This window comes from Artibeus jamaicensis, unplaced genomic scaffold (genome assembly GCF_021234435.1).
Source record: "Artibeus jamaicensis isolate MK-2021 breed Jamaican fruit bat unplaced genomic scaffold, CSHL_Jam_final contig_240, whole genome shotgun sequence".
NCBI classification, from domain to species: Eukaryota; Metazoa; Chordata; class Mammalia; order Chiroptera; family Phyllostomidae; genus Artibeus; species Artibeus jamaicensis.
In genome coordinates, this window is record NW_026521506.1 from 1507589 (window position 1) to 1579677 (window position 72089).

General features: G+C 36.5%; 1 pseudogene; it reads left to right on the top strand.

Moving 5' to 3' along the window:
- Nucleotides 1–33175: 33175 nt before the first annotated feature.
- On the top strand, nucleotides 33176–33295 carry LOC119052693 (uncharacterized; annotated as a pseudogene).
- Nucleotides 33296–72089: the final 38794 nt, after the last annotated feature.

Here is a 72089-nt window from a genome sequence, read left to right on the forward strand (position 1 = left end):
AAGGACTAAGACAGAAAAAAAAGAAAGGAGAGGAACAAAGTATTGAAAGATGAAGCAATAATAAAATCAAAAATATATAACATTACTAAAAAAACAAAAACAAATAAACAAACACAAAACAAAATAAAAAAAACTTTTCTTGTTGCTTTTAAACTATCCAAATCGGTTTTTCTGGTTGCAGCAGGACCTCTTTGTGGCCTGGGATACAGGCACACACCAGCCAGTCTACCAGATTGGGGTGCAGGAACCTACACAACCTCCAAGCTGCCTGGGTCCCTTGGTCTCTGGCAGGGTGCTTCCCAGATCTGTGGCAGGACTCAAATCCCTCTGCCCCTTCTCTGGGTCACTGACAGGCTGCTTGGGAAGCAAGCCAAGCCGTCTCAGGAGAGCACCTCAGTCCACTTTCCAAAAAAAAAAAAAAAAACCTCTCCAGGCAGCCTGCCTCTCAGCCCAGCCCAATTTCCAGCCAGACCAGTGAGGACAGTGTGCCTCTCAATTCTCCAATGCTGGCCAGCACAGAGTCTGCAGTTGAACAAGGCCCTTTGTCCTTGTTACCCTTTGTGTAAACTCAAGTAGACAGGCCTCTGCCTGGCGTTGCTTAGAAGGGGAGGGAGGGAGATGATGACTGGCACTGGTCGTCTACCAAGTCCACTGGGGGTGCCCGGGCTCCCATTGATGATGCCTCTGGCGCTGGTCCCAGACTGATGCCTCTGAACTCCGACTGGCCACGGCAGTGGCAGCACCAGGGCCACTCCTGTCTCCACTCAACTCCCCAAGACCCAACTGACCTGCCGCTGACTGGTCCCTCAGAGTCCGTCACAATCACTGCTCTCCCAATTTTGTAAATGCTGTGGGTCTGTTAGTTGATTGTGCTGTTCCTCAGTAGATCTGCCAGGATTTTCACCCACATGTATGGGAGCTGGAATCCGCTCCATCCTACTCCGTCACCATCTTCCTTCCCTCCTTAATATCTCTTTCATTTACATTGATAGCCATTTATCCTGAAAGACTTCCTGGTGCATATGTATATTTATTCAATACTAATATATTAGGAGTGTTCTTTGTGTCAGGTCCTGTACTAGGTATTAGGGATGTTATGAGTAACACATGGCACCTGCCCCGGAGAATGTCATACTATAGTGAACATATGTGGTGTTGTATAATCCCAGAATATCAGACATGGGCATTTTTTCTTGTTTCCAAAAGAAAAATAGTAAACTAACACAGAAAAGTCTTTTTGGAGGTGGGTGAGGAAAAATTTCTTCTGTTAATATGCAATTCTAGCTAAATAATTTTTTAAGTTTCATGTCCTTAGAGGAAAAAATGTTTTTTTTTTTAGCAGTAATGATTATAATTTTTTTCACGTCTCCATGGCAGGGAAAACCTCAAGAAAAAAGAATGCATAATTTGTTGATAGTGCAATTTTTTTGCATTTCCATGGGCTTGTAATGCAGTGGAATATAGGACTTGGATAGTAGTCAGGAAAACTAGTTCTCTCCGTATCTCCGTTGTATCAGTTTTATAAAGTGTAAAATGGGAATAATGAAACTTGTTCCACTTATTTCATATATTGTGAGGTTCAAATAAGTTAATATATGTGAAAATACCCCTAATATTCATTTATTAGGTATTAGGTTTGTACCAAATCTTTGTGCCTGATACCAGGACATTTGGTATTCTTATCACAGAAAACACTTTGGTTATAATTCCTAAATATATTGCAACTCCCTTCAAAGATTATATGCAGGAGATGTAGAGAAGTGACAAAAGATAAAGTAGAAAGATAGGCAGATTATGTAGGTCATGGGAAAGAGTTTGAATATTTTACCAAGGGCAATGATAAGCTGTTGGAAAACTTTAAAGGGAGTAAACTTTAGGTGAGAAGGGTAGCAGGGTAACCAATGGAAAGGAATATTTTTAGGAACAAAGGTTTTTCAATAATATTAAATAATGTTGATGGGCCAAGTATGTAAATGATTAAGAAATATTCATTAGATTTAATAAAAGTAGCCATATTCTTGATGAGAAGTAACTCTTCTCACCAAGTAACTCTTAGTGAGTTACTAGAGGTAGAAACTAAATTATATTGAGATAGGTACTGAATATAAGTTGAAAATGGAGATGGAAATTGTACATAGTTCTTACAAGAAGTTTGGTTGTAAACTGAAGAGAAATATGAAAGCAGATGGAAAAGTTTAAGGACTTACATTTTTAAGATAGAAGAAATTAAGCTTTTTTCCCAATTGTTCTTTTATTTTTTGTAGTGGAATATTTTATTATGTTTTCATTACCATTTATCTGCTTTATACCCTCTTCCAACTGCATCCACCCCACCCCCACAATCACCACACTGTTGTCTGCATCCATGAATCCTTTTTTTTTTTTTGAAATTGAGCTTACTTTTAAATGCTTATGGAAAGGATCTAGTTGGTAGAGGTTGAAGATAAAAGAGAGAAAGGGGACAATCAATTTAATGTATTTTCTGAAAGAAGATGGAATATAAAGAGTAAATAAAGACATTTGCCTTTGGCAGAAGAAGGATAAATCTTTTTTTTTATTTATCTTTAGAAGGGAAGGGAAGGAGAGAAACATCAATGTATGGTTGCTTCTTGTGTGTCCCCTGCTGGGAACTGGCCCCTGCTAGGAACTCGATTCCCCTGATGGGGAATTGAACCACACTCTTTTGGTTCTCAGGCCCGTGATCAATCTACTGAGCTACACCAGCCAGGGCAAGAATAAATATTTTGTTGTTATAAGCAGGCAGAAGATAAGAATGGCTGTGAATACAAGAAAAACCAGTGATTGCAAAATAGCACAGTTTCCATTCAATCCTTATGGCTTCTATTTTCTGTGAAATGAGAGGCAAGTTAACCTACTGAGAGTGAATGGTGGTATAGCAGAGTCAGTAATGAGTCATAGAGAGAGAAAGTGAGAGAGTAAAAGACAAAGTGCAAGCAAGAACTTAAGACAATCCTGTGTTTGGCCCTACTATCTCTATTTGATTACCTCCTGAATTGTCTTTTTTTTTAAATTGTATTTATTTGTTGTTCAAGTACAGTGTTCTGTCTTTTACTCCCATCCCAAGCCCCCCATGCTCCCCACCTTCCTTCCATCCCCCCCCACCTTAGTTTTTGTCCATGTGTCCTTTATACTTGTTCCTGTGAATCCTTTCCCTTTTCCCCCGAAATTCCCTCCCCTCTCCCCTCTGGTCCCTGTCAGCCTGTTCTGTATTTCAGTGTCTTTGGTTATATTTTGCTTGCTTGTTTGTTTTGTTCTTTAGGTTCCTGTTAAAGGTGAGATCATATGGTATTTGTCTTTCACAGCCTGGCTTATTTCACTCAGCATAATGCTTTCCAGTTCCATCCATGCTGTTGCAAAGCATAGTAGCTCCTTTGCAATTATCTTTTTTTTAATTTAAAATATATCTGACAGATAATTGTGGAAATTTAAGATGTACAAAATATTTGGTATATTTATATATTGCAATATGATTTCAATTATCACAATAGTTAGCATAACTATCATGCCATGCAATTATCATTTCTATCTTGTGGTGGAAATAATTAAGATCTGTTTTTTTTTTTTTTTAGCGAGTTTGATGTCTACAATACAACATTATTGTGTATATACACTATATGGTGTATTAAATTTCCCGGACTGATTTGTATACTAGTTGCACATTTGTACCCTTAAATATTTTTTCAATTATCCTTCTCCTCAAACCCTAGTAAACACTATTTTACTGTTTTTATGAGTTTGGCTTTTTTAGAATGTGTGTGTAAATGGTATCATACAGTATAAGTCTTTTTCTATGTGAGATATCTCAATTAGCAAAATATCCTCACAGTCTACCTATGTCTTAAATCTATGGTTAAAGAGCAACACCTCTCCAAATCCAGTAATAATTTTAGTTTAGTCTTGATGTTACACGGCATTGGCAGTTTTTTCTCCTTTTTTCTAACCTGTGACACATTGCATCAGGAGCTAATAGCCAGATGATGTTGAAAACATGAAGATTTTCTCCCCTCAAGTGAACAGATTCTTTTTGTTACGTTTTTCTTATTGTTGTTCATGTACAGTTTTCTGACATTTTTCCCTACCCTTCCCCACCACCCAACCCTCCCCACCTCCCTCCCTGTTTCTACCTCCCCTTGTTATTATCCATGTGTCCTTTATAATCATTTTTTTCAAACCCTTTACCCTTTTCTGCTATAATCCTCTCCTCTCTCCCCTCTGGTCACTGTCAGGCTGTTCTCTCTTTTTTTTATTTAATTATTTTTCAAGTAAAGTTTTCTGTCTATTTCTCCCATCCCACCCCACCCCACCCTATGCTCCCCACCTTCCTCCCATTTCCATCCCCCTTAGTTATTGTCCCTGTGTCCTTTATACTTATTCCTCTAAATCCCTCCTGTTTCTCCCCTTACATTCCCTCCCCTCTCCCCTCTGGTCACTGTCCCCCTGTTTTCTATTTCAGGGTCTTTGTTTTTATTTTGCTTGCTTGTTTGTTTTGTTGTTTAGCTTCCTGTTAAAGGTGAGATCATATGGTATTTGTCTTTCAGCACCTGGCTTATTTCACTCAGCATAATGCTTTCCAGTTCCGTCCATGCTGTTGCAAAGGGTAAGAGCTCCTTCTTTCTTTCTGCTGCATAGAATTCCATTGTGTATATGTGCCACAATTTTTGGATCCATTCATTTAGTGATGGGCACCTAGGTTGCTCCAACTCTTAGCTATTGTAAATTGTGCTGCTATGAACATTGGGGTACATAGGTTTTTTGATATTTGTGTTTCAGGGTTCTTCGGATATAATCTTAGCAGTGGAATTGCTGGGTCAAAAGGCAGGCCGATTTTTATTTTTCTGAGAAAATTTCATACTGTTTTCCATAATGGTTGTACCAGTCTGCAATCCCACCAACAGTGAACTAAGGACCCCTTTTCCCCACAACCTCTCCAATATTTGTTTTTTGTTGCTTTGTTTATGATAGCCATCCTGACTGGTGTCAAGTGATATCTCATTGTGGTTTTAATTTGCATCTCTCTGATGGCTAGCGATATTGAGCATCTCTTCATGTGTCTTTGGATCCTCTGTATGTCCTCCTTGGAGAAGTGTCTGTTCAAGTCCTTTGCCCATTTTTTAATTGGGTTAGATGTCTTAGAGTGGAGTCGTGTAAGTTCTTTGTATATTTTGGAGATTAAACCTTTGTCTGTGGTATCTCTGGCAAATATGTTTTCCCATACAGTTGGTTGTCTTGCTAATTTAATACTGTTTTGTTTAGCCATGCAGAAGCTTTTTATTTTGATGAGATCCCATTTGTTTATTCTTTCCTTTATATTCATTGCTCTAGGGGACATATCAGTAAATATGTTGCTGCATGAAATATCTGAGATTTTCTTGCCAATGCTCTCCTCTAGGACGTTAATGGTGTCATGGCTTACATTTAAGTCTTTTATCCACCTTGAATTTATTTTGGTGTATGGTGTAAGTCTTTGCTCAAGTTTCATTTTTTTCCACATAGCTGTCCAGTTCTCCCAACACCATTTGTTGAAGAGGCTATCTTTACTCCATTTTATGTTACTGCCCCCTTTGTCGGATATTAATTGACTGTAGAGAGTTGGGTTGATTTCTGGGCTCTCTCTTCTGTTCCATTTGTCTATGTGCCTGTTTTTATGCCAGTACCAGGCTGTTTTGATTACAGTGGCCTTGTAATACAGTTTGATATCAGGTATTGTAATCCCTCCTACTTTGTTCTTGTTTGTCAAAGCTGCTGCAGCTATTTGGGGTCGTTTATGGTTCCATATAAATTTTTGAAGTGTTTGTTCTATGTCTGTGAAATATGCCATTGGTACTTTAATAGGGATTGCATTGAATCTGTAAATTGCTTTGGGTAGTACAGAAATTTTGATGTTAATTTTTTTGATCCATGCACACAGTGTATGTTTCCATTTGTTTGTGTTTCCTTCATTTCTTTCTTCAGTCTTGCATAGTTTTCTGAGTACAGATCTTTTAATTCCTTAGTTAGGTTTATTACTAGGTATTTTATTTTTGTTTTTGCTATATCAAATGGGATTTGTTTCTGATATTTCATTGTTGGTATACATAAATGCCTTTGATTTCTGAATATTGACTTTTTATCCCATTGTTTTGCCAATTTCATTTATTAGGTTGAGCAGTTTTTTAGTGAAGTCTATAGGGTTTTCTATGTACATTATCACATCATCTGCAAAAAAAATTGATATTTTCTTTCCACTTTTCCAATTTGGATGCCTTTTATTTCCTTTTCTTCTCTGATTACTATTGCTAGGACTTCTAGTTCTACATTGAATAGAAATGGTGAAAGTGGTCAACCTTGTATTGTTCCTGATCTTTGTCGGAAAGCTTTTAGTTTTTGCCTATTGAGTATGATGTCAGCTGTAGATATATGGCCTTTATTATATTGAGGAATGCTCCCTGTATCCCCACTTTGCTGAGTGTTTTTTTTTATCATAAATGGATGGCGTACCTTATCAAATGCTTTTTCCTCATCTATTGATATGATCATGTGATTTTTGTTATAACTTTTGCCTATGTAATGTATCTATTGATTTGTGAGTATTGTACAATGCTTGCCTCCCTGGGATGAACCCCACTTGATCATAATGTATGATTATTTTAATGTATTTCTGGATGCAAGTTACAAAAATTTTGCTAGCGATTTTAGCATCTATGTCCATGAGCAATATTGGCCTGAAGTTTTTTTGTTTTGTCTTTATCTGGTTTTGTGATTAGGGTTATACTGTCCTCATAAAAAGAGTTTGGGAGTGTTCCATCTTCTTGGATTTTTTTAGAATAATCTGTGAAGAATAGGGGTTAGCTCTTCCTAAATTGCTTTGTAGAATTCTCCTATGAAACTGTCTGGTCCAGGGCTTTTGTGTATAGGGAGTTTTTTTTAAAATTATTATTTCTGCTTCAGTTTTGTCTGTTGTTATTCATCTGTTCAGGCTTTCTGCTTCCCTGTCATTCAGTTTTGAAAGATTATATTTTTCTAGAAATTTGTCCATTTCACCTAGGTTTTCAAACTTCTTGTCATATAGTTCTTTGTAGTAATTTCATACAATCCTTTGTGTTTCTGTTTTGTCAGTTGTAATGTCTCCTCTTTAATTTATGATTGTGTTTATTTTGGTCCTCTCTCTTGTTTTCTTGATGAGTCTGTTTAAAAGCTTGTTGATTTTGTTTCTTTTCAAAAAACCAGCTCCTGGATTCATTGATCCTTAGAATTTTGCTTTTAGTCTCCATGTCATTTAATTCTGCTCTGATCTTGGTTATTTCCTTCCTTCTACTTGCTCTGGGCAGTCTTTGTTGTTGTTCTTCAAGCTCTTGTAAGTGTAGGGTTAAATTGTTTATTCAAAATGTTTCTATTTTTTAAGTAAGCCTGTATTGCTATGAACTTCCCTCTCAGGACTGCCTTTGTTGTGTTCCATAAGTTTTGGGTTGTTCATTTTCATTTATTTCCAGAAACTTTTTGATTTCTTCCTTGATCTCATTCTTGATCCATTTATTGTTTAATAGCATGCTATTTAATGTTCATGAGTTTGAGTGTTTTTGAGTTTTTCCCTTGAGGTTGGATTCTAGTTTCAGTCCCTTGTGGTCAGAGAAAATGCTTGATATGATTTCATTTTCTTGAATTAGCTGAGGCTTGTTTTATGTCCTATCATGTGATCTATCTTTCAAAATATTACATGTGCATTTGAAAATAATGTATATATTGCTTCTTCAGGATAAAAGGCTCTCTATAAATAACAGTTAAGTCCATTTCATCTAGGGTATTGTTCAATTCCACAATATTTTTGTTGATATTTTGTTTGGAAGATCTGTCCATTTTTGACAGTGGGGTGTTCAAATCCCCTACTATAATTGTGTTGCTGTCAATATCTTTCTCGAAGTCCTCTAAGATTTTCTTTATATATTTGGGTGCTCCTATGTAGACTGCATATATATTTATCATGTTTATGTCTTCTTGAGGGATTCTTCCCTTGAGTATTATGAAATGTCCTTCTGAGTCTCTTTTTATGGCCCTTTTTTTGAAGTCTATTTTGTCCAACATGAGTATTGCTTCCACGGCCTTTTTTCCTGTGCATTTGCTTGGAGTATTTGTTTCCAGCCTTTCATTTTAAGTCTGTGAAGGTCTATTGTTTTGAAGTGAGTCTCCTGTAGGCAGCATATGTGTGGGTCATGCTTTCTTGTCCATTCAGCTATTCTGTGTCTTTTAATTAGAACATTGAATCCATTTATGTTTAAGGTTATTATTAATAGGTACTTGTTCATTGCCGTATGTTTCATACCTGTGTTCCACTCTCTCTCTCACTCTTTTCCTTCTTTTTCTTAAAGCAGTGTCTTTAGCATATCTTGCAGATCTGATATGGTGGAGGTATATTCTTTTAGACTTCTTTTGTCTGTGAAACTCCCTATTTGGCCTTCCATCTTAATTGAGAACCATGTTGGCTAAAGGAGCCTTGGTTGCAGGCCTCTGGTTTTCATTAATTGGAGTATTTCTTGCCATTCTCTTCTAGCTTGGACTGGTTCCATTGAGCAGTCAGCTGCTAACCTTATTGGGGTTCCCTTGTATATTACTTCCGAATTCTCCCTTGTCGCCTTTAAGATTCTCTCTTCATTTTGGAATTTTGCCATTTTAATTATGATATGTCTTGAAGTGGGCCTCTTTGGGTTGCTCTTTGTTGGGACTTTCTGTGTTTTCTGAATTTGTGTGACTTTTTTTCTCATCAAATTAGGGAAGTTTTCTACCATTACTTTTTCAAACAAGTTTTCTATCACTTGTTCTTCTGCTATCCCTATTTTATGGATATTATTATGTTTCATGTTTCTTGCATTTCCCTTAACACCTCCTCATTTTTTTCTGAGCCTCTTTTTCTTTTCTTGCTATTTCTGGGTGTTTTTTTCTACTTTGTCCTTCAGCTCACTGATCTAACCCTCTGCTTCATATAGCCTGCTTTTGATTCCTTCTATTGTGTTCTTTAGTTCAGAAATTGTAGTCTTCATTTCTTCTTGGCCCTTTTTCATAGTTTCTTTTTCATTTTTTATAATGATATAGTCTGCAGTGAGTTCATTGTAGTTTTATTGTAGTTTTTGGTAATTCTCAATGAGCTCATTGAGCTTCTTTATATCCATTGCTTTGGACTCAATATCTGATAGTTGAGTTGCCTCTATTTTATTTGCCATTATTTCTGAGATTTTCTCCTTTCCTTTCATTTGGGGATTGTTTCTTTGTCTTCGCATTGTTTGTGCATCTCTTCTTAGCCTCTGCTTTTTGAACTGATCTGTTCTGACTCCCTGAGTTTGTGGTGTGAACTTCTATGGCAAGAGACTTTTGAGATTCAGAAGTGCAGTGTCCTTTATCTCCTGATATTGCTGCTCATGGGATGTCATTTATGTTGGCTCTATGGGTGTATTCGGGTTTTTATTGTTTTGAGGTTTTTTTTTTTTGTTTTTTGTTTTTTTTTTTTTTGGTGAGTTCTTTCCTCCAGCTGGTTGACTGAAAGTCACTCTGTCCACCATGTCTTATGTTCTGTTGTGCAGGTGTGGACAGGTTGTGTTAAAGCTTATTCTTCTATGTGTAAGAGGTTTTATGGTTTCTCTCTTGCTCTTGTTCAGTGGTTTGTTCTCAGTAATTTCTCCACCATTTAGTAGTATTTCGAGATCAGTCCTCAGTGGAGGTTAATGTGGCTTCCACTTCCTCCTTCACCTTCTTCCATTGTTATCTGTTGGTGGTTCCATTGTTGGTGGGTTTCCCCTTTCAGCAGGTATACTGGTGTTCACAGCTCCCACCTACTCTTTTTTGATCAGTTGAAGTGGAAAAGCAAAATGGTTTAAGACAGCGGGTGTGTATTCTCTGGTATTTAAAGTACCAACCTGTAGAGAATAGATAGGAAATCCTTTTGATATGTATAGGGTTAAACATGGTATTTCACCCAACTAGCCACTTTTTAGAAAGGGTGAGAAAAAGATAAGACTCTTCTTGTTAGGGGTGGGGAAGGATTGTGAGTTGGATCTAGAAAGCAGTGAGCAGTGAGCAGTCAGATTATGAGGTAATGTGACAGTAAAGGATAGAAAACAGATGTAGTGTGCAAGAGAATAGAATTAACCAACACAGTAATAAAGTTCAGTAAACAGTGAATTGAGGTAAGATTCGGGAGGGGTGCTGTGTAGTATTTACAATTGTATGGGACAGCAATTATTTACAGTAGTAATGAAGCAACAATCATATGACAGAATCTGTGTGATCTGGATAACAAGAATAGGTAGTATAGGACCTTGAGTAGTGTGCTATTGGAACACAAGTGAAGGACAGAAAATTAAAAATACATTATGTAAGAGGGAACAAGAGAAACCAGTCAAACAATGAGATTTAACAAACCAACTGAAGAAAACTAAACAGAAAGAAGAGAAATACAAATATACTAGTAAAATAAAAGATGTAAGAATAATGAAAAATAATAATACAAATATACAATAACTTGCAAGTTCTCTCAAGTAGCAGAGTGAAATTTGTCTCACTGTGTCAGTTGTTGGGATGACCCCTCTTTGGGTCTAACTCTGGTCTTTTCATAGCTCCAAGTTTTGTCTCACTTGTGGGAATAAAAACAAGGAAGGAAGAAGAAATAAAACAGGAAAGGAAGGAAGGAAGGAAGGAAGGAAGGAAGGAAGGAAGGAAGGAAGAAAGGAAGGAAGGATAAAAAAGAAAGAAGGAAAGGAAGAAAGAAGGAATTAAACAAAAAAGCCTTCTCTTGGCTTTAAACCAGCCAAGCCAGTTCTGCTGGTTTTCCTGGCTGTAGCAGGTTGAGGAGGGATTCATTTAACTTTTCTACTTTCCTGAGCCACACTCTTCCCAGTTTCCCAGCTTCTATCCCGGTTCCTTGGTTCTCTGCTGGGCCTCCAGTGCCCTTTTGTGCCAGGCCTATGCCTTCAGTCCACCAGTTGGGCTGTCCTTGAGGTGTATCAATTAGGGGCAACTCACACACCACCTTCTCACTCTTTGCTGTTCTAGATGCTAGGGGTTCTCAGAGTCTATTCAGGGTAGTTTGGCACCCCCCCCCATTTAAGTCCTTCTGGGGATTGCTGACTCCCTGTGCCCTGCAGCTCTTCTCTGTGGGGGCGTCTCTGCCTTCCTCTGAGAGAGCCAGTTGGCCCTGAAGGGCCCTGGTCAAAGGAGCCTGGTGGCAGGGTGAGGTGCACTCCATCCTGGGGCTGTGCACCTGAGCACTCAGCCTCATAGCTGGGGAGAGATGGGTAGCCACTGGGCTGTGGGATAGAGAAGGCACCATCTCCGGGGCTTTGGGTGTGAGCACGCAGCCTTGTGGAGGATAAGGGTGCAAAAGGCAGGGATGGCTGCTGCAGAGAATTCCTCAAACAGCTGCTGAGTTCCTCTTTTTTTCTCTTTTTCTTTTTGAAAAATTCCTCCTATTCAAGCCTGTTGCTCCAAACAATTGCCTGGCCTCTTACTCAACCCAACTCTCTAAGCAGCCTGAGGACTGAGTGGGTCAGGGTCCATCACTGCCCACCTCTTCCCAGCTGGCGTCCATAGTTTTAGTGGGTGTATACCGTCCCAGTGTGTTTGCTACTTTGTCCTTATCCCTCCACCCTGTGACTTCAAGCATCCAGGTCCCCCCTGGGGCTGCTCAAACCTTGCTTGGCAGGGGAGGGAACCCTTGATCTGGCTCTCTCCCAAAAATCCTGTGGCAGACCTGGCGGGCGCTGAGCCTGGGACTGCAGCCACCCTGGTCCCTATGCTGGTCCCAGGGACTTTATTGTTCTGAATCATTCTCTTTACTGTCTGATTTTTCAATGCCCTCTACAATTTTTAGTCTCCAATCTTCATATATGCTGGGATACCACTGGCTGTTCACTCTGTTCCTCAGAAGATCAGCTAGCTGTTTCACCCATGCACAGGGTGAAGTAGACTCTACTCCCCCCTATCTCGCCATCATCCAGGTTCTTAGTAGGCCATTTTCAAGTACTTTAGATCCAAAGAAGAAACAATAACTCAATTCAAGCTAGTATAAGGGAAAAAAGGAATTAATTGGGTCATATAAAGGGGAAGCCTAAAGGTAGATATCAGTTACTACTGTATCTGAGCTCTATTTCTTTCTGTTTGTTAATATCATTTTTAGAGCAGCTTTTTCATGTAGCAAGAAAGATGGCTATAGTCAACCCAAGTCTACTCCTTTATAGCTTGTAATTCATAAAGAGTTTCTCTCACTCATAGTGTGCATATAGCAAAATTTATGTAAGGACTGTGATTACTCATGTTTGAGTCATGAGCCTATCTTTTGAATAAGAAAGTATAATGTCATAATTTGTAGGGTCTAGGTCACATGTGTGTTAATATGTTTAAGAAGGGGTTGGTATGATTAACAGTTATACTTGAACCATTTATAGTGTGGATGAAATAGCTGCTCCAAAGAAAGAATGCTGGCAGACAAAAATTAACATATTACTATATATAACATATTATACTTTACATACTATTTTTCATATTCCTGCCTTTAAGAAGACATTTTTTAAAAAACTCAGTGGATGGCAGTACTCACAAAATCAGTCTTTTCAAAATTTGATTGAACACTTATGTAGTGCTTATTATGTACCAGATGATGTTTTTAGTATTTCAATCCATTAATCCTTATACAACCTGTGTGGTAGGTATTATTTATAATTTAGATGAGGAAACTGAAGCAGGTTGACTAACTTGCCCATGGCCAGAGTGTTAGGGAGTAGAATACACTGAGATTTGAATTCAGGCCCTTTGGATCCAGTACCAAGTGCTTAACCATTTTGTGGCCTATACTATGCTCAGTTTTTGACTCCTTCTCCTGGCTTCATCTAATTTAGTCACAAACTGTGTGCAGTGTGACTTCTACCTGATTGATAAATTGAAAATATCTTCCTTCTTCTTCATCTCTCCACACACTACTGTCATTCCACTCTTCTATTCCTGGTTTCCTTTCTTTTTTTTTTTTTCCTCACATGACAAATGGTTATAATATTGGGTTGGCCCAAAAGTCTGTATTTTTTTCCTAAAATAAAACACATTTTTCATTTTCACAAATAACTTTATTGATTTGGATATTTCGAATATGTTGGCTATCTCCCATGTGGTATTACATTGATTGTTTTCAATTAATGTCTCTATTTGATTGCTATCAACTTCAGCTGGTCTACCTGACCATGGACCATGGTCCAGTGAGAAATCTCCAGCATGAAACTTTGCAAATCACTTTAGACATGTTCATTTAGTCACAGCAACTTCCCCATACACAGCACAAATATATATTTTTTTACATTTCATTTGTATTTTTACCTTTCTGGAAACAATAAAGCATAATATAACAAAATGTTGCATATTACTTCCATCTTAAATATTAAAATGGCTACACAAAAATTCACCATTTTAAATTATTTTTATTTTATTTTATTTTATTTTTAATTGTTGTTCAGTAACAGTTGTCCTGCCTTTTCCCCCAATTGCTCTCCCCTGCTCCCCATCCCACAGTCAATTGCATCCTGATGTTTGTGCCCATGAGTCCTCTATTGATGTTCCTTAACTTGTTCCCATTCCCCTACTATACTCCCCCCTACAGCTTCTGGACACTGTCGGTGTGTTGTTTATTTCCATGTCTCTGGTTCCATCTTGCTTGTCTGTTTTTTTATTAGGTTCCACTTATAGGTGAGATCGTATAGTATTTGTCTTGAACCACCTGGATTATTTCACTCAGCATAATGCTTTCCAGTTCTATCCATGCTATTGTGAAGGGTAGGAGCTCCTTCCTTCTTTCTGCTGCATAGCATTCCATTGTGTAAATGTACCATAGTTTTTTGATCCACTAATTTACTGATGGGTACTTAGGATGTTTCCAGCACTTCGATATAATAGATAACGCTGCTGTTAATATAGGGGTGCATAGGATCTTTTGAATTGGTATTTCAGGATTATTAGGGTATAATCCCAGCAGTGGGATCACTGGATTGAAAGGTAGTTCTATCTTTACTTTTCTGAGGAAATTGGATACTGTTTTTGATGATGGCTGTACCAGTCTGCATTTCCAACAACAGTGCACTAGGATTCCGTTTTCTCCACAACCTTGCTAGTACTTGTTTGTTGATTTCATCAGGATAATGATTCAGACTGGTGCGAAGGGGTTTTAATTTGCATCTCTCTGATGGCTAGCGATGTTGGCCATCCTTTTATATGTCTATGGCCCCTCTGTATGTCTTCCTTGGAGAAGTGTCTGTTCAGGTCCTTTGCCCATTTTTAAATTGGGTTGTTTGTCTTCCTGGAGTGGAGTCATGTGAATTCTTTATAGACTTTGGAGATCAATCCTTTGTCTGATGTATCATTAGCAAATATGTTTTCCCATATCGTTGTTTCCCTTTTCATTTCGTTGACATTTCTTTTGCTGTGTAGAGGCTCTTTATTTTTATGAAGTCCCCCCAGTGCTCCCCACCTCCCTCCCATTTCCACCCCCTTAGTTGTTGTCCATGTGTCCTTTATACTAGCTCCTGTAAATTCTTCCCTTTTTCCCCCTGAAATTCCCTCCCTTCTCCCCTATGGTCACTGTCAACCTGTTCTCTATTTCAGTGTCTTTGGTTATATTTTGCTTCCTTGTTTGTTTTGTTGTTTAGGTTCCTGTTAAAAGTGAGATCATATGGTATTTGTCTTTCACCACCTGGCTTATTTCACTCAGCATAATTCTTTCCAGTTCCATCCATGCTGTTGCAAAAGGTAGTAGCTCCTTCTTTCTTTCTGCTGCATAGAATTCCATTGTGTAAATGTACCATAGTTTTTGGATCTATTCATTTACTGATGGGCACCTAGGTTGCCTCCAGCTCTTGGCTATTGTAAATTGTGCTGTTATGAACATTAGGGTGCATAGGTTCTTTTGGGTTGGTGTTTCAGGGTTCTTAGGATATAATCCTAGCAGTGGAATGGCTGGGTCAAAAGGCATGTTCATTTCTAGTTTTCCGAGAACATTCCATACTCTTTTCCATAGTGGTTGTACCAGTCTGCAATCCCACCAACAGTGAACTAGGGTCCCCTTTTCCTCACAACCTCTCCAACATTTGTTGTTTGTTGCTTTGTTTATGATAGCCATTCTGACCAGTGAAAGTGGTATCTCATTGTGGTTTTAATTTGCATCTCTCTGATAGCTAGCGATATTGAGCATCTTTTCATGTGTCTCTGGATCTGTTCAGGAAGTGTCTGTTCAAGTCCTTTTCCCATTTTTTAATTGGGTTAGTTGTCTTCTTAGAGTGGAGTCATGTAAGTTCTTTGTATATTTTGGAGAGTAAACCCTTGTCTGAGGTATCATTGGCAATTATGTTTTCCCATATAGTTGGTTGTCTTTTTATTTTAATACTGTTTTCTTTAGCCATGCAGAAGCTTTTTATTTTGATGAGATCCCATTTGTTTATTCTTTCCTTTATGTCCCTTGTTCTAGCGGACATATCAGTGAAAATATTGCTGTATGGAATATCTGAGATTTTCCTGCCTATGTTTTCCTCTAGGACTTTCATGGTGTCATAACTTATATTTAAGTCATTTATCCACCATGAATTTATTTTTGTGTATGCTATAAGTTTGTGGTCAAGTTTCTTTTTTTTTCTTTTGCATGTAGCTGTCCAGATCTCCCAACACATTTTTTTGAAGAGGCTATTTTTACTTCATTTTATGCCTCTGTCCCCTTTGTTTTATATTAATTGACCATAGACACTAGAGTGTATTTCTAGGCTCTCTTTTCTGTTCCATTGATCTATTTGTCTGTTCTTATCCCAGTACCAAACTGTTTTGATTACAGTGGCTTAGTTATATAGTTTGATGTCAGGTATGGTGATCCCTCCTACTTTGTTATTCTTTTTTGTTTCATTCAACCAATCAAGTGTCATTTATCTACTGTGCACTGTTCTAAGTGCTGAGAATACAGCAGTGAATGAACAAAACTGAAAAATGATCTTCCCATGAGAGAGTGCATATAGTGGAGATAGTAAAATATATACTTATTAATTACTATCAGGAAGTGATCAATGTTATAAATAAAAAGTAAAACACATTAAGAGATGGGAGGGCAATAGGGAGGGTTATTTTTTCCATGTGTCCTTTATACATGTTCCTGACAACCCTTCCCCATTTTTCCTCTATTATCCCCTCTGACCTCCCCTCTGGTTATTGTCAGTATGTTTTTTTTAAGATTTTATTTATTTAGTTTTAGAGAGCAGGGAAACAAAGGTGAAAGAGAGGGAGAGAAACATCAATGTGTGGTTGTGATTCATGTACCCCCTATTAGATACCTGGTCCACAACCCAGGCATGTGTCCTGACTGGGAATTGAAGCTTCGACCCCATTGTTCACAGGTTGGCACTTAGTTCACTGAGCCACAGTAGCCAAGGCTGTCCATTTGTTCTTAATTTCAATGTCTCTGGTTATATTTTGCTTGCTTGCTTGTTTTCTTGATTAGATTCCACTTACATGTGAGATCATATGGTATTTGTCTTTTACCACCTGGCTTATTTCACTCAGCATAATTCTGTCCAGATCTATCCATGCCATGGCAAAAGACAGGAATGCATTCTTTCTTTCTGCTGCATAGTATTTTGTTGTGTAAATGTTTCTTGATCCATTCATTTACTGATGGGAACATAAGTTGCTTCCAGCACTTGTCTATTGTAAGTTGTGTTGCTATGAACATTGGGGTGCATAGGTTCTTTGAATTGGTGTTTCAGGATTCTTACAGTGTGATCTCAGCAGTGGAATTGCTGGGTCAACAGGCAGTTCCATTTTTAGTTTTCTGAAGAAATTCTATACTGTATTCCACAGTGGCTGCACCAGTATGCATTCCGTACAACAGTGTATTAGGGTTCCCTTTTCTCCACATCCTTTCAAGTGCTTATTTTTTGATGATTTGTTTATGATGGCAATTATGACTGGTGTGAAGTGGCATCACATTGTGGTTTTAATTTGCATCTCTCTGCTGGCTAGTGATGATGAACATCTTTTCATATGTCTCTGGGCCCTCTGTATGTCCTTGGAGAGTATCTGTTCAGGTCCTCTGCCCATTTTTTAATTGGGTTGTTTGTCTTCCTAGAGTCGAGTCATGTGAGTTCTTTATACACTATGGAGATAAAACCATTGTCCAACTTATCATTCACAAGTATGTTTTCCCATATTTTTGTTCTCTTTTCTTTTTAATGCTGTTTTCTTTATCCATGGAGAGGCTTTTTATTTTCACAAGACCTCATTTGTTCGTTCTTTCCTTTATGCCCCTTGCTCTAGGGGACATATTGGTGATAATATTGCTGCATGAAATATCTGGGATTTTCCTGCCTATGTTCTCTTCTGGGACTTTCATGGTGTAATGACTTATATTTGTCTTTTATGTACCTTGCATTTATTTTTGTGTATGGTGTAATTTGGTAATTGAGTTTCATTTTTTTGCATGTAGCTATGCAGATGTCACAACACCATTTGTTGAAGAGACTATTTTTACTTCATTTTGTGTTTCTGCTCACTTCATTTAATATTAATTGACCACAGAGAGTTGTGTTTATTTCTGGGCTCTTTATTCTGTTCCATTGTTCTATGAGTCTGTTCTTATGCCAGTACTAGGGTGTTTTGGTTACAGTGGTTTCATAATACAGTTTGAGGCAGAGGTGTGGCCTGTGGCTGGCAGGCTCCACACACAGGCTCCACACACAGGCTCCAGGAGGGAGCCTGAAATAAACAGCAGCCAGGAACAAAAATTTTTTAAAGACAAGAACCAGATTGGGAAGGTGGCAACGGAGCAGGACAGAGCAGATTCCACTTCCCCCTACACATGGGAGAAAAACCTGGCTGATCTATGAAGGAACAGAGCAAAGAGCCAACAGTACCCCCAGCAAATATGAAAATAAGAGACCAGAAAGTGTAGTGGACATGGAGAAGCCAGATGGCAAGGAGACGGCTGCAGGACAATAAAGTCCCAGGGACCAGCACAGAGACAGGGATGGTGGCAGCCTGGGCCCTGTGCCTGGCCCCCAGTGTTGGGTCTACCACAGACTCCTTGGGAAGAGTGGGCCTGCCACAGAGTCCTTGGGAGGTAGCTGGGTCTACTGCTCCCTTCCTTCCTGGCCAAGCAAGGTTTGAGCAGCACCAGGAGAGACCTGGTTGCTTGAAGTTGCAGAGAGAGGAATAAGGACAAAGAGGAAAACACACAAGGGCTGTGATCACCTGTGCAGTCTGTGGTTGCTGGCTTAGGAGAGTTGAGAGTTGCATTGTCATGCTCTGACCCTGATAGTCACCAGTCTGGCTGGAGAATTGGGCTGTACTGAATGGCAGGCTTGAGTAGGAGGAATTTCTCAAAAACTAAAATTGTTTGGGGTACTCTCCTGGGAAAGCTGCTGGGCCTACTCCTCACCCAGCAAGACAAAAGGACCTGAGTTCTCCCATAGCACTAGGAAGGGTCCCCGCCCAAACCTGCGGGACCCAGGCAGCCTGGCCAGGCATGCCCTCACACCCCAGCCCACAGTGATTACCCCAGGGGAAAGAGTGTTCTGAAGAAGACCTGGACCCCCTGCATGGGGCTCTGGGGAGAGGCAACAGACAAGCTGTTGGAAAAGAGCTCACAAGACAGGCTGAGTAGGCATTGGGAAGGGAGAAAGGCCACACCAGTCACCTCTCAGACTGCTGCAGCCAGTGAGACCAGAAATACAGGTTTGGCTAGTTTGAAAACAACAAGAGGGTTTTTTAAAGTAATAATTTATTTTTTAACTTTATTATTGTTTTATCTTTCACTACATTTCCCTCTCTTTCCTTCTTTCCTGTTTTATTTCTTCTTCCTTTCTTTCCAAACTTACCTTTTCTTCCTCCCTTCTCCTGTATTTTTTTTAATACCCACAAGTGAGACAAAAAACTTGGAACTGTGAAAGGACCCAAACAGAGGGCATCCCAACAGGAGAGACATAGAGACAAATCTCACTTTGCTTTTGCAGACAAACTACAAGTTACTGCATATTTGTATTATTATTTTTCATTATTCTTATGTATTTTATTTTAATAGTATCTTTGTGTTCCTCCTCTTTCTGTATAGTCTCCTTTACTTGGCTGGTTATATTGTATCCTTGGACAGGTTTCCCTTGTTCTCTCTTCCACAGTGTATTGCTAATTTACTATCCTTCACGCCACTTATGTTCCTTTAACATACTACTCATAAGTTCTATACCCCCTATTCATGTTATCCAGATCACATAGATTCTGTCATATGATTGATGCTCTAATATTACTGTAAATAATAGCTATTCCATACAGTTGTAAATACTTCACAACACCCCTTCCAGATCTTAGCCCACTTCACAGTTTCCAGACTCTATTACTGTAGGGGTTAACTCTATTCTCTCACACACTACACCTATTTATTATCCTTTACTCTTACCTTACCTCAGAATCTGACTTACCACAACCTCACTGCTTTCTAAATCCAACTCACAATCCTTCCCTCTCCAACAAGAGTCTTATCTTCTTTCCATCCTTTCTTAAAAGTGGCCAGTTGGGTTGAAGATCACAGTTAATACTATACATAGCCAAAGGATCTCTTATCTCTTCTTTGCTGGCTGCTACTATAAATGTCACAGAATACTCTCCTGCTCTCATAAACCGTTTTGCCTTCCTCTCCAACTGATCACAAAAAAAGAGTAGGTGGAAGCGGTGAACACCAGGATACCCACTGGAAGAGGAAACCCAACAACAAAGGAACCACCAACAGATAACAACAGAAGAATGTGAAGGAGGGAGTGGAAACCCCAATAACCTCAATTCAAGACCTATCTGTAAATACAACTAAATAGTTGAGACACTACCCAGTACAGACAACTGAACAAGAGCAAAAGAGAATCCTCAAAACTTTGTACACATGGAAGAACTAGCTTCAACACATCTTGTACTCACGAGTACAACAAATTACAACTGTTGGTGCACAGAGTGACCATCAGTTAATTAGCTGGTGGGATGGAGCCAGAAAAGATAGACCCAAATAACAATCAAACCCCAAAGACAAACACAGAGCCAACTTAAAGGTCAGTCCAAGATCAGTGAGCTTGAGAGATCAAGGAGACCCTACCACTAAATGTCGTAGGTATTATACCACAGAAGTTCACACCATAAACCCAAGAAGACAGAACAGATCAATTTAAGAAGCAGAAAGTAACAAGAAGAATCTAACAAACAAGGGGAAAACAAAGAAACAATCCCCAAATGAAAGAAAAGCAGGAAGCCTCAGAAAAAATGCCAGATGAAATAGAGGAAAGTCAGCTATCAGATATTGAATTCAAAGCATCAGTTATCAGGAAGTTTAATGAGCTCACAATGAGGTACCAGAAACTACAGGGAAACTGCAATGAACTCATGGCAATCTGTAGCAACATGAAAAAGGAAATAGAAACTATCAGCAAGGGCCAAGAAGAAATGAAGAATACAATTTCTGAACTTAAGAACACAGTGGAAGGAATCAAAAGCAGGATGGATGAAGCAGAAGACTGGATTAGTGAGTTGGAGGACAAAGTAGAAAAAAACACCCAGAAAGAGCAGGAAAATAAAAAGAGGGTCAGGAAGAATGAAGACCGATTAAGAGAAATGCAAGAAAATATGAAATGTAATAATGTTCGAATAATAGGGATACCAGAAGGAGAAGAGAGCAACTGCTAGAAAATGTATTTGAAAAAGTAATGATGGAAAACTTCCCTAATTTGATGAGAGGAAAAGTCACACAAATCCAGGAAACACCGAGACTCCAAATCAAGAGAAACCCAAAGAAGCCTACTTCAAGACACATCATCATTAAAATGGCAAAATTCAAAGACAAAGAGGGAATCTTAAAGGCAGCAAGGTAGAAAAAGAAACTAACATACAAGGGAGCCCCAATAAGGTTAGCTGCTGACTTATCAGTGGAAACGCTCCAAGCTAGCAGAGAATGGCAAAAAATATTCCAAGTAATGAGAACCAGAGGCCCGCAACCAAGGCTACTTTACCCAGCAAGGCTCTCAATCAAGATAGAAGGCCAAATAAAGAACTTCCAAGACAAAAAAAAAAAGTACAAAAGAATATATCTCCACCAAACCATCTTTGTAACAGATGCTAAAGGGACTAATCTAGGGACAGAAAGGAAAAGAAAGAGACAGAGAGGAACACAGGTACAGAGATGGCAATGACAAAACCCCATCAGTAATAATGTAAAACATAAATGGATTAAACACTCCAATCAAAAGACATAGAATAGCTGAATAAATAAGAAAGCATGACCCACACACATGCTGCCTACAAGAGACCCACCTCAGGAAAAAAGAGCTACACCGACTAAACTGAAGGTCTGGAAACCAGTTTTCCAAGCAAATGAATAGGAAAAAAAGCTGAGGTAGCAACTCTCATATCAGACAAAATAGACTTCAAAAAAAAAAGGGGGGGCCATAAACAGAGACCCAGAATGTCAGTACATAATACTCAAGGGAAGAATCCACCAAGAAGACATTAACATCGTAAATATATATGCACCCAACACAGGAGCACCCAAATATATTAAGAAAATCTTAGAGGACTTCAAGAAAGATTTTGACAGCAACACAATTATAGTAGGTGTTTTTAACACCCCATTGTCAAAAACAAACAGGTCTTCCAAACAAAATATCAAGAAAGATTTTCTGCCATTGAACAATGCCCTAGATGAAATACACTTAACTGATATATAGAGAGCCCTTATCCCAAAGATGCTAATTACACATTCTTTTCAAATGCACATAGAACACTTTCTTTTCTTAATTTTTAATTTTTGGAACAGTTTCAAAGGCAGATGACATGATAGGACACAACACAAGGCTCAACAAATTTAAGAGAATTGAAATAATGCCAAGCATTTATTCTGACCACAAAGGATTGAAACTGAAAACCAACCCCAAGGGAAATAACCAAAAACACTCAAAATCATAGAGATTGAATAGCATGTTATTAAAGAACGAATGGCTAAGAATAAAATTAGGGAAGAAATCAAAAAGTTTCTGAAAAGAAATTAAAATGAACTCACAACACCCCAAAATTTACGGGACACAGCTAAGACAGTCCTTAGAGAGAAGTTCACAGCAATACAGGACTACCTAAAAAAGATAGAAATGTTTCAAATAAACAAACTAACCCTACATCTGCAAGAAGATGAGGAAGAACAACAAAGACAGCCCAGAGCAAGTAGAAGGAAGGAAATAACCAAGATCAGAGAAAATTAAATGACATAGAGACTAAAAGACCAATTCCAAGGATCAATGTATGTAGGAGTTGGTTCTTTGAAAAGATAAACAAAATAGACAAGCCTTTAAGTAGGCTCATCAAGAAAAGAAGGGAACAGACACAAATAAACATAATCAGAAATGAAAGAGGAGAGATTACAACTGATACCACAGAAATAGAAGGGATTGTAAGAAATTACTATGAAGAACTGTATGCCAAGAAATTGAAAACCTAGGGGAAATGGACATATTTCTAGAAAAATACAATCTTCCAGAAGTCAGAGCAAAAGAAGCAGAAAATCTGAAGACGCCAATAACAGCAAAAGAAATCGAAGCAGTAATCAAAAAATTCCCATCACACAAAAGCCCTCGACCAGATGGTTTCACGGGAGAATTCTACAAAGCATTTAAGGAAGAGCTAACCCCTATTCTTCACACACTATTCCAAAAAATCCAAAATGTTGGAAGACTCTAAACTCCTTTTATGAAGCCATCATAATCCTAATCTGAAAGCCAGGTAAAGATACAACAAAGAAAGAAAACTTCAGGCCAATATCACTGATGAACATAGATGCTAAAATCCTCAAAAAAATATTGGCAAACTGCATTAAAGAATACATTAAACAGATCATTCACCATGACCAAGTGGGATTCATCCGAGGGATGGAAGGATGGTTCAATATTAGCAAACCAATAAATGTAATACATCACATAAACAAAAGCAAAGACAAAAATCACATGATCATATCAACAGATGCAAAAGCTTTTTCACTTTTGATAAGGTACAGCACATATTTATGATAAAAACACTCAGAAAAGTGGAAATAGAGGGAGCATTCCTCAACATAATAAAAGCCATATATGAGAGACCTACAGCCAACATCATAGTCAGTGGGCAAAAATTAAAATCTTTTCCACTAAGATCAGAAACAAGACAAGGTTGTCCACTCCCACCACTTCTATTCAATATAGTATTGGAAGTTTTAGCCATAGCAATCAGACAAAAAAAGGAAATAAAAGCATCCAAATCAGAAAGGAGGAAACAAAACTCTGTGGATGACATGAGAGTGTACATGGAAAATCTTATAGACTGTACCAAAAAGTGTTCAACCTAATAAATGAATTTGGCAAAACAGCGGGATAAAAAGTCAATATCCAGAGAACAAAGACATTTTTGTATACCAACAATGAAACAGCAAAAACAGAAATCAAGAAAAAATCCCATTTGATGTAGCAAAAACAAAAATAAACTCCTAAGGAATAATTCTAAACAAGGAGGCAAAATACCTGTATGCAGAAAGCTACACAACACTAAAGAAAGAAATCAAGGAAGACACAAACAAATGGAAACATATACCGTTTTCATGGGTTGGAAGAATTAACATCATCAAAATGTCCATACTATCCAAAGCAATTTACAGTGTCAATGCAATACCTATTAAAGTACCAATGCCATAGTTCACAGACATAAAACAAACACTTCAAAAATTTACATGGAACCATTAACAACCCCAAATAGCAGCTGCAATTTTCAGAAAAAAAGAACAAATTAGGAGGGATCACAATACCTGATACCAAACTGTATTAGAAGGCCACTGTAATCAAAATAGCCTGGTACTGACATGAAAACAGGCACATAGACCAATAGAACAGAACAGAAAACCCAGAAATAAACCCAAGTCTCCATGGTCAATTAATATTCAACAAAGGGGCAGTAACATAAAATGGAGTAAAAATAGCCTCTTCGATAAATTGTGTTGGGAGAAATGAACAGCTATGTGCAAAAAAATGAAATTTGAGCACTGTACTCCAAAATAAATTCAAGATGAATAAATACTTAAATATAAGTCATGACACCATTAAAGTCCTAGAGGAGAACATTGGCAAGAAAATCTCAGATATTTCACACAGCAACATTTTTACTGATGTGTCCCCAGAAGGGACATAAAGGAAAGAAGAAACAAATGGGATCTCATCAAAATAAAAAGCTTCTGCATGGCTAAAGAAAACAGTATTAAAATAAAAAGAGAACCAAGTGCATGGGAAAACATATTTGCCAATGATACTTCAGACAAGGATTTAATCTCCAAAATATATAAAGAACTTACACCACTCTACTCTAAGAAGACAAGCAACCCAATTAAAAAGTGGGGAAAAGACTTGAACAGACATTTCTGCAAGGTAGACATACAGAGGGTCCAGAGACATATAAAAAGATGCTTAATATTGCTAGCTATCAGAGAGATGCAAATTAAAACCTCAATGAGATACCATTTTACACCAGTCAGAATGGCCATCATAAACAAAGGAACAAACTACAAATGTTGGAGAGGTTGTGGGAAAAAGGGAACCCTAGTTCACTGTTGGTGGGATTGCAGACTGATACAACCAGTATGGAAAACAGTATGGAATTGTCTCAGAAGACTAAAAATGAGCCTGCCTTTTGACCCAGCAATTCCACTGCTAGGATTATATCCTAAGAACCCTGAAACACCAATCCAAAAGAACCTATGCACCCCAATGTTCATAGCAGCACAATTTACAATAACCAAGTGTTGGAAGCAACCTAGGTGCCCATCAGTAAATGAATAGATCCAAAAACTATGGTACAGTTACACAATGGAATTCTTTTTTTTAAATTTTATTTCGTTATTTTTCAAGTACAGTTTTTTGTCTATTTTTCCCATCCTAGCACAATGGAATTCTATATAGCAGAAAGAAGAAGGAGCTTCTACCATTTGCAACAGCATGGATGGAAGTGGAAAGCATTATGCTGAGTGAAACAAACCAGGTGTTGAAATACAAATACCATACATAAGATTTCACCTTTAACAGGAACCTAAATAACAAAACAAACAAGCAAACAAAATGAAACCAAAGCACTGAAATAAAGAACAGCCTGACAGTGACCAGAGGGGAGGGGGGAGGGGATTTCAGGGGAAAATGGGAAGGGTTTACAGGAACAAATATAAAGGACACATGGACAAATCTAAGGGTGGTGGAAATGGGTGGGAAGTCAGAAGCACTTCGGGGGTTGGATTGGATGGGAGTAAAAGACAGAAAACTGTACCCTAACAACAATTAAAAGAAATAAATTTTAAAAAAGAAAAAATACAGTTTAATATCAGGTATTGTGATTCCTCCTAGTTTGTTTTTCTTTCTCAAAATTGCTGTGGCTCTTCGGGGTTATTTATGGTTTCATATAAATTTTCATAATGTTTTTTCTATATCTGTGAAATATGTCTGTGGTTCTTTAATAAGGATTTCATTGAATGTATTCATTGCTTTGGGTAGTATGGACATTTTGATTATGGTGAATCTTCAAATATATGAACACTGTTTATGCTTCCATTTTTGTGTCTTCTTCAATTTTTTTGTTCAGTGTTATGTAGATTTCTGAGTACAGGTATTTTTCCTCCTCGGTGAGGTTTGTTCCTAGGTACTTTATTTTTCTTGTTGGTATATCAAATAAGGTATTTTTTCTAATTTCCCTTTCTGATATTTCATCATTCGTGTAGAAAAATGACTTCATTTTCTGAATTTTGACTTTGTATCCTGCTGTTTTGCCAAATTCACTTTTTAGGTAGATTAGTTTTTTGGGGGTCTATAGGATTTACTGTGTACCCTATCATGTCATCTGCAAATAATGAGTTTTCATTCCATGCCTATTATTTCTTTTTCTTGTCTTATCACTATGAGTAGGGCTTCCAATAGCATGTTGAATGGAAGTGGTGAAAGCCAACATACTTTTCTTGTTCTTGATCTTAATGGGAAAGCTTTATTTTTTTTTGCTTATTGAGTATTATATTTACCTTAGGTGTTTGCATATGGTAATGCTACCTCTATTCTCACTTGGTGGTGTGTGTTTTTCACAAATGTGTGCTGTACCTTATCAAATGCTTTTTCCACATTTATTGATATGATCATGTTAACATTTATAATTTTAAAATGTGTCCATGTTCTCTAAAAAACTGTGGGATTTATTAGGATAGAAGCTAGATTCTGTTTATTTGTTGGTTTATTAGAGCTTCAAGTACCACTGCCTTTAGTTCTCTAGTTAAAGTGTAGTCCACTCACTTGCCTTGTATGTATGTTACTGTGTTAGGTGGGAAAAGGGGAAGCTTGATTAAGAAGAAGAGATGATATCTCATAATTGGCTGAAGAGTTAAACCAATACAGGAGAGGTAGTGGAATGCATAATGGTTAAGAAAATTCAGCAAAAGTCATAAATTGGAGTATTTCATAGAGTATTAGAAAATGTTTAAATTTCCAGGATATGTGGAAATTTTAGAGTATATTAGACTCACATGGCAAATGGCCTTTTAAGCCAATTTTTTTTGCATGACTAGTGGAAGGTAATTGAAGTTGACATCTAGATGTTAATGAGAACTGAGTGACATGCTTTAAAACTTGGAACTGATGTAAGATAAATATAAATAGAACCAAATAACCTAGGCCACAGTTTACTTGAGGACATGATCCATTTTTATTTTGCCTACCACTTTAACTTGCGTATATTCAATAGCATGCTAAATACTTTTTTTTAAAGAAGGAAAGAAGAAACGGAAAGAGAGAGAAAAAAAAGAAAGGAAGGAGGGAGTGAGATATGGAGAAAGGGCAGGAAGAAGGAAGGAAGGAAGGAAGGGAGGAAGGAAGGAAGGAAGGAAGGAAGGAAGGAAGGAAGGAAGGAAGGAAGGAAACATGGATGACATAATTTCAAAAAGTTTTTCAGTTTAGCATAAGAAATTAAAGTGCTAAATAGAAAAATCTATTTAAATACTTGGGAAAAGTTATAAAGTTTCAGGTGCATCCTTAGTTTGTGAATGTATGATCATGTTTTTGAAGAATATATCAGTCAGTGGGCCTGCAAGAGTAAATGTTGACCTGAATCCATTTACATTTGCATTAGTAAATAATTATTGAAAAGCCACTGTGTATACAGCATTCTCTATTATAGGAGGCACATAGCCTTTGACTTTAAGGAGTTTATAATTAAGGCTTAAACACACAAAACATAATTAAATGGCCAAAGAGAACAAAAACAGACCAGTGGCCATAGTAGAGAAAGCATGAGTTTTTAAGTAAACTAAAATTAAGTTCAATTACTGGCTATCCATGTGATTTAAGCATGATACATACTAGTCTAAATATCAGTTTTATAATCTATAAAATGAGGAAATTAATATTATCTACCTTATAGGACTACAGTGAAGATAATGTAGGCAAATACTTAACATGATGCCTAAAATATTGTAAGCACCTCATAATGATGATATGATTATTAGTTATTGTCTACCAAAACAACAGTGAACACAGTTTATATCTTTTTTTACTTCTTTTTTTATTATTGTTCAAATACAGTTGTCTCTATCCCCCCCACTGAAGAACCCTGAAACACCAATCTAAAAGAACCTATGCACCCCAATGTTCATAGCAGTACAAGTTACAATAGCCAAGTGCTGGAAGCAACCTAAGTGCCCATCAGTAAATGAATGGATAAAAAACTATGGTACATTTACATGGTGGAGTACTACACAGTTTATATCTTTAAACAATATTAGATTAAGTGCTAAATGAAGGCTATAAATCAGGGGTTAGTAAACTTTTTTTGTAAAGGAATACATAGTAAATATTTTAGATACTGCAGACCATATATGATTTCTGTCACATATTCATTTTTGTTTACAACTCTTTAAAATATAAAAACCAATATAAATTCATAGACTTTACAAAAATCAGCTTGCTGATGGATACAGCCAGAGACAGTTGTCTTCCAATCCCTGCTGTAAGTGATAAAATACTGTAGGAACTAAAGATGGATACTAGGAGGCATGTATGAATTTCTTGTAAAATGCAGGGTTTGATCTCATTCTTGGAAAATGAATGCATCATAAATATAATTTGGAATTGTAATTTTTGTTTTCTCAGATCAACTGAAAAAAATATTGTTCACTCTGAAAAATATATGGACTACCAATTGTAAATAACTGAAAACAGAATTTAAAACAGGCTTTTAAAACTTTGGCCACTCAATGAGATTTCTGAACTTACACATGGGGATGATATTGTGTAATTATCACCCTTTCTATGAAATATCCCTTAGTAACTTTAGTCTATATACTATGCATTTGTTTTGTACTTCATAAGAATCCAAAAATTGAGAATTCAGTATATTTGAAAGAGTGGCACAAATATAATAGTAATTTCTTTGTGCTAGGTGGTGTTCCAAATGACTCACATTTATTAACTCATTAAATCCTTACAGTAATCTTATGACATACATATTGTTACCATCACCTTTATTTTATAGAGGAGAATCCTGAGACTTAAAGAGTTTTGGCAAATTATCTTACGTCTCACAGATAGTAGTGGCAGAGGTGAGATGTAGTCTGGTTCTGTAGACTATACTCTTAGTATACCTCTTCTTTTTCTTTAAACTTATTACATTTATAAAATAACATTGTGAATGGCTGTCTTTCTCAATGAGATATACATTTTTGTGGGAATGAACAAATAAGTATCTTTATATAATGATTGATTGATCTATCAAGTAGTATATAGATGATAAAGATAATATAGATAGAGATATAATGTAGATATAGCTGTATTTGTCTCATTAACTGCTATTCTCCAATAGCTAATACACAAAATTGTATAGTGTATACTCAAATGTGTGAAATAAAGTATTTTCCCCAGTTTACCATGTAAAATCTAAAACTCAGTTAAGGTCACAAACCAGCAAGTAATACAAGAAATTCAAAAGTGAAGATAAAAACAAGAGGTTAAAAGTGAGGTTTAAATGGGAAAAAAAAGGAAGGATGGGGAGATTTTAGTATTTTTTATTTAATTCAGGCCAGCAAATCTTTTTTGTTTGTTTTAGCTTGTACTTTATTTTTTTTATTGTTCAAATATAATTGTCTGCCTTTTATCACCACCTCTCCCCCGACACCAGCCATCCCTACCTCCCTCCCCTGATCACACCCTCTTTGGTTTTGTCCACATGTCCTTTATAGTTGTTCCTGAAAACCCTTTACTCTTTCCCCCACATTATCCCCTCTCCTCCCCCTCTGGTTACTCTCTGTTTATTCCTAATTTCAATGCCTCTGGTTATATTTTGCTTGCTTGTGTTTTTGTTGTTGTTGTTGTTGTTGATGAGGTTCTAGTTAAAGTTGAGATCATAATGGTATTTATTTTTCACTGCCTGGCTTATTTCGTTTATCATAATGCTCTCCAGTTCCATCCATGCTAGTGCAAAGGATAGGAGCTCCTTCTTTCTTTCTGCTGCATAGTATTCCATTGTGTAAATGTACCATCGTTTTTTGATCCATTTATTTACTTAGTATACCTCTTCTGGTGGGCTCTGATTCATTAATGGCCTTGTGCAGGTAAAATTGAGCCTCAATTTTTTTATTAGAAAATTAATTTATTCAAAAAGCTCATTTCTGCAGTAATGACAAGGCGTTAAGGGATATACACTCATCCTCAGTTTGAGAATTTTCTTCCTGCAGTACATTTTATTTAATTTTGTTTTAATTTTTTAAATTTTATTTAACTATTTTTCAAGTCTAGTTTTCTGTCTATTTCTCCCATCCCAGCCCATCCCACCCCATGCTCCCCACCTCCCTCCCATTTCCACCCCCCTTAGTTATTGTCCCTGTGTCCTTTATACTCATTCCTCTAAATCCTTCCCCTTTCTCCCCTTAAATTCCCACCCCTCACCCCTCTGGTCGCTGTCCCCCTGTTTTCTATTTCAGTATCTTTGTTTTTTTTAAAATATTTATTCATTTATCTTTAGAGGGGAAGGAGAGAGGGAGAGAAACATCAATGTATGGTTGCCTCTAGTGCATCCCTGCTGGGAACTGGCCTGCAGGGAATCAGTATCTTTGTTTTTATTTTGCTCGCTTGTTTGTTTTGTTGTTTAGCTTCCTGTTAAAGGTGAGATCATATGGTATTTGTCTTTCAACACCTGGCCTATTTCACTCAGCATAATGCTTTCCAGTTCCATCCATGCTGTTGCAAAGGGTAGTAGCTCCTTCCTTCTCTCTGCTGCATAGAATTCCATTGTGTATATGTACCACAATTTTTGGATCCATTCATTTACTGAAGCGCACCTGGGTTACTTCCAAATCTTGGCTATTGCAAATTGTGCTGCTGTGGACATTGGTGTGCATAGGTTCTTTGCATTGGTGTTTCAGGGTTCATAGGATATAATCTAGCAGTGGAATTGCTGGGTCAAAAGACAGATTCATTTTTAGTTTTCTGAGAAAACTCCATACTGTTTTCCATAATGGTTGTACCAGTCTGCAATCCCACAAACAGTGAACTAGGGTCCCCTTTTCCCCACAACCTCTCCAACATTTGTTGTTTGTTGCTTTATTTATGACAGCCATTCTGACTGGTGTAAAGTGGTATCTCATTGTGGGTTTAATTTGCATCTCTCTGATAGCTAGCAATATTGAGCATCTCTTCATGTGTCTCTGGATCCTCTGCATGTCTTCCTTGGAGAAGTGTCTGTTCAAGTCCTTTGTCCACTTTTTAATTGGGGTTAGTTGTCTTCTTAGAGTGCAGTCGTGTAAGTTCTTTGTATATTTTGGAGATTAAACCTTTGTCTGAGGTATCATTGGCAAATATGTTTTCCCATACAGTTGGTTGTCTTGCTAATTTATACTGTTTTCTTTAGCCATGCAGAAGCTTTTTATTTTGATGAGATCCCATTTGTTTATTCTTTCATTTATATTCCTTGCTCTAGGGGACATATCAGTAAAAATGTTGCTGTGTGAAATATCTGAGATTTTCCTGCCTATGTTCTCCTCTAGGACTTTAATGGTTTTATGGCTTGTATTTGTCTCTTATCCACTTTTAATTTATTTTGGCGTATGGTGTAAACCTGTGCTCGTTTCATTTTTTTGCACTTAGCTGTCCAGTTCTCCCAGCACCATTTGTTAAAGAAGCGATCTTTACTCCATTTTATGTTACTGCCCCCTTTGTCGAATATTAATTGACTGTAGAGAGTTGGGTTGATTTCTGGGCTCTCTGTTCTGTTCCATTGGTCTATGTGCCTGTTTTTATGCCAGTACCAGGCTGTTTTGATTACAGTGACCTTGTAACACAGTTTGATATCTGGTATTGTGATCCCTCTTACTTTGTTCTTCTTTCTCAAAAGTCCCGCTGCCCTACCCTTTGCAACAATATGGATGGAACTGGAAAGCATTATGCTGAGTGAAATAGGCCAGGTGTTGAAGACAAATACCATATGATCTCACCTTTAACTGGAAGCTAAACATCAAAACAAACAAGCAAGCAGAATAAAAAACAAAGGCACTGAAATATAGAACAAGGGGACAGTGACCAGAGGGGAGAGGGAAGGGAATTTAAGGGAAAAAAGGGGGAGGGATTTGGAGGAACTAGTTTTAAGGACACAGGGACAAGAACTAAGGGGGGTGGAAATGGGAGGGAGGTGAGGAGCATAGGGTGGGGTGGGCTGGGATGGGAGAAATAGACAGAAAACTCTACTTGAAAAATAACTAAAATTAAAAAAACAAACAAACAAAAAAAGTGCAGCTGCTATTTGGGGTCATTTATGGTTCCATATAAATTTTTGAAGTGTTTGTTTTATGTCTGTGAAATATGCCATTGGTACTTTGTAGATATTGCATTGAATCTGTAAATGGCTTTGGGTAGTATTGTCATTTTGATGATGTTAATTCTTCCAATCCATGAAGATGGTATATGTTTCCATTTGTTTGTGTCTTCCTTGATTTCTTTCTTCAGAGTTTGAACCTCAATTTTAAAGAATTAAAATTAAGATAAACATATTTCCTACTAACTGAATTTTTATCAATATATTTTGAAAGATACACTGAAGTAAAACTCTTTTGGCCACTCACAAATTTCTATGGCGTTCTTCATACACAACAAAATGATAAATCCTATGTATGTGTGTGTGGCCTGGGGAGATACCATAACCTTGTAATGCAGGCACTAATGTCATTCTCATTTCACAGGTGAGGAAACTGAGATTTGGAGAGGTGAAGCAACTTGGTCAAGGTCACAAGGGTAGTTAAGTGGCAGACCCAGGATTTGATCCCAAGCCTAATGATGCTAAGCCCAAACTTCAACCATCTTACATACTGCTCACAAATAATTTACACTCTAGTTGGGAAAATCAGGGATGTACCTATGAAGTTATTAGTAACAGTACCCAATGACATTTATGAAGTGATCTAAATAGACATTATTCAGAAAGAGACGGCTCTTTGGGCTAAGGTGTACACAAAGGAGGTGACAAAAATGTTAATTTCTATAACAATGAAATACTAGATGATTTAAGATAATGGCACATTAGAAAGAGTTGCCTTTGCCATACTTTATTGTTATGGAAAAGAAGTACATTAATAGTAAATGTTCAAAAACAATGAACTAAAGAGTAAAGAAGAGTGGAAAGTGACATCTGAAATCTATTTCCAAAAGATTAAATAATAAATTATATTAAAAACACTGAGCAGGAGGGTTAAAGATGATACTTTTTTGCTACAGTACTGACCTTTCATACAATAACAAAATATTAGAATTAGAAATGGTATATATTTTTAAAGGAAACACTTGTTCTGTGAATACTATCAACATTTAACAATATGCTTGCAATTTAACAGTTCCCATGCTATGAAAACATGATTATTATAATAACATTTTTCAGTATCTTAAGAAAGTCACCATATTTTAAACACAATTCTTTCAATCATCTATATCTGTCCCATCATTATGTTTTCATTTTTAGACTTATAAATGAATATTAATTTAATTATGTCTCTAAAATATATCATCATCAGCCATCAAGAAGTATATTACCTTGTTCTATTCATTTCTTTGGTATTCTATTTAAAATGTATGATTTAATCGCTTCTTGGCCTTTTGGCTAAGAGCAAGTGTAGTATCTGTTCTTATCAGTTTAAAATGTATAATTGATTTTCTAATTTATGATATAATGAATACTTTCTTTGTATTAGAAAGCCATTACAAATCTTTGAGTAGACTGATGAAAATGTTAATTTACATGTCAAAACAGGGTCACACCTGTATCTGAAAAGGTATACTAATGGCATGGCACTAATGCAATTTCACAAAGGACTTAATGGAGCACATAAAGCATATTTCCTCTACTAATATTCAGAGCATGGAGTCATATCTTGCTTTATGGGATGTAAAAATACTTTTTAATCAGCTAAAGGATAAAGAGACTTTCAAGGTTATTCAGATTAAGATATAAAAAGCCCTTAAATGCAAAATCCTCAATGAATATGATGGAAGGAAAATTTCAATCAGTGGTGTTTGCTTGGACTGGCAACATTTGAGAGCTTCTAAAATTTCCAAGAGGATTTTAAAGAAGAAATTAGAATGTGAGTATTATTTATTAAAATCCAAATATGGAAAATGAAAAATTATTCAAGGCTTATATTCATTAACAATAATTCAATCTAATAAAGATCATATATGAAAAATCTACAGCCAACATCATACTTAATTGGCAAAAATTAACAGCATTTTCCTTGAAATCAGGAATAAGACAAGGGTGTTCACTTTTACCGCTCTCATTCTACATAGTATTGAAAGTCCTAGCCACAGTGATCAGACAAGAAGAAATAAAAAGCATTAAAATTGGAAAGGAGGAAGTAAAATGGTCATATTTACAGATGCCATGATAACATATATAGAAAACCCTAAAGACTCTACCAAAAAACACTACACCTAACAAATAAATTCAGCAAAGTAGGAGGATACAAAATTAATATTCACAATTTGGTGGAATTTTTTTATAACAATAATGAACTATCAGAAGGAAAAACTAAGAAAACAATTCTACTTGCTAGTACAACAACAACAAAAAAATAAGGTACCTAGGAATAAATTTAACCAAGGAGATAAGAGACCTGTACTTAAAAAACTTTAGGACATTGAAGAAGAAAATGAGAAAGATACAAACAAATGGAAGCAGGTACCATGTTAACAGATTGGAAGAATTAAAAATGTCCATAACACCAAAAGCAATTTATAGATTCAATGTAATCCCTATTGAAATACCAATGACATATTTCACAGATAGAGAACAAACATTTCAAAAATTTATATGGAACCATAAATAACCCCAAATAGCTGCAGCAACTTTGAGAAAGAAGAACAAAGTAGGAAGGATAACAATACCTCATATCAAAACATACTACAAGGGCACTGTAATCAAAACAGCCTTATACTGGCATAAAAACAGACAGATCAATTGAATAGAATAGAGAGTCCAGAAATAGATTCAAGTCTCTATGGTCAATTAATATTTGACAAGGGAGGCAAGAGCATAAAATAAAGAAAGTCTATTCAATTAATAATGTTGGGTAAATTGGATAGGTACATGCCAAACAAAAGAGATTAGACTACCAACTTACATCATATACAAGGATAAACTGAAAATGCATAGAAGACTTAAATATGTCATAAAACCATAAAAATCATGGAATAAAATATAGGCAGGAAAATTCCAGATAGCTCTTTTTTTTTCTTTTTTTCAAAGATTTTATTTATTTATCTTTAGAGGAGAAGGGAAGGAGAGAGGGAGAGAAACATCAATGTATGGTTGCGTTTGTGCATCCCCTGCTGGGAACTGGCCTGCAGGGAACCTGCCTGCAACCTGGGCATGTACCCTGACTGGGAATCGAACCGTGATTGTCTGGTTCGCAGGCCTGCACTCAATCCACTGAGCTACCCAGATAGCTCTCGTAGCAATTTCTTTGTTAATATGTCTCCCAGGACAAGGAAAACAAACAAACAAACAAATAAATAAATAAATGGGGCTATATCAAACTAAAAAGCTTCTGCAGTGAAAAGAAACCATCAACAAAGTAAAAAGGGAACCCACTGTTTGGGGTAACATATTTGCCAATGATGGGTTAATTTTCAAAAGATATAAACAACATATACAACTTTAACAGCAGGAAGATAAACAATCCACTTATTTAATGGGGAAAGGACATGAATAGACTCTTTCCAGAAGAGCACATACAGAACATACATAGCCAGTAGACATATGAAAAATATTCAATATCACTAATCATCACAGAGATGCAAATTAAGATCACAATGAGATATCATCTCACAACTGTCATATTGACTATCATCAATAAATCAATAAGCAACAAGTACTGACAGGGATGTGGAAAAAGGGAAACACTCATACACTGTTGGTGGGAGTGTGGATTGGTGCAACCAATGTGAAAGCAGTATTAAATTTCCTCAAAAAATTAAAAGTAAAACTGCCATTTGACCCAACAATTCCAATTCTGGTAATATAACCTAAGAATCCTGACACACCAATCAGAAAGAATATATGCAACTCTATGTTCATAGCAGTGTTATTAACAATAGCTAACACTTGAAAATAGCCTAAGTACCCATTCTTCCTATCTACCCCTTTATCCCCAGAACTGATGGCTAGCTAAGGCTATGGCATTTATGGAGATTATTTGGTTAATGGAAGATGCTGAACCTCTGACTTTCATGCTCTTCTAGGAAACACAGATGAATTGGCAAGAGAAATTACTCCTGGTGACAAAGACCCTAGTGCTGAGAAATTGAAGTGTGGGAAAGGTAAGTTTTGGGGCACTGGATTAATTTTATGATGGAAAAATATCTTACACTAATGCAGATATGTAATATCTTTGGTGTCTGTCTCTCTTGGTAGAGAGATAACTCTTCTTGAAACCAAATGTTTGCTTTGGCAATTTGCACTTTAAAATGGCAGGAATAAAACTGAAAATTGAATATAGACTCAGCAAATATAATCCTCATAGAGGAATGTCAGGACTAATTTCTATATAGATAGTGACTTCTAAAAGATTTATTCTTCCAAAATCAAGCTTATGTCAAAGACTGTAAAGCCTTGGGGTAACATTGTTTACTATTACAAAAGCCCAGATGTATTTTGGGTCAAATTGTGTCACAGGAATCATAACAATTCCATGCATTAGAAGCCAGTGGTAACATAGTCATATTCTTTATATCATTTTTGTAAAAGACACTCACTATACTGATTATATGGTGTCTCCCATTAGGATGAATGATACCATAGAGGAGAGAACTGCAACTGAGAATACATAGTTCAGTGAAATATTAAGGTACTTTAAAATAAATTTTATATATATGAATGAGTATGTGGTTTTGAATAGCAATAAATTATATGACAGTTTTCTCAATAGACTGGAAGGCTATTTGATGTAGAATTATCAGATGTCAGAGCTGGAAGAGCCATTAGAGAATATTTTGTTTAATCTTTTCACTTAATAGATGAGGTAACTAAAGTCCAGAAAAGAAAAAGCGTTGACCAAATCTCACAGTGAAATATGTGGTAGAGCTCACCAAGATATTCTCAGCCCATAAAAACAAAACAAAACATGATTTGGGCTGTGTATACATAGTTGTGTAAATGAATGTGAGAGACAGTGACAAGCAAAGAACTGACCTCCATTAGCATTTCCCAAATAATTCTGTACAGCAAAGTAGATAAAATATAAATTTTTAACAAATGTAAATTAGAACTTAGCTTTCAAGTGTATTAAAATCATGGCTGATCCATGAAACAAATTAAAATATAAAGAGCTAAAAACTGATGTTCTAAATAGCAATATCTAGTAACCTTATTTTCTTATTCAAATATTGTCCTTTATAATTCTAAATATATCAGTTTCTAAGAAAAATACACCTAGTTTAACAAATTTAAAATATCATTTTGTAACTGTAATAACACATCCATTAAGCATTTAAAAATTTTTAAAATATTTTATTTATTTATCTTTAGAAGGGAAGGGAAGGAGAGAGGGAGAGAAATATCAATGTATGGTTGCCTCGTGTGTGTCCCCTGCTGGGAACTGGCCTGCAACCCAGGCATGTGCCCTGACTGGGAATTGAACCATGGTTGTTTGGTTCCCAGGCCCATGCTCAATCCACTGAGCTACACCAGCCAGGTAAGAAATTATTTTTTATTAAATTTATTGGGTTGACTATTTAATAAAATTATATAAGTTTCAAGTACACATTTGTATAATACATGATGCATATATTGCATTGTGTTATGTGCACACCACCAAAAGTCAAATCATCTGTTACCATATAGTTGACCCCCTTTATCCTTTACTCTATCTCCCATTCCTTTTCCGTCTGGTAACTGCCACATTGTTCTTTGTGAGATTTTGTTTGTTTTTCTTGTTTGTTCATTTGTTGCTTTCAGTTTTATATCCCACATATGAGTGAAATCATATGGTTCTTATTTTTTCTGCCTGATATATTTCATGTAGCATGATATTCTCAAGGTTCATTCATGTTGTTGAAAATGGCACCATTTTGTCTTTTTATGGCTGAATAGTATTCCATTGTGTATATGTTCTACATCTTCTCTATCCAATCCTCTATTGAAGGACACTTTGGTTGTCTCCATTTCTTGGCCACCATGAATAATACTGCAATGAACATAGGGGTGCATATACCATTATACTCAATGGTAAAAAAACTGAAATCTTTTCCTCTAAGGTCAGCAACAGGACAAGGATGTTGACTCTCAAAACTCTTATTCAACATTGTACTGGAAAACCTAGCCAGAACCATCAGGCAAGGGAAAGAAATAAAAGGCATCTAAATTAGAACTGAAGATGTAAAAGTGTCACTTTCTGCAGATGACATGATTCTTTACATAGAAAACCCTAAAGACTCTACCAAATAACTATCACAAACAATAAGCAAATACTCTAAAGTTGCAGGATACAACATCAATGTACAAAAATCCACTGTATTTCTATATACTAACAGTGAAACTTTAGAAAAATAAATGAAAAACCAATCCCTTTTACAATTACAAAAAAGAATAAAATACCTAAGAATAAACCTAACAAAGAATGTGAAGGACCTATATACTGAAAACTATAAAGCATTAAAAAGATTGAAAAAGACACAATGAAATGGAATTGGAAGAATCAACATAGTTAAAATGATCCTATTATCTGAAGCAATATACAGATTTAATGCAATCCCCATCAAAATCCCAAACACATAGGACAAAATATCATCATATGTGTATGGAACCACAAAAGACCTCAAATGGTCGAAGCTATCCTGAGGAAAAATAAATAATGGAGCTGGTACCATACTGCCTGATTTCAAATTATACTACAAAGCAACAATAATCAAACCAGCATGGTATTGGCAGAAAAACATACGCAAACCAACGGAACAGATTTAGAGCCCCCAAATAAACCCACATGTATATGGTCAAATAATTTTCAACAAAAATAAAATGGAGCAATTCTTTTTAAATTTATTTTAACAATGATGTTCTAAATAGCAATATTTAGAATATTTTTAATCTTTTCAGTTGATATTACAGTTGATATATAATATTAGTTTCAGATGTACAAAATAGTGATTACATGTTTCTATGTATTATGACTTAAGTGTTATATACCTTACAAAGTGACAGGACCATATTAATTTTAAATAGCTATGTTACACAGCTGACTCAGAATAAATGTGTACTCAGTGCAGTCAAACCTTATTTTGTTGACATATGTGGCTTTAGGGTCAATATCTTCTGAGTCTTGAGCACTATTATTTAGAATCAAGGGCAAGATTCTGTTGTAATCCAAGGAGTAATTGATTAATTTATCTTGTTAGTGTTTTGGGTTCCTGTCTTTGTCATCCAATGTCTTCACTCTTATCTGAAAAAAAATGATAAGCAAAACTTCAAAATTTTCTTCCAAATAATTAATAAATTTGAATGAGTATTACCATATAATAACAGTAAAGTTCTAAGTTGGCAATACTTCACCTATAACCAAGTTCTTATAATATCAATCAACTCTGATCATCCAGCCCATGTATTGCTATTTCTTTTGCACTAAGGTTATTGAAAGGTGCTTTGTGAGATGCCCTGCTAAAGGCCAGAAGCAGTATGCTTGTAATAGTTTCCCCAATCTACCAGTCACATAAACCCTAACAAAAAGGAAAATGAGATTACTGCAGTGTAACTTGTTCTTCATGAATCTATGTGGAATGCTACAAAATGTTTATAAAATCACCTCTTAAATGTTCAAGATGAACTTCTGTCTCAACCATCCTTATTCTTTAAGAAAATTATTCCATATAAATTTTTGAAGTGTTTGTTCTATGTCTGTGAAATACGCCATTGGTACTTTAATAGGTATTGCATTGAATCTGTATATTGCTTTGGGTAGTATGGACATTTTGATGATGTTAATTCTTCCAATCCATGAACACGGTATATGTTTCCATTTGTTTGTGTCTTCCCTGATTTCTTTCTTCAGTGCTGTGTAGTTTTCTGCATACAGGTCTTTTACCTCTTTGGTTAGGTTTATTCCCAGATATTTTATTTTTCTTTTTGCTATATCAAATGGGATTTTTTCCCTTGATTTCTGCTTCTGCTGATTCATTGTTTGTATACAAAAATGCCTTTGATTTCTGGATATTGACTTTGTATCCTGCTGTTTTGCCAAATTCATTAATTAGTTTGAGCAGTTTTTGGGTAGAGTCTATAGGATTTTCCATGTATACTATCATGTCATCTGCAAACAGTGACAGTTTTGTTTCCTCCTTTCCTATTTGGATGCCTTTTATTTCATTTTCTCGACTAATTGCTGTGGCCAAAACTTCTAATACTATATTGAATAGAAGTGGTGAAAGTGGACAGCACCAACTTACACCATACACCAAAATAAATTCAAGGTGGATAAAAGACTTAAATATAAGCTGTGACACCATTAAAGTCCTAGAGGAGAACATTGGCAAGAAAATCTCAGATATTCCACACAGCAACATTTTTACAGATATGTCCCCTAGAGCAAGGAATATAAAGGAAAGAATAAACAAATGGGATCTCATCAAAATAAAAAGCTTCTGCATGGCTAAAGAAAACAGTATTAAATTAAAAAGACAACCAACTGTATGGGAAAACATATTTGCCAATGATACCTCAGACAAAGGTTTAATCTCCAAAATATACAAAGAACTTACAAGACTCCACTCTAGGAAGACATCGAACCCAATTAAAAAATGGGAAAAGGACTTGAACAGACACTTCTCTAAAGAGGATATACAGAATATCCAGAGACACATGAAAAGATGCTCAATATCGTTAGCTATCAGAGAGATGCAAATTAAAACCACAATGAGATACCACTTTACACCAGTCAGGATGGCTATAATAGACAAAGCAACAAACAACAAATGTTGGAGAGGGTGTGTGGAAAAGGGGACCTTAATTCACTGTTGGTGGGATTGCAGACTGGTACAACCATTATGGAAAACAGTATGGAATTTTCTCCGAAAAATAAAAATCGACCTGCCTTTTGACCCAGCAATTCCACTGCTAGGATTATACTCCAAGAATCCTAAAACATCAATTTCAAAGAACCTATGCACCACAATGTTCATAGCAGCACAATTTACAATAGCCAAGAGTTGGAAGCAACCTAGGTGCCCATCAGTAAACGAATGGATCAAAAAATTGTGGTACATATACACAATGGAATTCTATGCAGCAGAGAGAAAGAAGGAGCTACTACCTTTTGCAACAACATGGATGGAACTGGAAAGCATTATGCTGAGTGAAATAGGCCAGGCATTGAAGGACAAATACCATATGATCTCACCTTTGACAGGAAGCTAAAGAATAAAACAAACAAGCAAACAGAATAAAAACAAAGACACTGAAATAGAGAACAAGTGGGCAGCGACCAGAGGGGAGAGGGAAGGGAAGTTAAGGGGGAAAAGGGGGAGGGATTTTGAGGAACAAGTATTAAAGACACAGAGATGAGGACTGGGGGGGGGAATGGAAGGGAGGGGGGAGACCAGGCGGGGGAGTGGGGTGGGATGGGAGAAATGGATAAAAAAAATGTACTTGAAAAGTAACTAAATAAAATTTAATATTAAAAAAATATAAATAAATATAAAAAGAAAAAGAAAGAAAATTAGGAAGCATTGATATATTTCTGGTCTTAAAGTACCCTTGCAAAGGTTCTTAAATTATCACCCTCTCATATACAAACAGGACAGTCTTACAGTGTACAGTAGAAAGTGATTAGCCATAAAATCAAATTGATGTTCAATTTTTGACTACACAATTTTCTTGTGTAGCAGATTACTTAAAGTGAATATTGAAGCAGATTATTGAGTTTTGAAATTTATAAAGTCTATATATAAAATACCTAGTTCATAGTACATACTGTTATTTTTGCTGTTGTTTCTGTGGAATATGAATTACATATATCTGGTAACTAAACTTCATTTAAGATTATCATGTACTCTTAAAAATCTTTCTCTTTTTCTTAGGATTCCAATTCTTTTTAGTGATTATTCTAAACTTTCTAATCCAAAGATTATCTCATACCCACTGGGGCTTTAAATTCTTACCTGATTGTTACTTTACCTATGATCTAAGTACTGTCTAAGGCGCAGCCCCAGATCCTGAGGTTCTGAATTTGAACTTCTCCTTAATGTTCCATTTTGTGCCCAGAACACTCTTTTCCCCCCTCATTTATCTCTTATCCTGCTTTATTTTAACAGTAAAACATGTACTTTCCCCAAGATACCTCTTCCATACTGTCTCAGATTCTCCCTTTTGGGTTCTTCTTCAGGCCTTTCCAGGTTTCCCTACAATCCAAAATGAAGTCTTTGAATGTGTTTTCACTCTCACTTGAATTCTATGGTTCTGAAATAGAAGTGTATAGATTGTTACAATGGAAGATTTTTTTCTGATTTATAAGTGATTATATCTGACTTCTATTTTCCATGTCACTAAGTAACTAAACTGTGTAGGGTATATCTTCCTGATAGATTATGTTCTTCCTTAAAAATCTATTTCATCTGCATCTCTCTGATAGTGATACTGAGCATCTTTTCATGTGTCTCTGGATCCTCTGTATGTCCTCCTTGGAGAACTGTCTGTTCAAGTCCTTCGCCCACTTTTGAATTGGGTTGCTTGTCTTCTTAGAGTGGAGTCGTGTAAGTTCTTTGTATATTTTGGAGATTAAACCCTTGTCTGAGGTATCATTGGCAAATATGTTTTCCCATAAACTTGGTTCTCTTTTTACTTTAATACTGTTTTCTTTAGCCATACAGAAGCTTTTTATTTTGATGAGATCCCATTTGTTTATTTTTTTCTTTATGTGCGTGCTCTAGGGAACATACCAATGAAAATGTTGCTGTGTGAAATATAAGAAATTTTTCTGCCTATGTTCTCTAGGATTTTAATGGTGTCATGACATATTTAAATCTTTTATCCACCTTGAATTTATTTTTGTGTATGGTGCAACTTGGTGCTCTATCACTTCACACTGCTCAGAATGGCCATCATAAACAAAGCAACAAACAAGTGTTGGGGAAGTTGCGGAGAAAAAAAAACCCTAGTGCATTGTTGGGATTGCGGGATGGTATAACCACTATAGAAAACAATATAGTTTTCTTAGAAGACTAAAAATGGATCTGCCTTTTGACCCAGCAATTCCACTGCTAGGATTATATCCTAAGAACCCCGAAACACCAATCCAAAAGAACCTATGCACCCCAATATTCATAGCAGCACAATTTACAGTAGCTAAGTTCTGGAAGGAGCCTAAGTGTCCATTAGTAAATGAATGGATCAAAAAACCTTGGTACATTTACACAATGGAATTCTACGCAGGAGAAAGAAAGAAAGAGCTCCTACTCTTTGCCACATCATGGATGGAACTGGAGAGCATTATGCTAAGTGAAATAAGCCAGGCAGTGAAAAACAAATACCATATGATCTTGCCTTTAACAGGAAGCTAATCAACAAAACAAACAAGCAAGCAAAATATAACCAAAGACACTGAAATAGAGAACAGGCTGACAGGGACCAGAGGGGAAAGGGAAGGGAATTTCAGAGGAAAGGAGGAAGGGTTTGCAGGAACAAATATAAAGTACACATGGACAAAAACAAGGGGGGGTGGAAATGGGAGGGAGGTGGGGAGGGCTGGGAGTGGGCTGGGCTGGGAGTAAAGGCAGAAAACTGTACTTGAACAACAATTAAAATAAAAAAATAAAAAATCTATTTCATTATGCACAAGATAGGGCTGAAATGGCTGTGTTCAGTGTAGAGTTAATCTCATTTGTAGTAATATGCGGTGGGTTCATAATCAGAATCACCTCAAAGTTTCCATGTGTTTCATAGAATTTGCTTTCTGCAAACCAGACCATACTAGTCTCAGGAGATCTCTAGGTTCATAGTGAGTAATAACCATGTTTCCTCTTTGTGGTTGTTAAACTAATAAGTACATTTTAGTTTTTATTTTACTTTAACCCCTCTATAGGATTTGATAGTGTTGTCTATACCCACCTTTTTAGACAGACCTATTTATTTGGCTTCTATATTTCACATTCTAGATTTTCTTCTTAATTTTCTATTAATTCATTCTCTTTCTTCTTATTTGGATTATCTGCTTCTATCTACCCTTCAAACAGTAGTGTTATCTAAATCCCATATTTAACTTTTTTTCCTCTTAATCAACCTTTTCCCTTCTTAATCTATACACTCTCTGTAGGCAGTTTATTGGTTCCCATAGTTTTAAGTGCACCTTCACCATTTGTAAATCAATGCTTTCTAAATATATATCTCCAGTCCAGAAGCATCGTCCAAGCTCCAGGTGTAGATATCTAACCCTACTGGTTATTTTAACTTCGAGGTTTTTTTTTAGTCCTCATCTGAGGATATGTTTATCGATTTTTGAGAGACAGAGATGTAAGAAAGCAACATTGATCCATTGCCTCCTGTATGCACCTGACCTGGGATGGAATCTGCAACCTAGATATGTCCCCTGACTAGGAATTGAACCTGCAACCTTTTAATGTATGGGAAGATGCTCCAACCAATTTAGCAACCCAACTACCACTTGACTTGGAGTTTTGTAGACCTCTTGAAATAAACATATAAAAAACACATATCTTATATTTGCCCCAAATCTACTTTTTTTTTCACAGTAATCTCCAACTCAGTGTAAAGTATTAGTACCCATTCATAAAGTCATTAAGCAGTAATTTGATTTCTTCCTTTCCCTTATGCCTCCACTGGATTACCAATGGCTAAAATGTCTTTGCAGCTCTTCTCATGCAAAGGTGGAGTCTGTTTCTTCACACATTGAATCTGGACTGGTTTTATGACTTTCTTTAGTGGAAGTGATGTTGGATAATTTCTGAACATTTGTCTTTGGGCTTTTCAGCTTTATTTTTATATATATTTTTGAAACCTGATACCCTCATGTGAAAAATCCCAAGTTATCTTCCTGGATGTTGAAAACATATGGAGAAGAGTCTAGTTTAGCTGTCTTCAGGATGAAATCAATTACTTTAGCATGATATACATACAAGACCCTGGCATGAGCTGGTCTCAGTCATGATATTGCTAAGCCACAGCAAGGTACACTTTAAATGTGTCATAGTTTCTTTATATGTGTACTTTTGCACATATTTTTCTGTCTGTAATTCTCTTCTGGAATCCAAGAATTAGTTCAATCATTATACCTCCTTTGGTAACATCTTCATTGAACCCCTGCATTCCTAATCTGAGTTAATGCACCATCCTTTTGATAACATAGCACTTTCTTTTCCCTCTGTCCTGGTAGGTATTAGCTTATATGGTCTGTGTATCTACATATCTTCTAAATAGTCCATGTGCTCTTTACCTGTAGGGAATGTAATTTATTAATTTCTGTATTTTGGTATTGAAATAACAAAGGGTGAAAATTTGATGAGAACCACTTATCTAACCCATATAGAGACTGGTAAAGCATGTCCAGAATTTCTAGGGCCTGAGGCCAAAAATGAGTATATGCATAGAACATTTATAAGTCAATGTATCCAAGTAGATATTGTAGTAGGGACTGGGGAAAATTTTTTTTGTCATTTATTAAATAATTCCAGTGGTTGTGAATTTATAGCCCTTATGGATCATTATATGCCTGCTAAAGAACTATTTGGGGAAGAAATTGTATACTATGTTTCAGTGTTGTACCAATTGGCCTTAGACACACACATGTTTACATAATGCACACACACACACACACACACACACACACTTATACACTATTCTTGTCTAAGAGAGTGATGGTTCCAGAAAATAAGGAGAAACTCATTTAATTTTGAATTGGCGAATTTTGATCTAATACATTTAAATACCCTGTACAAATAACATTGAAACCAGTTATGCTTTTCTTCTGGTTGGATTATTTATGTAGGATAGAGACATAATACACCTGAGAGAAGCAGCTTTGGAGAATGTCTGATTAACTGAGGATCTGATTTTAATTTAAAGGCTTATTTATATCAAATAGGTGTATGTGTATGTACAGGAATGTATATACATATATAGAAAATAAACATTTTCTCTTTACATGTGCATACAATCTCTATATACAGACCTACGTTTATTTTATACTCAAGCAACAGAAAAATGCTGTATAGTCACTTCATTTAATATATATCGCCAGTGCACCATGCATGCTTAAAAGCTTTTAGGGACCAAGCTCAATCAGTTTTGTAAGCATCCTGATTACCAGTGTTTTGAACTCTGTATCAGATGAGTTATCTATGTCCTTGTTGCTTGGCTCTTTTTCTGGGGCTTTAATCTGTTCTTTCATTTGGGCCATGTTTCTTTGTATCAGCACACAACTATCAACAACTGAACCTAAAAAATATAAACAGAAACTAAGCAAACAACTAGAATAGTAACAGAACCAGAGAAATGGAGATCACATAGAGGGTTTTCAGTGGAGAAGGGGAGAGGAAGAATGGGGGGAAGGTACAGGGAATAAGAAGCATAACTCGTAGGCATAAAACAGACAGGGAGAGGTTAAGAATGGTGTAGGAAACAGAGAAACTAAAGAACTTATATGTACAACCCATGAATATAAACTAAGGAGGGGATGCTGGAGGCTTGGGGGTGCATGGTGAAGAGGGAATAAAGGGGAGATAAAAATTGGGAAAATTGTGATAGCATAATCAATAAAATGTACTTAAAAAGCTTTTAGGGAAATTTTATATATATATATATATATATATATATATATATATACTGTACATTTGTAGAAATCTCCAATATTGTAGACCATCATAAGCATTCATATTGAACCCCAAGAAATTGGAGGAAAATGATTTTGTGTGTTGGGATCAAGCAGAACTGCAAGGAAAATTCAGTTTGTATTCACTTTGTTTTTGTTTTCTGAATATTTCATTAAGTGCTTATTTTCCTTTTGCAATCAGAAAAAAGCAATTTTGAAAAAAGAGCTGTTAAGTTACTTCTTGCCTGAGTAGAAATAATAAAGCATGAAACCCATAATAAAGTCATAATAAAAGTATTAGATATTATACTATCTAATAAAACATTAAATAGTATAATATTACATAGATTATGACAGCTTTACTAAGATTACTTTAAGAAGTGATAAAATTATTTTCTATTTGACTCTGTATTTTATACTAAATGAATGTTATGCACACATATTCAAATTCATGAAAATGGATATTATAAAGGATACAACAACTTTAAAATTAAACCTATGAATAATCAGAATAAGTATTGAGTCCCTAGTTGTTGCACACATAAAAATTTCCTTCAAAATTTATAGAGGCAATTATACATAATAAGAGGAAACTGAAAAATTGGAACCATAGTTACCTATCTCACTATGTTATGTCTTTATTTTCACAGTATTTTGGTCTGTTTTTTATAGTTGTCATGTTGCTTTCTTCTCATCTACTTCTATTTCTGTCACCTTCACATGGCACTGGCCAAAAGAGAAAACATGGTCTTCTGTTGCCTTTGCCAAAGGATAACATTATCTTTACCTTTGAAGAGAAAAAAAACCTTGCTAATTTTTTAAGCTTTTATTTATTTATTTTTAGAGAGAGGGGAAGGGAGGGAGAAAGAGAGGGAGAGAAACATCAATGTGTGTTTGCCTCTCATATGGTCTCCATTGGGTACCTGGCCTGCAACCCAAGCATGTGTTCTGACTGGGAATTGAAATGGTGACCCTTTCAGTTCACAGTCCATGCTCAATCCACTGAGCTACACCAGCCAGGGCAAAGCTTACTAATTTAATATAGTGATCTGTAACATCCATTTAAGCAGTGGACATTGGAATATAAGCAAGAGCAATTATAGTCTATCTCATATAGCAATCCACTGACTGATAAGAGTTTCTGGCCCAGTACGAAGAGTGAATAGTCTTGTGAGATTGGATGGTGGTGGGTATGGAATAGATTGGGGTGGGGAGAGTTATAGGCACACCATTCATATCATACTCTTTTGGGAATTACTTACATAATTTAAGCTTGAGACTATCCCCCAATGGTATCATCCATTAATTGTTTATTCATAAAAAATGATATTTCCTGTTTATGCAAGGGCAAATGCTAATTGGTCTCATCAAAGTAATTGAGGATTCTTTGTGTACAAAGTATCACAATGGGAAAAAAGTACATTTTGATTAGTCAGTGTAAATGAATCAGAAACATATGGATCTCAGTTTCCTTTCATTTTAAGACACAGGTAGGATTCTAAACATTTCAAGAAGAATATTCTAAATTTAAGGCTGGCATATCAAGATGAATGCATGGCATTTATTTTGAAGTTCAAGAAGTTTGAACTGAAGACTAGGTCAGCCCTTTGTAGTTATGGGAAAATTTATTACATTAGCTGATGAACAGACTAAGTCCATTACATTCTGATTTTCCAGAATTTTTTTCCTTCCATCATTAATTTAGTACAGTTTTCTGTCTCATATCATCTACTAAGTGACCATTTTGTAAGAAAGACAAAACTTTACATAATGATATGTGAATGTTTGAGTTATTGTTTTATATTAACCTAGTGTTTACCTCTTACTTGATATAGACTTGAAATAGCTCAGATATTTATTAGATTATCTGTAGTTCTGATTTTCTGCTCCAGTGCTCCCCATCATTAGTGCATTAAATCAATACCTTAAATAATCTGAAATTCTATTCTTCTTTTTATTATTATTTTTTCAATTTTTTATTGATTATGCTGTTACAGTTGTTCTATTCCCCCTTTATTCCCCTCCACCCTACCCCCCATCTCCACCATCACCCCCCCTTTAGTTTATGACCATGTGTCTCAAGTCCTTTATATTCTATATTTCCCATGCTATTCTTGCCCCCCCATCTATTTTCTATCTACTGTCTATGCTACTTATTTTCTGTACCTTCTCCCCCCTTCTCCTCCTCCCACTCCCCCTGTTGCTAACCCTCCTTGAGATCTTCATTTCTATGTTTCCACTCCCGATCTAGCTGTCCTTTTAGTTTGCTTTTGTTTTAGGTGTGGTTGTTAATAACTGTGAGTTTGTTGTCCTTTCACTGTTCATGTTTCTTTAACTTCTTTTTCTTAGATAAGTCCCTTTAACGTTTCATATAATAAGGGCTTGGTGATGATGAACTCCTTGAATTTGATATTATCTGAGAAGCACCTTATCTGTCCTTCCATTTTAAATGAAAGTTTTGCTGGATAGAGCAATCTTGGTTGTAGGTCTTTGGATTTCATGACTTGGAATACCTCTTTCCAGCCCCTTCTTGCCTGTAAGGTCTCTTTTGAGAAATCTGCTGACAGTCTGATGGGGACTCCTTTGTAGGTGACTGTCCCCTTAGCTCTTGCTGCTTCTAGGATTCTCTCCTTCATTTTAATCTTGGCTAATGTAATTATGATGTGCCTTGGTGTGTTCCTTCTTGGGTCCAACTTCTTTGGTACTCTCTGAGCTTCCTGGATTACCTGGAAGTCTATTTCCTTTGCCAGATTGGGGAAATTCTCCTTTATTATTTGTTCAAATAAGTTTTCCACTGGTGGCTGTGCCTTTCCCCCTTCTGGTACCCCTATAATTCGGATGTTGGAGCGTTTAAAGATGTCCTGGAGGTTCCTAAGACTCTCCTCATTTCTTTGAATTCTTGCTTCTTGACTCTTTTCTGTTTGGCCATTATTTGCTTTCTTCTGGTCCACTCCATTGATTTGAATCCCAGTTTCCTTTTCATTGCTATTGGTGTCCTGTGCAATTCCATTCATTTCAATTAGTTTCGCCTTCATATATTTGTCTAATTTGTTGGTATAATCAACCAGTTCTGTGAGGATCCTGATCACCAATGTTTTAAACTGTGCGTCTGTGAGTTTTGCTATTTCTTCATCACTTAGATTTATTGGCTCTGGGGCTCTGAGATCCTCCTGCGCCCTTCTTGGTCTGTTCGGGCCCTTTAAGTGTGAGAAGCGGAGCCTTGGATTCCCAGGTCTCTGGGTTGTGACGCTGTATGTGGGGGCGTGGCCAGAGCGGGGAAATGGCGACCCCCTCTGCCGCTTCTCACAGCTGGGTGCGGAGGAGCAGTGCCTTAGGTGGTTCACCTGGGCCGGGCCACTCAGAGTCGCTGGGTTATGATGCGGTCAGGCTGAAGAATTTGTTGTTAACGGACTTCCGAAAAGTTCAATTTTCTGTGTTCTGGCTATGTTTTCTGTTGCTAATATTTAGTTTTCTCTAATCTTGGTTGTGTGAGAAGGCATGGCACATCCACCTATGCCTCCATCTTGGTGGAAGTCTCTCTTTTTATTATTACTTTGTTATTTTTTTTTGAGTCTTACAGTTTTGGATGAGAATGTGATCATCCCTAGAAATTACATAAATATTTTGTTTTCTGTGCATCTGTTGTCAAATGTGGTTCTAAGATTTGGGAATGTACTTCCCTAGGGAAAAAGGTATAGTTTTCTTTTGCTCAATAGGAAACATTGGGGTTTTCCAGACAAATCTTTCTCCTTGCTATGTGCCAAATTTTCAGATTCATTAAACAATTTGTAACCTCAGGCCACAATGCAGGCTGAAGAATGTTGGTCATCTTATGTAATAGAACCCACAGATAGGACCTCTATTAATGATAATTTAGTTGGAGGGGAGTTAGCAGCTACTGAAGAGATTTTTAGTAGTGTTTTTCTGTCTTTTCTTAACTACTTGGGTGTAAGTACAAAGCTCAGAGAAAAGAAAATGGCCTATCTTTTGAGACAGTAGTTATATAAGAATTGTTTTAAGCAAGATTCCCAGAGAGATAATCTGGCTTGTTAAGGTTTCTGGAATATGCTGACATTATGGGTGCTATACTTTAAGATACTATTAAGATACTAGGAAATTATCAGTAAACAACAAATCCGTTGTGGAAAATTCTTATTCTAATAGGGTTATTGAAGTTGCTTTTCAAAAATAGCTTTAAAGAGGACTATAGCCTTTTCTTACTTTGATTCCCCAAGAGCAACAAACACTCCTGAATGGGGGTGTAATTCATGATTATAGATTAGACACCCCTTGATAACAATTTGAGTTGGATGTCATCATAGCAAATTACTAAATAATTATGATGCAGCATTACTACTGTGAAAAAATGTTATTGGTATATAAGTGGCATATATAGCAGGTGTACAATGTAATTATTTGATATTTCTTATATCTGAAATTATCATGTCAATACAGTTAACATTTGTCATTATACATAGGTACACATTTTTTCTTGTAATAACATTTAAAATCTATTCTCTCAGCCAAAATAAAGTATACAATACAATATTATTTATTAAGATCTTAATTATTTATTTTTAGAGAAAGGGGAGGGAAGGAGAAAGAGGGAGAGAAACATCATATGGTTGCCTTGTGCACACCCCCTATTGGGGACCTGGCTCACAATCCAGGTATGTGCCCTAAACTGGAAATTGAACCAGTGACTCTTTAGTTTGCAGGTGGGTGCTCAGTCTGCTGAGCCACACCAGCCAGAGCTGCAACACAATATTATTAACTGTAGTCACCATGCTGTAAACTACATTCCCATGACTTACCATATTTTTCAGACCATAAGACACACCCAGGTTTTAGAGGCAGAAAATAGAAAAAAATTCTGAAGCAAAAAATGTGGCAAACTATTTAGTAACATAAATAATATAATATATAACTAATTTAAATGCAGAGCTACATTCAGACTATAAGATGTACCTGCCTTTTCCTTTCCACTTGCCTTTGGGGGGGAAAAAGTGTGTCTTATAATCTGAAAAATATGGTATGTATTTTATAACTGGAATTTTTTATCTTTTGACCCCCTTGATCCATTGTACTTACCCCCAACCCTGCCTCTGGCAAACACCAATCTGTTCTGTGTATGTATGAGCTTGAGAAATTAAAAAACTTTTAAAGTATATTTTTATACTTTATATCTTTTCCACTTTTTCTCCCCTTTATGCCCTCTCTGCCCTGCATCCCCCAACCCTCCAGCATTCCCCTCCCTTTGTTCATGGCAATGGGTTGTACATATGCGTTCTTTGACTTCTCTGTTTCCTATACCATTCTCAATCTCCCCATGTCTACTTTATGTTTACCAGTTATGCGTCTTATTACCTGTACCTTTTCCCCCCATTCTTTCCCTCCCCACCACTGGTAAACCTCCATGTGATCTCCATTTTTCTGGTTCTGTCCCTATTCTAATTGTTTGCTTAATTTTTGTTTTTCTTTTTTAGTTACAGTTGTTGACAGTTGTGAGTTTGTCATCATTTTACTGTTCATACTTTTGATCTTCTATTTGTTAGATAAGTCCTTTTAACATTTCATATAATAAGGGCTTTCTGATGATGAACTCCTTTAACTTGACCTTTTCTGGGAAGCACTTCATCTGCCCTTCTATTCTAAATGATAGCTTTTCTGGGTAGAGTAATCTTGGATGTAGGTCTTTGCCTTTCATGACTTCAAATATTTCTTTCCAGTCCCTTTTGCCTGTAAGGTTTCTTTTGAGAAGTCAGCTGAAAGACTTATGGGAACTCCTTTGTAGATAACTTCTCTTGCTGCTTTTAAGATTCTGTCTTTATCTTTAATCTTGGGAAACTTGATTAGGATGTGACTTGGTTTGTTCCTCCTCGGGTCTAATTTCTTTAGGGCTTTCTCAGCTTCCTGGACTTCCTGGAAGTCTATTGCCTTTGCCATGTTGGAGAAGTTTTACTTCATTATTTGTTCAAATAAGTTTTAAATTTCTTGCCCTTATTCTTCTCGTTCTGGCACCTCTATCATTCTGATGTTTGAGTGCTTAAAGTTGTCCCAGAGGTTCCTAAGCCTCTCCTCATTTTTTTTTGGGGGGGGGGGATTTTTGTTTCTTCATTCTGTTCTGGTTGGATGTGTATTTCTTCCTTTTGTTTTAAATTGTTGATTTGAGTCCTGGTTACCTTCCCTACACTGTTGTTTTCCTGTATATTTTGCTTTATTGCACTTTGGGTAGCCTTCATTTCTTTCCTCATTTTGTGAATGAGCTCATTTAGTTCTGTGAGCACCCTGATTAGCAGTGTATTTGAACTCTGCATCAGATAGATTGGCTAGTTACTCATTGCTTAGTTCTCTTTCTGGAGTTTTGATCTGTTCTTTCATTCGGCCCGTATTTTTTTGTTTTGGTGCACCTGTTATGTTGTGTAGGGGTGGAGTCTTTCTTAGGTTTTGCCAGGGCATAGCATTCCTTTCATGCTGTGTCGTGGCACTGTCTATGGGGGAGGGTCAGAGAAGGAACAATGATGCTCACCTGCTGTGCTCCAGCCCCACTTTCCAACAAACACTATCCTGTGAGACAGAGTTTCTCCTGCCACAGAAATCCCTAAAGTAGTTTACAGCTAGCTTTGCATCTTTATTTTCCTATTCAGCTAGCCTTGCCTCACCCACACAGCCTGCCACCTTGCTGCAAGTCCTCTCAGCCAGCCATGCCTTGCCTGCCCATGCAGTCTGCTGTCTTGCTGAGAGTCCTCTCAGCCAACCCCACCTTGGCTGCACAGTCTGCCACCTTGCTGATTGTCCTCCCTGCTCGGCTGCCCATCTCCCATCTCCACCTCTCCTACCAGTCTGGGTGAATGTTTCTTTAACTCTATGGTTGTCAGAGTTCCATGTAGTTTGATTTTGTGGCACTTCTGGTTGTTTATTGTTTTTGTATTGGTTATTATCCTTCTTTTGGTTGTGCGAGGAAGCAAAGTGTTTCTACCTATGCCTCCATCTTGCCCAAAATTCACAAACTTTTTTGGTGATACACTAAAAAAGAGGAAGGAACAAATAACACACATCCAGAGCAATTTATTCTATATGGAGTTGTGTGTGTTTGGGAGTCTATATGTGTTATTTATTTAAGAGTAGACTCTCCAACATGGTTTTCTCCTTCTAAGTTGTAGTGTAAATAAATAACAGAAGTTAGACAAATGAACAAGGGCTTGGAAGATGGGAACGAGTTCAGGACAGATGGAACAGCATATGCCAAGACCAGAGATTAAAAAGAACATGACACTTTTAAGCAACTGAAAGGAATTCAGTATAAGGAGCATACAGTGTGGGGAAAATAAGTTTATAGTAGTGAGTATGCAAAATATAGTTTATTCTTACTCTGATTTATTACTTACTATATTATTTTTCATACCATCTACTGTAAACATACTTTTGCCCCACTCTGTATAATCCAGTGGCATTAATAAAAGACTCACTGGTGGAGGGAGAGAAGCAGGGACCAGATTATATCTTGCAAGCAATCTTGTGAGTTTGAACCTTATCCTAAGGGTAATAGAAAACCACTGAAGGCTGAGACAGGAACAGATCATGATCTTATTTATGTTTTATAAAGGTTATCTGGGGAGGTCCAAGATGATGGAGGATTATGTTGAAGCTGCACAAACCTCCTCCCAGAACCAAACTGGAGTTACAACTAAATTGCAGAGAAATCATCCTGAATCATCACATGAACACTAGCTGGAGAGAAGCCTTATCAACAAGGACAGACAGAAGAAACAACTTCACCACAATGTGACTGGTAGGGAGTTTAGAGACAGCGCAAGAGTGCTGGGTGGGCTCCCACAGGTAAAAGCTGAAGTTCCAGAGGGATATTTAAGTGGCTGTGGGATTCCCAAGAGAAGTGTGGGCTCTGTACCCCAAGATGGGCTTCCCAACATAAAGCACTAGAGCTTGTAAAGGAGCCCTGATAACGCCCAGCTGCAAAAAAGGGGGGTTTCTGTATGCCAGGGAGAGAAGACTGGAGATGTGGAGAGCTTCTTAAAGGGTACTTTAAGAAGCAATGAAAAATTTCCGCTTGTAGTCACTTACCCTGGTCTCTGGCAGAGGGAGGGCATAGTGGACTAAAGACATGTAAGGAGAGTTTGGAGCTGGTGGCCTCAGGGAGAGAACTAAAGGAACAACCACCATGATCCCTGTGCTGAGTCACTCCCCATACTGCATAAGCCATCTTTCTCAGGCACAACACTCCCTTTCTAGTGGCATCAATCTGAGGGGAAGTAATAGCTCCACCTGCAGAAATTGCTCTGCTCCAGTCTGTGGAGCTTAGACCAGACTGTGGAACACAGCTTGAGACTATAACAGTGACTAAGTTTAACAACTAAGGTGAATCTCTGGGAGCTGAAACTTTAGCTAATTCATCCCTGGGTTAGGTGCTGGTAAAAGCCATCCTTGTTGTGCATCCTGGTTCTTTCTGCACACACCCAGGCCCAGCAAGGGAGACACAAGCTGTGGATCAATGAAAGCTCCAAACAGGTTGTCTAGGGCCAGTCACATGTCAGCCATACAGAGTCTGACATAGGTTTGCACCAGAATCTTTGTAAATCTACCTAATATATGGAAAGAAACACAAAGAGGTAGCCAAAATGGGAAGACAAAGAAATAGACCCCAAATGAAAGAACAAGAGAATCCTCCAGAGAAAGAACTCAATGAAATGGAGGCAAGCAATTTATCAGATATAGTTTAGAGTAATGATTATAAAGACACTAAACAGCATGGAAAAAAAACATAGAAACCATAAAAAGGATCTCTCAGAAATAAAGAATACAATATGTTAAGTGAATAATACATTGAAAGAAGAAAATAGTTGGTTAGATGAAGTAGAGGATTGAATTAGCAATTTGGAAGGCAGGGTAGAAAAATATCACCCAAGCTGAGGAGCAATAAGAGAAAAATGCATTAAAAAGAAGGAGGAGAACTTAAGAAACCTTTGGGACAATGTGAAGTGTAAAAACATGCTCATCATGGGAATACCAGAAGTAGAAGAGATTGAGCAAAGTATCAAGAACCTATTTGAAGAAATAAAGACTGAAATCTCCACTAGTCCAGTGAAAGAAAAATACACAAAAGTCCAGAAAGCACAGAGAGACCCAAACACAATGGAGGACCTAAAGAGGCCTACACCAAGACACCTGAAAATTAAAATGTCAAAGCTTAAAGGCAAAGAGAGAATCCTAAAAGCCACAAGAGCAAAGCAGATAATTGCCTACAAGGTAGTTCCAACTAGACTGTCATCTGATTTCTTAACAGGAACACAAGACACAAGGGACTGCCATGAAATATTCAACATGATGAAAAGCAAGGACCTACAAAGAAGACTACCTTACCCAGCAAAGCTATAATTTAAAACTGAAGGAGGAATAAAGAGCTTCTCAAAGGAAAGCTAAAGGAGTTTGTTAACACCAAACCAGCACTACAACAAATGTTAAAAGGCTTGCTTTAAGAAAGGGAAGAAGAGGGGGCTTCCACCAAGATGGAGGCATAGGTGGAGACACTGTGCTTTCTCACACAAACAAGTTTAGAGACAACAAAATATTAGCAATAGAAAACACAGCCAGAACACAGAAAATTGAACTTTTCGAAAGTTCGATAACAACGAATTCTTCAGCCTAACCGATAAGAGGGGCAAAACCAGCAGCTGGCGGAGTGGGGTTGCACAAGAAAACTTGGTCAGACGAACTCAGGTGCACGGATCCCACGTGTGGGGATGCAAAGGGCCAACCAAGTGAGTGACTTAGTGAGCGCGACCCAGTGAGCGACTGGTGGATCCGGCGAGGGTGAAGGGTGGCGGGTTGACTGTGCTGGCACATTCCTACACAGATAGACTGGTGAGGGAGTGGGCAGTGAGACAGGACCCAGCAAGTCCCAGCTACAGGAGGCAGCAGAGACGACCGCCATTCCCTGGCTCTGACCCTGACCCCAAATACAGCCTCACAACCCAGCTACCTGAGCGGCCCTACCCTGGTAAACACCTAAGGATATGCTCCTCACCCAGTGGCGGGAAGCAGGAGAGGGGGATGCCATTTCCCCCACTCTGACCCTGCCCCCACATACAGCATCAAAAACCAGCGACCCCGCCCTGGAGGCCCCACCCTGCCCCTAAGGCTCTGCTCCTCACACTTAATGGGCAAGAACAGACCAAAATTGTTCAAGAAGATCTCAAAGTCCCAGAGCCCATAAATCTAAGTGATGAAGAAATAGCAAAACTTTCAGATGCACAATTCAAAACAGTGGTGATCAGGATGCTCACAGAGCTGGTTGATTTTAGTCACAAGTTAGAGGAACATATGAAGGCTAAACTAATTGAAATGAATGGCAATGCACAGGAAACCAATAGTAATGGAAAGGAAACTGGAACTCAAATCAAAGGAGTGGACCAGAAGGAGAATAAAAATGACCAACCAGAAAAGAATGAAGAAACAAGAATTCAAAAAAACGAGGAGAGGCTTAGGAACCTCTAGGACATCTTTAAACACTCCAACATCCAAATTATAGGGGTACCAGAAGGGGGAAAGGAACAGCCACCAGTGGAAACCTTATTTGAACAAATAATAAAGGAGAATTTCCCCGATCTGACAAAGGAAACAGATTTCCAGGAAATCCAGGAAGCTCAGAGAGTCCCAGAGAAGTTGGACCCAAGAAGAAACACACCAAGGCACATCATAATTAAATTAGCCAAGATTAAAATGAAAGAGAGAATCCTAGAAGCAGCAAGAGCTAAGGGGACAGTCACCTACAAAGGAGTTCCCATCAGACTGTCAGCAGATTTCTCAAAAAAGACCTTACAGGCAAGAAGGGGCTGGAAAGAAATATTCCAAGTCATAAAATCCAAAGACCTACATCCAAGATTGCTCTATCCAGCAAAGCTTTCATTTAGAATTGAAGGACAGATAAAGTTCTTCTCAGATAAGATCAAATTTAAGAAGTTCATCATCACCAAACCCTTATTATATGAAATGTTAAAGGCACTTACCTAAGAAAAAGAAGATAAAAAGATGAACAGTGAAAGGACAGCAAATTCACAGTTATTAACAACCACATCTAAAACAAAAGCAAGCTAAAAGGACAGCTAGATCAGGAGCAGAACCATAGAAATGAAGATCTCATGGAGGGTTAGCAACAGTGGAGTGGGAGGGGAAGGGGGAGAAGGTACAGAAAATAAGTAGCATAGATGGTAGGTAGAAAATAGATAGGGGGAGGGCAAGAATAGTATGGGAAATATAGAATCCAAAGAACTTGAAACACGTGGTCATAAACTAAAGGGGGGAAATGGTAGGGGTGGGGGTGTGCAGGGTGGAGGGGAATGAAGGAGGAAATAGAACAACTGTAATGGCATAATCAATAAAATAAAAATTTTAAAAAAAAGGAAGAAGAAAAAAAGGTAATTAAAGCAGAGAAAAATACTATAAAATTAAAGCGTCTATAAGTTTTTAAGTATCAATAATCATCTTAAATGTAAATGGCTTAAATGGTACAACCAAAAGTCATAGGGTAGCTGAATGATTAGGAAAACAAGATACATAGCTTGATATAGAGATAGATAGAGATAGAGATAGAGATAGAGATAGAGATAGAGATAGAGATATATGTTGTTTCCATGAGCTGCACTTCAGATTGAATGATACACATTAAAAGTAAAAGGATGGAAAAAGATATTTCAGGCAAATGCAAAGGAAGAAAAAGTTTGGGTAGCAATACTTATATCTGACTTTAAAATAGACTTTAAAACAATGGTTATAGTAAGTAGTAAGAGACTCAGCAGAACACTACATAATGATAAAGGGAACAATCCAACAAGAGGATAAACCCTGGTAAACATTTATGTACCTAACACAGGAGTGCCTAAATATGTAAAGCAAATCTTGATGGACATTAGAGGAGAGAACAACATAAATGTAATCATCATAGGAGGCTTTAAAATCCCATTTACTTCAATGAATCGATCTGCATAAGTGAATAAGTAGCATAAATGGTAGGTACAAAATAGACAGGAGGAGGTTAAGAATAGTATAGGAAATGGAGAAGCCAAAGAACTTATGTGTATGACCCATGGAAATGAGCTAAGAGGAGGAAATGTGGGTGGGAAAAGGATGCAGGAAAGAAGGGAATAAAGAAGAGAAATGGGACAACTGTAATAGCATAATCAATAAAATGTATTTAAAATTTTTTAACTAAAATTTTTTAAACTTCAATAAAGCTCAAATAAACAATCTAACTTCACATTTACAGGTATAGATACTTGAAAAAGAGCAAAAGACAAAGGCTAAAGTGAGTAAAAGGAAGATAATAATAAAGATCAGAGCATAAATAAACAAAGTAGTCTAGGAAATGATACGAAAGATCAATCATTCCAAGAGCTTGTTCTTTGGGAAAATAAACAAGATTGACAAACCTTTAACCAGACTCATCAAGAAAAAAAAGGAAAGGATCCAAATAAAATCAGAAATGAAAGAAGAGAAATAACAACTGACACCAAAGAAACAAAGGATTCTAAGAAAATATTGTGAGCAATTATATGCCAACAAATTGAACAACCTGGATGAAATGCATAAATTCCTAGAGATATACAGTCTTCCAAAATTAAATCAGGAAGAATCAGAGAATCTGAATAGATAGATTACATGTAGTGAAATTGAAGTAGTAATAAAAAATCCAAAAAAAAATAATAAAAGTCCTGGACTGGATGGCTTCACAGTGATTTTTAACAAATATTCTTAGAACAACTTACACCATTCCTTCTCAAACTATAGGTGGAATATAATCAACAAAATAAACAAGCAAGCAAAATGTAACCAGAAACATTGAAATAAAGAGCAAACTGACAGTAACCAGAGGGGATTTGAAAGGGATAATGGAGAGAAAAGGGAAAGGATAATCAAGAAACATGTGTAAAGGACACATGGACAAAGCTAAGGAAAGATAGGAAAGGCAACAACTGTACTTGAACAACAATAAAAAAAGAAAGAAGAAAACACAGCAAACCAACAAAACTAATAATAAAGCATAATACACCAAAAAATTAAAGAGGAGAGAAACCCACCAAGCTGATTTTATGAAACCAGCATTATCCTCATTCCATAACCAGACATAGACACTCCAAAAAAAGATAAAATTACAAGCCAATATCTGTGATAAACATAGATGCTAAAATCCTCAAGAAAATATTAGCAAACTGAATACAAAAATACACAAGAAAGGTAATACACCACAATCAAGTGGGATTTATTTGAGGAATGCAAGGTTCGTACAACTTTCCCAAGTTAAAAATGTGATTCTCCACATAAACAAAATGAAGGATAAGAACCAAATGATCATATCAACAGTCGTAGAAAAAGCATTTGTGAAAATTCGGCACCTACTTATGATAAAAACTTTCAGCAAAATGGGATAAAAGGAACAAACATATCCAGACCTAATAAAGGCCATATGTTACAAAACCACTGCCAGCATCATACTCAATTGGCAAAAACTATAAGCATCCCCCTTAAGATTGGGAACAAGATAGGGATGTCTGCTTTCACCTTTTTTTATTCAACATAGTACTGGAAATCCTAACCATAGCAATCAGAGAAGAAAAGAAATAAAAGGCTTCTGAATTGGAAAGGAAGAAGTAGAACTGCCATTGTTTGCAGATGACATGATACAGTACATAGAGAACTGCAAAGAAAGTATTAGAACTGAATAATGAATTCAGCAAAGTAGCAGGATACAAAATTAATATACAGAACTCAGTTGTATATTTATATGTCAATAAAGTAAAGTTAAGTAAACAATACCATTCATAATTGCTTCAAAAAGAATAAAATATGCAGAAATAAACCTAATCAAGAATGTAAAATCCTATACTCAGAAAATTATAAGAAACTGAGGAAAGAAATTGAAGAAGATACAAATGACTGGAAGCACATACCATGTTAATGGATAGGAAGAATTAACATCATTAAAATGTCCATGCTACTCAGATAAATCTATAGATCTAACACACTTATTATCAAGATTCCAATGTCATATTTCACAGAACTTAAGAAATATTTCTAAATTTATATGGAACCACAAAATGCCCTGAATAGCAACGGCAATCCTGAGAAAGAAGAACAAAGTTGGAGGAATCATGCTACCTAATATCAAACTATAGTATAAGGCCATAGATATCAAAATAGTATGGTACAGTCATAAAAATTGAGATATGGGTCAATGGGACAAAATACAGAGCCCATATATAAGCACGTACATTTATGGTCAATTAATATTTGACAGAGGAAGCAAGCACATACGATGGGCTAAAGATAGTTTATTCAATAAATAGTGTTGGGAAAATTGGACAGATACATGCAGAAAAATGAAATTAGACCACTTTTTTTATAACATTCTGAAGAATGTTTATCATCAATAAATCAATGAACAAGTGCTGACAAGAATGTGGAGAACAGAGAACCCTTTTGCACTGCTGGTAGGAATGCAGATTGTTGCAAACATTGTGGAAAGCAGTATGGATATGTCTTTTGACCCAGCAACTCCATTTCTGGAAATATAGCTGAAGAAACCCAAAACACTAATTTAAAAGAACATACACACCTTTATGTTTATTGCAGCATTATTTACAATCACCAATATATGGAAACAACCCAAGTGTCCATCAGTAGATGAGTAGATAAAATAACTGTGGACATTTACACAATGGAATACTACTTGGCCCTTAAAATAATTTTACCCTTTGTGACAGCATGGATAGACCTGAAAAACATTCTCTTAAGTGAAAAAAAAAAACAAGCCAGGGAAAGACAAATATTGTAGGATTTCACTCATATGTGGAATCTAATGAGGAAACTAAACTAAAAAGCAAAATACAGAGAGACTCAAAGAGAGCAGGATGACAGGTATTGGGAGGGATATTTGGGGTTGGATGTACTGAATGCAAAAGAAAAAGGATTCATGGACATGGACAACAACATTGTGGTGCTGTCAGGCAGCAAGGGGTATAAGGTAATTAAATGTTAATGGAAAAATACAATAAAATAAAGTAAATAAATTTTATCTTATAGCAGTATAGAGAATGGATTTGAGGGCTACAAATGGAAGTTGGGAGACTATTTTAGAGCATATTAAAGTAATTAAGGTAAGACATTTATGATTAGTAACTAAAAGAAAAAAATCCAGCAGAATATTAAGTTACTTAGTGGCTACTGGGGAGTGACAAATGAGTCAGTAGCCAAGGAAACTGACATGTTTTTTTTATTATGATCTGATATATACAGTGCTCTACAATTTACAAATAACTTTCAAAATTGTCATCTAATGTAAACTTTAATATGTCTATAATGTCACACAAACTATTCTCTGTTTTGCAAACCATTTTTTATTATATGAACAATAACTTTTTCCAGAAATACCTCATATATGTACGTGTATATATGTATTATGATTGTTATTTATCTTATACAAACAAATGAATAGACCTTTGTAGTTCTATGAAGTTCAATTCCATTATTATAAAAAACTGTGAAGGGTCTGAGATTTCATTCTACTTGCAAGGTAGCAAATTAGCGTGCCACAATTCCATGGAGGTTGGAAGAAAACAGAGGATTCCTAGGTCATAGACAAAGGACATTATTACTCATGGGTCAGTAGGCAGCATGATCATATTTACATATCTACCTATTGCCCTTCAATTAGCATGGAAGTAAAGTGAGATAGCTCAAGTGGCCACTGCCGATGCAGTAGCTGTACTTCACAGATGAGATAACCTAAGCTTAGGAAACCTCCATATTTTAAACTGTCCACTATTTGCAGTAGAGGAAGACATTGTCTGTATTAATGAATTGCTAGCAAGTCCTCTACATTTGTGGAAGACAATATCTCCGTCTCTAAAAATTGTTTGCAATACAAACATCCTTGAAAATATAGTCTGGAATAAAAAGTTCTCAGTGTTTCTGATCAGCAGATATACAGAAATCTAAGGAAACCATGGAGAATTGTCTCCCAACAATTATTCTTGCCCTTGGATGCCAACTCCCACTCATGTTCTGTATTTCTGTACTTGCATAGGTTTTACAAGTTTATGAACACATTGACAACACTGAATTAAGTAAACCATGTATTTAGAGACCAGTTTTCTGTGAGATCTAGAGATTTTTGCTCATGGCTATATAATTATACAATTGAGTAAGTTGCCACAGAAATATTCTCATTATTTTTTCTTGCTCTAACATGTAAGGGATTTCAATTATTGCTGCTTTCTGGATTTAGAGGAATGGGAACTGAGGAAGCATGGCTGAATGGTTGTTTATTTATCAGACTTTTTAAATTGCTTCTTCATGGTGATTGGAACTGCAGGGGAACATCAATGCTGCCAGAACCATTCAATGTGAAAGGAAATGACAGCAGCCATGAGAAGCAAGAGAAATGCTTAACTACTGGAATCTCAACAGTATAAAGCTAGTTGGTGTATACTCCAATATATTAGCACTCAGTGTGTCAATTACATACAGTGAGAAAACACTCTTTTCTTTCCTTTAAAGAAAAGTGGAGGACTTATGGTATTTTACAAAATGTGCTTGAAAAACTTCAAATCTAAATTAAGTTTACAAAGTACGAAGGGAAGAAGTCATTGGTTACTGATCACTGTCCATGTGCCATATGCTTATATGTAATACAGCAATCCAGTAAGACCATTATTATCCCTATCTTAAAGATGAGGAATATGAATTTTTAGACAACTAAGTAACTTGCTCAAAATTTTACTGTTGTTAAATAATCAATCTTGAATTTTTCTTTAGGTATGACTCTCAATGCTTGTATTCATTCTTTCCAAAGGGTGCTTGGAGTTTCTTAATGAAAAATTCTGTCATATCTAGGTCAATATATTATTTGGGGAGACTTAAAAGTGTAAACAAAAACAAGCAGATAGGTCCAACAGGAAAGCAGCGACTGTGATAGGTTGCAGGTGGGAAAGAGCAAAATTACTAGTGACTCTTAAGGAGTGGAAAGCCCCCTTTAGACACCATGAATGTGTGTATATATTAGATTGTTGGATATAAGAGGATATATAAATCATATCTGTCCAATTCTTCCTAAAATAATGCGTTCACAGTGGATATGTTTGGATTGTCAGGACTACTCTGTCAGATCAACTATCTGGAGATTGCTTCATTACTCAGAAACAATTTATTACAGTAGTTGCAAAAATCTGGTGATCTTATTGCCTGCACTTTCTGTAAGAAATTGGTCAGTTAAGTTATAGAATTCAGTAAAACTGATTAGATGGGTAATGTGGACAAATTAATAAATCTAAATCATGGTTTAACAGGGTTTTTCCCCCTTTCAAGCACTTGAGTTGGCTTCCTGTAGACATACCTTTAGTCTTATGAATCTGAAGTAGCAAATAGTGTTTTTCTCATTCTTCTCTCAGGTCTTTATACAGGCTGTATAGGACTTTGAGAAAATATAATTAAAAAACCAATAATATATTTCTGTTTTCTGCTGTCCTTTGGGGAGCTATGCTGATACTGACAGCGTTGCCTCAGCTTCTTGGAGTTACTCATGGGTATGAACCCACTTAGACTCTGAAAAGTAATCTCAACACATTCCCAAGAAAATGGAAAACTGGAATGAAATGCATTACTGGGAATGAAGTCAAAGTCACAAATAATTTGAACTAAATAGTTGAAGAAGGGCTATATAGAATCAATTATAATGGAAAAGCTTAGCAATATACACTGGAAAATGATTTGAGAAAAGGGTGGAAAATTGATTGTTTGTCTATGAATTTGAATCAATCTTTTCCACTTATTGCCTTTAATAAGAACCTTGAAATAAAATTAATGGTGTTAAATTAAAAAATGGATGAAAAATATTTTAAGCAGCATAAAATTAATCTTTGAGACTCATAAATACAGCCTAACAATGATTAAAAACTGAAAAGTACAATAAATTGATTGGGGAAAATTGGAATTGACTTAAAAATGTCTCATAAGTAGTCCTGGCTGGGTGGTTCAGTTGTTTGGGGTGTTGTCCCATACACCAAAATGTTTCAGGTTCAATTCCTGGTCAGGGCACATACTTAGGTTGTGGGTTCAATCCCTGTTTGGGGTGCATATGGGAGGCAACTGACCAATTGTTTCCTTCTCATATTGATGAATCTCTGCCTCTGTCTCTCTCTCAAATCAATAAACATATCCTTGGGTGAGAATTTTTAAAAAATAAAATAATTAAAAATATTGCATAAGTTACATATGATATCTGAAGAGTTAGTGATGGTCCTCATGCCTCTGTGCAATTGGCCTTATTTATGGGATTAACTATGTTGCTGGTATTAAGGTCTTCACTTCCATGAAAATTGCAACTTTTAATTGATGTTGAGGATTCTGAAACACATTATTTTGGGTAGACTTGGGAAATGACAGGCTAATGGCACATACATTTGTTGATCAGAAATTAAAGTCTATAGAGGTAAGTATTGGGGTTTGGAGAGTTATTATTCTTTCCCTCAACAGGAAAAATGTAAGACAAGCAAACAAACAAACAAACACATATATTTTCATTTCAAGCAAATGCCTTTTTGTCTTCTGAGCTAATTGTACCCAATGAACAAAGTTGAAACCCTTCTGGGCTGGCTCCTCAGACTTTTTCCTTTCTTCCTCCTTCTTTTTTCTCTCTCATCTACTTTCACTAGAAAAAAATTTATTAAGCCACTACTATGTGTCAGATATTTTTACTTAGCTGCAGTGATTTAATGTCAAATAAGAGCATGGCTCATGCCATCTCAGAGCTTATAGTGTAATGTAGAATATAAAGAAGTAATAAATAAATTCAAATATAGTCTCATAAGTGCTACAGTTCAAAGTATAGTAGTCCCCCCTTGTCTGCAGTTTCACTTTCTGCAATTTCAGTAACCTGCAGTAAACCATGGTCTTAAAATATTAAATGAAAATTTCAGAAATAATTTATACAGTTTAAATTACACATCATTCTGAATAACACAATGAAATCTCTCACCATCTTACCTCATCTTGCCTGGGATTTAAAGCATCCCTTTGTCCAGTATATACATACTGTATACACCCCCCCACCATTTAGTTACTTAATAACTGTTTCAGTTATTTGACAAACTATCCCAGTGTCACAGTCCTTGCATTCAAGCAACCCTTATTTTACTTAATAACGGCCCTAAAGTGCAAGAGTAGTGATGCTGGCAATTAGCATATGCCAAAGAGATATCACAAAGTGCTTCATTTAAATGAAAAGGTCTATATGTATAGGAAAACACATAGTATATATAAAGTTTGGTACTATGGTTTCAGGTACCTGCTGAGGGTCTTGTAACATATCCACTGTGAATAAGGAGGCACTACTGTAATATGCAAATAGAGGGAAAAAGTATCTATATCAGCTTGGTTTTCAGGGAAGGCTTCCTAGAGGAAGGTAACATATATATGAGACATTGAAATTAAATAGTAATTAGCTAAGAGAAGAAAGGAGGAATGAATGTTATTTTGTTAGAAGAAACAGAATATAAAATAGTCTGGAGGTTAGAGCAAGCACAAAGTCTTCATGAACTGCAAAATCAGTCTTGGAGCAGAAATATTGAAGGTGGCAAATGTAATAGATAAGACTTGGGAGTGAAACAGAAGCCAAACAATAAGGACTTTAAAGCCGTGTATTACATTCAATACTGATTGCAATGAGAAAACATTGAATGGCTTCAAGCAGGGAAGTACACAACCAGATACATGTTTAAAAAGTTCACTATTATATCTGTGTGCATATAGCAGGGCTGAATGGGTTGGAAGTAGAAAAAGGGAGGCACATGGTCATTTAGGAAGGTGTTGCAACAATCTACCTGGAAGAAAAATGGAGGTATGGGCTAGTGTTATGGCAGTGATGATGGATTAAGGAGATTTTGGTGTTATAGTTCACAAGATTTGGTGATGCATCAGCTCTGGCAGAGAGTAATAAACTAGACACCGACTCAATAATGAATCCTTCTTTTTGGCTTAGACAATATGGTAGGTAGTATTTTCTAAGAGAGGGAACACTATAGGAGAAGGATTATGAACTGGGAATGATTACACTTTAGTTTCTGCAGTGAGACATCCATTTGGAATTATTTACAGAGCAGTTAGATATATGTGTGTGGACTATAGAGGAGAATTTGGGATAAAGACATAAACTTGAGAATCATCACCATGTACGTGGTGTTTGAAGCCATTTGAGTTTAGAATACTCAGGATGAATATATAGAGTAATGTGAAAAGAAATTATTACAACAGAACCCAGAGGTGTGATCACATATTTAAAGGATGGTCATATTAACAGTAGTCATCAAAAGAAATTATAGAGGAGAAAATTGGAAAATGTGGTTTTATGGAAGCAAGGGAGAAAAATATCTTGAAAAGGAGGTGGTAGCCAAAAGTATCAAAAGGTTCTAAGATAAGTATTACAAAAGGAGTCATTAGATTCGAAAAGAAGGATGTCTGTGACCTTGGTAAAATGGTTTCAATAGACTAATGAGTAGGGAAACAACATTGGGGTACATTATAAAGTAAATAAGATTTGACTGGGTACCGTGGGAAATGTATGCATATAACAGGGGTAAGACATCTTAGTGGGTTGTGGCAGGAATCCTAGAATTCTGCCTACCATAGTGTCATATATAAGAATTCCTTGTTTAAATGAAGGCCACAATATTTTCCTTCTGTTTTCTTCTAGCAGTTGCATGGTTTTAGGTTTACATTCATGTCTGTGATCCATTTTGATTCACTTTTTATACATGGTGTGAGGATTCTTTGGTTTTTAATTTTTTGTACATACAAGTATCCAATTATTCTAGAACTATGTGTTGAAAAGTCTAATCACTGAATTGCCTTTGTTGAAAAATCAGTTGTTCATTTATGTATGTGTGTATTTTGTACTCTCTACTGCATTTCTTTAATCTGTTTGTCCATCTTCGTGCAAATAACACACTGTGTTAATTATTATAGCTTTATAATATTGATATTTTGAACATGTAGCCTCTTTCATTTATATTTTTACATGAATTTTAGATTCAATTTGTCAATTTTACATGAAAGCCTGTAAAGATTTTGATTGGGAATGATCTGTGTAGATGAATTTGGGGAGAGTTGACATCTCCAATATTAAATTTAACCCATGAACAAGATCTATCTTCCCTTAGTAAGTTTTTCTTTAATTCATCTCAGCAACATTTTGTTGTTTTCTGTGTATAGATATTGCATGACATATTTATTCCAAAGTACTTAATGTATTTGATGCCCTTTAAGAGCATTTTAACTGAATTTTATTGTTTGTTTATGGTACAAATAAAACTAATTTTAATTAACATTTTTAATGTGTGATAGTTGTTCACATGCAATTATAAGAAATAATACAGAAAAATTCCATGTATACTTAACCTGGTTTGCCTCAGTTGTAAGATGTTGAAAAATTATAATACAAAAACACAACCAGAATATTGACCTTAATACATTAAAGATACAGGACATTTCCATCACTACAAGGATCTCTTAGGTTGCCCTTTTGTATAGCACCATCCACTCACATCATACCTTCCCACCCCCATCCTTCCTTATTCCCAAGTAACCACTAATCTTTCATACTTTGTATAATAATTTAAAGAGTGTTATATAAATAAAATCACACACCACATGATCTTTTGGGAATTGTTTTCTTTAATCATAATTCTCTTTAGATTAATTCAGAATACACACACACATATATATGATTATAATCTATACTTTCTTTTATTTAAGGAGAGTGGGGAATTCTTTGCCATTTGTCAGCTTTTTCAAGAATAAGAAATGTGAAATCAGTAGGATTATTCTTCAATTGAATAACTATAATTTCATACTTACCCAAATATTCTCTCCATTCAACATAGTAAAAACATAAATGAAATTAAAAAACAATGAAAAATATCGAGACCTGCCCTATATTTTCACAAGAGACAATGTAGAATAGATACTCTTCTACAAGCTAATAAAAAAAATTGCGCAGTTAGCGTGTTTGTATTAAAATTTTTTTTAAATATATTTTATTGATTATGCCATTACGGTTGTCCCATTTCCCCTCTTCATTCCCCTCCACCCTGCACACCCCTCCACCACCATTGCCCCCCTTTAGTTTATATCCATATGTCACAAGTTCTTTAGATTCTATATTTCCCATACTATTCTTGCCCTGCCCCCTGTCTATTTTCTGCCTACTGTCTATGCTACTTATTCTCCGTACCTTCTCCCCCCTTCTCCTCCTCCCACTCCCCTGTTGCTAACCCTCCATGTGATCTTCATTTCTATGGTTCTGCTCATCATCTAGCTGTCCTCCTAGTTTGTTGTTGCTTTAGGTGTGGTTCTTTTTTTTTTTTTCAGTTTATTTTTTAGGTCAGGCCTTTATTTTTTTCTTTATTATTTCTTATTATTTGTTTGATTTTTCCAACAAGCTCATAAGTATTCTATTCTTTTTTTTTGGTCATTTTCATTTTTTATTTTTTTAATTAATTTTATTTATTTATTTTTTAAGTACAGTTTTTTCATCTATTTCTCCCATCCCAGCCTCCCCAGCCCATTGCGCCCCATTTCCCTCCCATTTCCACCCCCCTTAGTTCTTGTCCCTGTGTCCTTCCTATATGTTCCTCCAAATCCCTCCCCCTTTTTCCCCTTAACTTCCCTTCCCTCTCCCCTCTGGTCACTGTCCCCTTGTTCTCTATTTCAGTGCCTTTTTTTTTTTTTTTTTTCTGCTTGCTTGTTTGTTTTGTTGTTTAGCTTCCTGTTAAAGGTGAGATCATATGGCATTTGTCTTTCAACACCTGGCCTATTTCACTCAGCATAATGCTTTCCAGTTCCATCCATGTTGTTGCAAAGGGTAGTAGCTCCTTCTTTCTCTCTGCTGCATAGAATTCCATTGTGTATATGTACCACAATTTTTTGATCCATTCATTTACTGATGGGCACCTAGGTTGCTTCCAACTCTTGGCTATTGTAAATTGTGCTGCTATGAACATTGGGGTGCATAGGTTCTTTGATATTGATGTTTTAGGTTTCTTAGGATATAATCCCAGCAGTGGAATTGCTGGGTCAAAAGGCAGGTCGATTTTTATTTTTCTGAGAAAATTCCATACTGTTTTCCATAATGGTTGTACTAGTCTGCAATCCCAGCAACAGTGAACTAAGGACCCCTTTTCCACACACCCTCTCCAACATTTGTTGTTTTTTGCTTTGTTTATGATAGCCATCCTGACTGGTGTAAAGTGGTATCTCATTGTGGTTTAGTTTGCATCTCTCTGATGGCTAGCGATATTGAGCATCTCTTCATGTGTCTCTGGATATTCTGTATGTCCTCCTTGGAGAAGTGTTTGTTCAAGTCCTTTGCCCATTTTTTAATTGGGTTGGGTGTCTTCTTAGAGTGGAGTTGTGTAAGTTCTTTGTGTATTTTGGAGATTAAACCTTTGTCTAAGGTATCATTGGCAAATATGTTTTCCCATACAGTTGGTTGTCTTGCTAATTTAATACTGTTTTCTTTAGCCACGCAGAAGCTTTTTATTTTGATGAGATCCCATCTATTTATTCTTTCCTTTATATTCCTTGCTCTAGGGGACATATCAGTAAAAAAGTTGCTGCGTGAAATATCTGAGATTTTCTTGCCGATGTTCTCCTCTAGGACTTTAATGGTGTCATGGATTATATTTAAGTCTGTTATCCATCTTGAATTTATTTTGGTATATGGTGTAAGTCGGTGCTCAAGTTTCATTTTTTGGCAAGTACCTGTCCAGTTCTCCCAACACCATTTGTTGAAGAGGTTATCTTTACTCCATTTTATGTTACTGCCCCCTTTGTCAAATATTAATTGACTGTAGAGAGTTGGGTTGATTCCTGGGCTCTCTTTTCTGTTCCATTGGTCTATATGCCTGTTTCTATGCCAGTACCAGGCTGTTTTGATTACAGCGGCCTTGTAACACAGTTTGATATCAGGTATTGCGATACCTCCTACTTTGTTCTTCTTTCTCAAAATTGTGGCTGCTATTTGGGCTCATTTATGGTTCCATATAAATTTCTGAAGTGTTTGTTGTATGTCTGTGAAATATGCCATTGGTACTTTAATAGGTATTGCATTGAATCTGTAAGTTGCTTTGGGTAGTATGGACATTTTGATGATGTTAATTCTTCCAATCCATGAACAAGGTATATGTTTCCATTTGTTTGTCTCTTCCTTGATTTCTCTCTTCAGGGCTGTGTAGTTTTCTCCATACAGGTTTTTTACCTCCTTAGTTAGCTTTATTCCCAGATATTTTATTTTTCTTTTTGCTATATCAAATGGGATTTTTTCCTCGATTTCTGCTTCTGCTGATTCATTGTTAGTATACAAAAATGCCTTTGATTTCTGGATATTGACTTTGTGTCCTGCTGTTTTGCCAAATTCATTAATTAGTTTGAGCAGTTTTTGGGTAGAGTCTACAGGATTTTCCATGTACACTATCATGTCATCTGCAAACAGTGACAGTTTTGCTTCCACCTTTCCTATTTGGATGCCTTTTATTTCCTTTTCTTGCCTGATCACTGTGGCTAAAACTTCCAATACTATATTGAGTAGAAGTGGTGAAAGTGGACAACCTTGTCTTGTTCCTGATCTTAGTGGAAAAGCTTTTCGTTTTTTCCCATTGAGTATGATATTGGCTGTAGGTCTGTCATATATGGCCTTTATTATTTTGAGAAATGCTCCCTGTATTCCCACTTTGCTGAGTGTTTTTTTTTATATTAAATTTTATTTAGTTACTTTTCAAGTACATTTTTTTAATCTATTTCTCCCATCCCACCCCACCCCCCGCCTGGTCTCCCCCCTCCCTCCCATCCCCCCCCCCCCAGTCCTCATCTCTGTGTCTTTCATACTTGTTCCTCAAAATCCCTCCCCCCTTTTTCCCCTTAAGTTCCCTTCCCTCTCCCCTCTGGTCACTGCCCACTTGTTCTCTATTTCAGCGTCTTTGTTTTTATTCTGTTTGCTTGTTTGTTTTATTCTTTAGCTTCCTGTCAAAGTTGAGATCATATGGTATTTGTCCTTCAATGCCTGGCCTATTTCACTCAGCATAATGCTTTCCAGTTCCATCCATGTTGTTGCAAAAGGTAGTAGCTCCTTCTTCCTCTCTGCTGCATAGAATTCCATTGTGTATATGTACCACAATTTTTTGATCCATTCGTTTACTGATGGGCACCTAAGTTGCTTCCAACTCTTGGCTATTGTAAATTGTGCTGCTATGAACATTGTGGTGCATAGGTTCTTTGAAATTGATGTTTTATGATTCTTGGGGTATAATCCAAAATGTTGGAGAGGGTGTGGGGAAAAGGGGACCTTAGTTCACTGTTGGTGGGATTGCAGACTCGTACAACTATTATGGAAAACAGTATGGAATTTTCTCCGAAAAATAAAAATTGACCTGCCTTTTGACCCAGCAATTCCACTGCTGAGTGTTTTTATAATAACTGGGTGTTGTACCTTATCGAAAGCTTTTTCCGCATCTATTGATATGATCATGTGTTTTTGTCTTTGCTTTTGTTTATGTGATGTATTACATTTACTGATTTGCGAATATTGAACCATCCTTACATACTTGGGATGAATCCCAGTTGGTATTGG